General features: G+C 40.8%; 1 protein-coding gene across 3 annotated transcripts; it reads left to right on the top strand.

Annotated features, from left to right (window-relative positions):
- Positions 1-12,853: 12,853 nt before the first annotated feature.
- Positions 12,854-69,569, top strand: AGTR1 (angiotensin II receptor type 1). 3 transcript variants are annotated; one of them, XM_008171493.4, is made up of 2 exons: positions 12,854-14,729; positions 59,681-69,569. In XM_008171493.4, exon 2 carries the CDS (start codon positions 59,730-59,732, stop codon positions 60,807-60,809), a length of 1,080 nt encoding a protein of 359 aa, XP_008169715.3. In that variant the 5' UTR covers positions 12,854-14,729; positions 59,681-59,729; the 3' UTR covers positions 60,810-69,569. The 3 variants fall into 3 exon arrangements, with proteins under 3 accessions (XP_008169715.3, XP_065413988.1, XP_065413989.1); XM_065557916.1 differs by having other exon boundaries at positions 12,854-14,903; XM_065557917.1 differs by lacking the exon at positions 12,854-14,729 and adding an exon at positions 28,611-37,764.
- Positions 69,570-72,089: the final 2,520 nt, after the last annotated feature.

Raw genomic sequence — 72,089 nt, 5'->3', positions numbered from 1 at the left:
TGTCCCATTACTCCATATCATGGGTTTTCCTGCAGCTGGGGGAGACCTGGCTCTGAGTTACTAATCTTGTATTAAAGGAAAAAAAGAATTATTGACAGTACTAGCAATTTTCTGAAATAAGCAACTGTAAAATAAGACATCAGACATACAATGTAAGAGAATACAGCAGAGTTGAGCTCTTACACATAGTGTTGCCAACATTTGTGATTTCCTCAGAAGTCTCACCAATATTTGATGTTACTTAAGCCCAGATCTTGAAGTCACATGATTCTGTGAGCTCAGCTTTCATTTACATACAAAAAAGTTTCTAATCTCATGAAAATCCTAAAAATGTGAAACAAGAGTAACCTAAAGGCTCAGAAACCAGAAGACAAATTAGAACCTAAAATGTATTATTTCTTTAAAATTCTGAGATTTTTAAAACAATCTCATGATTTTTGAAGCCAGACTAAGGATTTTTAAATGCTTGGAGTTGGTAATATTGTATATGGTATTGGTGACCGTAAATATAATGTGAATAGAAAAGTTAATATATATTAACTGTTTTTTATAAATTCATCCCACCAGATAATCTTTCCTCAAATAGCTCCATAGTTAACAAGCACTGAGACCAATTCTGCTCTCTTATACCACTTTGATACTGTAATTCCATTAAGGCTGGGTCTACACTACCCGCCTGAATCAGCGGGTAGAAATCGACCACTCGGGGATCCCCGAATCGACGCTCTTACTCCACCAGCGGAGCTGGGAGTAAGCGCCGTCGACGGGAAGCCGCAGAGGTCGATTTTGCCGCCATCCCTACAGCGGGGTAAGTCGGCTGCGATACATCGAATTCAGCTACGCTATTCACGTAGCTGAATTTGCGTATCTTAAATTGACCCCCCCCCTGTAGTGTAGATGTAGCCTAACTTTGGTGGCAGTACTCTGGATTTAGGGCAGTTAAAATGAGAGCAGAATCATACCCAGTAAATCTTTCTATTACTGGACTTTTTTTTAATAAACCACATTTCTATATGGGTTATTTGTTTGCACAGACATAGTATTAAAATACATTTACTGAAAGCAGTCATAAAGATTCTTTGTTTCACTTCAGTCAATGAAGATATTTCCCCAAAGTTACATGATACATCATCGTCTCCCACGTGAACTGCCACCAGAGAGAACTTTTTAGGAAAAAAATCCCTGTGAGAATTTTCTAACCATGTTCCCACCAATTTCCCATTGGGGATGGAGTTTGCTCATCCCTTTATGCAAAAAACCCTCTCCACAAACTGGCAGATCTCCAGAGTGCGGGGGTGGGGGGGGGAGCCCTGCACCCTTCAACAGCTCTGGTCTTTAGCAGCAACTCCTTTGCAGCATGACTCCAATGGTGGTGTACTTTAAGGAACACTTTATGGCCACAGCTGCCCTCAGAGGGGCAGGGGGGCAGAGCTTAGCTGCTTTCCTCAGGACGGGGAAAGGAGATCAATGTACTTCTTGACCCCTAACCTGCCTCTCTTCCTGGCCTGGCCTGCCCTGACTCACTGTCTTAAGATCCAGGTCAGGGTGGACATTGTTGAGAAGGCACCTGACTGCCGGTTCTGCACAGAGGAGGGGAGAGGACACAATGAAGAGCCCTCCGTGTGCAAATTGTGATCATGCATCATAATAATAGGGATTTAGCCCAAAATAAAGTTTGCATCTAACTCCATATTTAGGCGCTTTATTTACAGAGGTGCTGAGAACCAACAACCTTTATGAAAGCCAACAGGAGTTCTAAGTGCTCAGCACCCTCTGAAGATTAAAGTGCCTAAATATAGATTTAGATCCCTAACTTTAGTAACCCAGGTCTGTTGGCCTGGATATATTGTACATGCCCCTACAATAACTCTCTAATTTTCTGACATCCAGTCAGAAGCCTTTTAGTTTGTTCAATTCACTACTGGAAGGCGCTCAGATACTATGGTGATGAGCATGGTATAAGATCCCCTGTAAAAAAGAATAGACAAGCCATCCCCAGTTTTTTCCTAGTTTAATATTCCAATTAAGGGACACGGTTTAATTCTGCAATATGAGCTAAAAGTAGTTTCAGATGTTACTATTGTTCCTTTGCCAATTTGTGGTTTTACAATCACATTTTTCCTTTTTTTTTTAAAGTCTCTCTTCCATGTCACTGCCTGAAACATCCCCCCCCACACACACACACACACAGAACATTTACTCATGTGTTTAACTTTGCACATGTGAGCAATCCCTACTCATATGTATCAAGTTAACTACCTGTGTGTACATGTGTAAGTGCAAGATGAGATCCACACTTGGAAAAACAATTACTACCCAGGGCCAGGAAAAACATGAAATGGACTATATATCAAGTGCTATCGAACACACAAAGCAAATAAACTTGGGGTGGGAGACAGAGCAAATATTTTTCTAGTGTCTATCAGTGATAATCATTTTACTTGTAACAATAATAGATTAGAAAACTTGGAGGCAGAAGAGTAACTTAAATTGTTAGTATCCCTTTAAATAATTTATAAATATAATTAAAAATATTTTTCAAGATAAAAATGATTTGGTTTTTCACCAAACTTTTTAGTTTTCAGTACCAGTGGTCTGTGTTAATGGTGACTGAGAGGACTTTTTAGAGTAAAATTATTCAACTGATTTTAGTTATATTTGGAACCACTAATATACTCTCCGTTCCATCTCATTTATTTGGCCTCAATGATGTCATATTTGCGGCAAAAATATTTGGGGCCTCCTATTTGGACATCTTAGAGTTTCCCTCAGTGAAGTGTTAAAAAGTAATTTAGGGCCAAAATCTGTTCTAACACACACGAGTTTAAGGATCTGATCCTGCAATCTCATAGACCGATAAATAACTTCACTCTTGTGAGTAATTCCATTGGTTTCAAATAACTACTTATGTGAGTAAACCACTTACCTGTAGACATGCTTACAGTATCATACTCTTAAGACCCAACACAGGAAAGCATCTCTATCCTGAAAGAGCTCTAAAGTTAAGCACATGCTTAAGCATTTTCCAGAATCAGGACTTTAATCAGGAGTAACTCCCCTGGAATTAAACTAGTGAAAGTTTGGCATTACTAAGAGGAAAACAAACAAAAAAAACAGTAAAACAAGCCCTTAGTTTTGTTTTTGTTTTGTTTTATTTTTTATGATTTCACACACTCATCGCACCACTCCAGCAGCCCACATAAAGCCTCAGCCCCAATGTAATATTGCACAGATGGTGATGTAATTGTAATGCATAAAATACTTTTATAAAGCAATTTATAATAAACATTAGGCCAAATTCCTCTCAATCACATGGATGCAAATCTGCTTGATTTATTACAGACCACAAAATTTTGCCCATGTCATTTTAGAAATGATTCAATATTTGAGTCCAGGAAACACAGTTCCTGGAGGAATCCTCTCTGTTAGAGTGACAGAGGATATGCTCATCTCAAAAAGGGGAAACGCACAAAAGGAAATATTGTACCACATTTTACTGCACTTCTCTGCACCAGATTATCTTCCCATTAAGACTGAAACCTGGCTCTAGCCAGAACTGTTGGGGTACAAAAAATATTGCCTGGTGCATCCTCTGCCATAAAGAGCCTGCCAGCTAAGACAAGGTTCCATAGAAAGGGGTAGGGCACTGTAGGATGCATTTTGCTGTTTCTCTGAGTGATATGCATTTCCACCATCTGCCAGATAAAGCTTGCTGCTGATGGCAGCATCTGTGCTATGGGATTTGAGGAGCTGAAAACCCAGCCTAAAGAGCATACCCCCACTTAGGGTTGTGGTGCATAGGTTGACTTAGTAACCTGGCTCACGTCCTAGTACATTGTCCAGGATCCAGCCATAGGCACTGGAACTAGAGGTGCTGGGGGTGCTGCCACACCCCTGGCTTGAAGTTGTTTCCATTATATACCGGGTTTACATTATGGTTCAATGGCTCTCAGTACCCCGCCTCTCCAAATTGTTCCAGCGCCCCTGAATCTAGCCCTGCTGTCTGCCCTGGAAGCAGATGCGACCTACACTCTTTCCTCCCCCATCACCCTTGACAAGCGTAGGGTAGGAATGAAACCTAAATGATCTCACATGCATTTCTTCTTAGAGAGCTAATTTAGAGCTCAGTCCTGCAAACTGCTGAGCACTATGACCCCAATCCAGCAAAGCACCTTGTAGGGTCCAGCATTTGGCCTCCTGTTATTAGCAGTAGATGGCACTCCTTAGTGATGCTCGATTCTGGCAGAAAGCCTTTTGCTGATGCAACAAAAATGGAAATAAAAGATAATCGGAAACTATTTTAAAAAGATCACAGTAAGGTAAATTCAGTGTAATCTTAAAGTTACACCAAATAATTAATGGTGTTCACTGAAGCAAAAAGTGTGTGTGTATTCATTATACTACCTTCCTGCACAATACATCACTGTTAATTACCAAAGGCGGTTGCCAGACTACACCTGACACAGAAAAAGTAGTGGAGCTGTGGCTCTTTATACCCTCCTAGCTCTTCCATGGCCCTCATTCTATCCTTTGCAGTACCCACCGCATTCTACAGATCGATTTTTCCCGCAATTAATATTTATTGATAAAAAATAGTTCAAGTTAATACAAGTAAACTTTTTTTAAACTGGGGAGAAGTGAAGAGCAACTCCCATCTCTAAAACTCCTTTAACCATTACATGTAATGGGGATAATGGAGGCCGGAGAGGAGCCAGGAACAAGATAGCCAGTCTGGCGGTTAGGCTAGGAGAACTGGGTTAGGCAGACAGACTGGAGAGTGATGGGCAGTAGGGGCCAGGGAGTCAGGCAAGAGCACAGTTGCATAGCCATGATCTCCAGCCTGACACACTGGTCCCTGACACACTGGTCCCTGACACACTGGTCCCTGAACACCTAGCCTTTATGGTCTGTAGTTCCCCTGTCCTTTCTGTCTCAATCGCTGTAAAATTGCATTTCAGTCAGGCCTGTTCTCTCTCCCATGCCTCTCCAGAACAATAATGCCATTCCCATGCCTCTAAAATCATGAGCTGCAACCCACTCAAAAAAATCAAGAAATTGGATTTAAAATTATGAGGGTTTTTTAGACTGGAGTTCATTTCATTGGCCTTCTGGGGTTCATGTTTCAAGCTTTTCTTCACAGTCATGAGAGGTAACTTTTTTTTTAAATGAAAGCTGAGTTTCTCACATAATAATATGACTCCGGGAACTCAGGCTTTAAGAACATCACTAAATATCAGGAGGCTCACAATAAAAGCCACAAGAGTTGGTAACGCTCCGATGAACCTGCTAACATTTGGCATAGAAATCCTCAGTCTACTGTAGTAGTGATTCTCTGACCAGGGTTCCAGTCCACAGGAAGTTCAGACATAGAAGCTGCCTCTTACCTAAGTTACAAGTCCAGCTGATCAGGCAAATTTGACTATAGTTTACAAACCTTTCCCTGGCCTGGTTGAGGGAAAAGAGGAGATTTGCCACAAAGTTGCCTGAGAAGCATAGCCCTCGTGTCATATCAATTTCCTCCTTTGGGAAGAAATATATTCTAATTTTATGCAATGCTAGTTTCTACTTTTATTATAGACTATTTAGGGTCATTTTAAAATAAGTGAAAGGGTGCGGTGAGCACTCCGTTTTTATGATTAGTGTCATTTCAACATGCTGCTTGATTGGTAATGACAAACTGGCCAAATTCATCCTGGATGTATCTCCACGGACTTCTATTGAGTTACATCTAAGATGAATTTAGGCGACAATGTTTACAAACCATGGAGATCTGATTTAATTCAGAAACAGTACAGGAAAAAGCAGAGTGAAACAGACTGACTACAGCGAGATATGAAGAAGTAATTATGATAATCATTCTGTTCTTCAAGATGTGCCAAAACAGAGATTGAGGAAATTATCAACAAGTTAGTTTAATATCAATACTGGGAAAAATACTCTAATAAATAATAATTGATTTGGATGCACTTAGAAAAGTCTAATGAGTCATAAACATTGTGGCTTCTTTAGCAGAGATCATGCCACACAAACTTAATGCCTTATTTGATAAAAGTACAAGGACTGGTATAGAGCCTGATCCTGGAGTTACATGGGAGTTTTGCCTGAGCAAGGACTGCACAATCAGACCCCTACTATACACATACAATGAACTGACTAAAAGAAGAGTGTTATATCAAATTTGTTCCAAAATCTACATTGTGTGAAAATAAACTTTTACAAAACTTAATCCCAGTATCAATAAAAAATGTTTCAGAGTTGTCACGTTATACCAGCAGAAAGTCATCATCATTCCACTAGCCACCTCCCGTCTCCAAATAAATACCCCCGGCAGTAGGTTGACCAGACAGCAATGGTGAAAAATCAGGACAGGGAGTGAGGGGTAATAGGCACTTATCTAAGACAAAGCCCCAAATATAGGGACTGTCCCTATAAAATCGGTACATCTGGTCACCCTATGTGGCAGTATTTGCAATCCAAACATTGCAGCACGGTGCTTGTGCATGAGGACAGAAAACTAAAACTGACTAGAAGCAGAACTAAAGCCGACTAGTCTAGTGTCAGTCTTCCAGCTGAGAGCAATAAGGGAACCAACAGCACAAATAGTGACTCTCACATTCAAGCTTTAAAATACCATGTGTTTTGTGCTTCAAAGCCCCTTCGTATTCCCTAGCCCAATCCATACGTGGTGGAAACTGTCTGCTTATGGACTGCACCTGTCCCTTCCCTTAGGCACATCAGTCTCTTCCACCTCCCTCCTGCGCAAACAGTGGAACTCAGAGTAGAAAGATAATAGTCCTCTGTGAGGAGGATCTTCTTTAAAGAGGGTTCCCTAGGGCTAGGGTTGGCTGCAGGAGTCTCTCAGCACAGCTCCACTGAAGCCAAGGGAACAATAGGGGACAAATCTCTGCAAGCATAATCTTGCGAAGATTTCCTCCCTTTTAGCCCCATCCTATGAGTTTTACCATAGGAAAGAATGATCAGGACCATGCTTTTATACTGGCAATGTCCCTTTAGCACATTTACATTTCAGTAAAGTTTGATACAGTCAGTTGTACAAAAGATAGAGTGACATGTGAATAGCAATAAATGTGTCCCATCAGACTTTTATAATACATCTCTACCCCGATATAACGCTGTCCTTGGGAGCCAAAAAATCTTACTGCGTTATAGGTGAAACCGCGATATATCGAACTTGCTTTGATCTGCTGGAGTGCACAGCCCCGTCCCCCCAGAGCACTGTTTTTATCGCGTTATATCCGAATTCGTGTTATATCGGGTCGTGTTATATCGCGGTAGAGGTGTATTGCTTACATTAAATGTTAGTATGTGATCCAGACTTGATTGATTCTTTGGAGGTGAGCCAAAGTCTCACATGGCTTATATCTATAATTCTTCATATTTAAACTAGGGCTGTCAAGCGATTAAAAAAATTAATCACAATTAATCACACTGTTAAATAATAATAGAATACCATTTATTTAAATATTTTTGGATTTTTTTCTACATTTTCAGATATATTGATTTCAATTACAACACAGAATACAAAGTGTACCGTGCTCACTTTATATTCATTTTATTACAAATATTTACGCTGTAAAAACATTTAAAAAATAGTATTTTTCAATGTACCTAATACAAGTACTGTAGTGCAATCTCTTTATCCTGAAAGTTGAACTTACAAATGTAGAATTATGTACAAAAAATAACTGCATTCAAAAACAAAACAATGTAAAACTTTAGAGCCTACAAGTCCACTCAGTCCTACTTCTTGTTCAGTCAATCGCTAAGACAAACAAGGTTGTTTACATTTGCAGGAGATAATGCTGCCCACTTCTTGTTTACAATGTCACCTGAAAGTGAGAACAGACATTCCCATGGCACAGTATCGCAAGATATTTATGTGTCAAATGAACTAAAGATTCATATGTCCCTTCATGCTTTAACCACCATTCCAGAGGACACGCGTCCATGCTGATGACAAGTTCTGCTCAATAACAATCCAAAGCAGTGCAGACCAACTGCTTTGGATCATCATCTCAGTCAGATGCACCCAGCAGAAGGTTGATTTTCTTTTTTGGTGGTCTGAGTTCTGTAGTTGCTCTTTTAAAACTTCTGAAAGCATGTTCCATACCTCGTCCCTCTCAAATTTTGGAAGGCACTTCAGATTCTTAAACCTTGGGTCGAGTACTGTAACTATCTTTAGAAATCTCACATTGGTATCTTCTTTGCATTTTCTCAAATCTGCAGTAAAAGTGTTCTTAAAATGAACAACATGTGCTGGGTCATCATCCAAGATTGCTATAACATTAAATATATGGCAGAATGCAGGTAAAACAGAAGGGCACATACAATTCTCTCCTGAGGAGTTCAGTCACAAATTATTTAACGCATTATTTTTTAACGAGTGTCATCAGAATGGAAGCATGTCCTCTGGAATGGTGGCCGAAGCATGAAAGGGCATATGAAGATTTTGCATTCTGGCATGTAAATACCTTGCAATGCTGGCTACAAATGTTCATGTTCTCACTTTCAGGTGACATTGTAAATAAGAACTGGGCAGCATATCTCCCATAAATGTAAACAAACTTGTTTTTCTTCGCAATTGGCTAAACAAGAAGTAGGACTGAGTGGACTTGTTGGCTCAAAAAAAATCTACATTTGTAATTTGCACTTTCACAATAAAGAGATTGCACTACAGTACTCATATGAGGCGAACTGAATAACACCATTTCTTTTATAATTTTTACAGTGCAAATATTTGTAATAAAAATAATAATATAAAGTGAGCACTGTACACTTTGTATTCTGTGTTGTAACTGAAATCAATATATTTGAAAAGGTAGAAAATATCAAAAATATTTAATAAATTTCAATTGGTATTCTATTGTTTAACAGTGTGATTAAAACTGTGATTAATCGCGATTAATTTTTTTGAGTTTATCGCGTGAGTTAACTGCAATTAATCGACAGCCCTAATTTAAACTGAACCTTAGCTGAACCTAGTGTTTATCAATAAACTGAACCTTAACTTGTTATCAGTGATACACTGGATGTCATCTTTCCAATCCTTAAGAAGTGTGCCCACATGGTCAGAAAGGGCCTACATGTGACTGATGAGGGGAAGCTGTTTTCTGTGATTGATAATGATCTACTGGGAGATGCTTTGAGCTTAGCAGGAACTTCTTACAGATGTTTTTGCCATAATGTCAGGACATGGCATCGCATCTTTGTCTTTAGCACCCCCTTGTGTCCTGGTTCTGCAATGGTCTGTCACCTTGATGGCCTAGTCCTCTGTCCAGATCAGGTCTCAGTCCAGTTTCCTTCCAGTGTTAACCAAAAACAAATTAAATCTTCACTCAAAATAGCCATCGGAGCATTAAAGTCCATAATATAAATGCTAGTCCTTCATAGAGACCCACAGACAATGTTGTCAAGGCTCAGCCCCGACTGGGCCAGGTTACTTGGGTTAGGGCAGGGAGCGCCTTCCTTGCCCATCCTGGCTTCACCCAGAACTGTCCCCTAGAAGAAGCAGCCAGATCTCATCTCTGCTCAGCTCTAATTTGCCTCTAGCCCTTCTAGGTGCTGGAGGATCAACTCTCGCTCGTTCTGCTAGTGACTGATTGTGGGAGGCCTCTCTAGACAACCTCTAGAGGTCTGAACTCAATTTAGACCCCCTGTGTAGGTGCATATCTTGTAGCCTAATGTGAGTGAGTAGTTAAGAAAAGATTGTATCTTGAAGCCCTAATGATTTGTAAAAGATTTCCAGGTAGCCCCTATGTGGCAGGGAAGGATCTTTTCTATGCTCAGAATATAGATTTGTTCACTTTTCCATTCTGTGAAGGGGGTTTGGGGTCTTTTGATTGCCTAAGGAATGTTGTTTTATATAGTGACAAGAATTTATCTGAAATGCAATGGAAATTGATTCCCTTCATTCGGGCCCACTCAATACAACTTGATCATGAAGGCAATGAGATAATTCAAAGTTGTTTTGATTAGCTTTGTCCAGCAGGGAATATCAGTCAATCACAGAACACAGGAGGATGAGTGAGATCCCAGAGGACTGGAAGAGGGCAATCATAGTACTTATATTTAAAAGGGGGAACAAAGAGGACTTGGGGAATTATAGACTAATCAGCCTAACTGTGATTCAAATTATTAAACAATGTATAAACACCTTGAGGATAATAGGATACAATCAATAGCCAGCATAGATTTGTCAAGAACTAATCCTGCCAACAGGGCCGGCTTTAGGCCGATTCCCCCAATTCCCTGCGGGTAAGAGGGCCCCGCGCCCGCGCCTAAGAGGGCCCCGCGCTTTAGGCTCACCTGGTAGCGGTCCACTCCAGTGGCATTTCGGCGGCGGCAGATGCGGGTTTGGGGGGCCGCTCCAGGGTCTTCGGCGGCATTTCGGTGGCGGGGGGTCCTTCAGTGCCGCGGAAGACGTGGAGCAGACCCCCCGATGCCGAAGTGCCACCAAAGACCCAGACCACGGAATCGGGCCCTGCAGGACCTAAAGCCGGCCCTGCCTGCCAAACCAACCTATTCTTTGACAGGGTTACAGACCTAGTGGATAGGGAGGAAGCACTAGTTATGATATATCTTGATTTTAGTAAAGTTTTTGATACAGTTCTACATGACATTCTCATAAACAAAACTAGGGAAATGTGGTTTAGGTGAAATTACGTTTAGGTGAGTGCACAGCTGGTTGAAAGAAAACTCAAAGAGTAGTTCCCAATGGTTCACTGTGAAACTGGGAGGGCATATTTAGTCCAGTACTATCAGGGCCAGCATTTCTGCCGCCCCAAGCAAAAAAAAAAACCGCGATCGGCGGCGGCAGTTCAGCAGCAGGTCCTTCACTCCTAGAGGGAGTGAGGCACCTGCCGCCCCCGAATTGTCACAGGTGCCGCCCCTCTCCCTTGGCCGCCCCAAGCCCCTGCTTGTTAAGTTGGTGCCTGGAACCGGCCCTTGAGTACTATTCAATATTTTCATAAATGACTTGGATAATGGAGTGGAGAGTATGCTTATAAAAACTGCAGATGACACCAAGCTGGTGTCTGGCAAGCACTTTGGACTATAGGATTAGAATTGAAATGACCTTGACAAATTGAAGAACTGGACTAATTCCACAAGATTAAATTCAATAAAGACAATTGCAAAGTAATTCATTTAGGAAGGAAAACTCAAATTCACAACTACAAAGTGGGGAATAACTGGCTAGGTAGTAGTTCTGCTGAAAAGGATCTGCGAGTTATGGTGGATAACAAACTGAATATGAGTCAACAATGTGATGCAAAATAGACTAATATCATTCTAGGGTGTGTTAAAAGGAGTGGCTTACGTAAGACACAGGAGCTAATTGTCACTCTGCTTGGCACTAGTGAGGCCTCAACTGGAGTACTGTGTCTAGGTGCCAGACGTTAGGAAAAATGTGGACAACTGGAGAGAATCCAGAGGAGAGCAACAAAAATGATAAAGGTTTAGAAAGCCTGACCTCTGAGGAAAAATTGCCATGTTTAGTCTTGAGAAAAGATGGCTAAGGTAGGACCTGACAACAGTCTTCAAATATGTTATGGGCTGATATAAATGGGACTGTGATCAATTGTTCTCCAAGTCCACTGAAGGTAGTACAAGAAGTAATGGGCCTAACCTGCAACAAGGGAGATTTAGATTAGATATTAGAAATAACTTTCTATCTATAAGGATAGTTAAGCTCTGGAACAGACTTCCAAAGGAGTTTGTTGAATTCCCATCATTGGAGCTTTTGAGAACAAGTTGGACAAACACCTGTTGGCAGGGCTGCCCAGAGGAGGGGGCAAGTGGGGCAATTTGCCCCAGGCCAAGAATATAGTATTTTATAGCAGGGGTCGGCAACATTTGGCACGCAGCTCACCAGGGTAAGCACCCTGGCAGGCCGGGCCAGTTTATTTACCTGCTAACGCAGCAGGTTCGGCCGATCACGGCCCCCACTGGCCGCGGTTCGCCGTCCCAGGCCAATGGGGGCGGCGGGAAGCCACGGCCAGCACATCCCTCGCCCGCGCCGCTTCTCACCGCCCCCATTGGCCAGGGACAGTGAACCGCGGCGAGTCGGGGCCACGATCGGCCGAACCTGCCGCGTCAGCAGGTAAATAAACTGGCCCGGCCCGCCAGGGTGCTTACCCTGGCGAGCCGTGTGCCAGATGTTGCCGACCCCTGTTCTATAGTATTGCAACTTTTTTTTATGGAAGGGGCCCCTGAAATTGCTTTGCCCCGGGCCCCCTGAATCCTCTGGGCAGCCCTGCCTGTTGGTAACAATCTAGGTTTACTTGTTCCTCCCTCAGTACGGGGTTGGACTTAATGACTTCTCATGGGCCCTTCCAGCCCTACGTTTCTTTGAGGGGCAGGCAATCTCAGCCAGATGTGCACTGTCTGGGACACGTGGCTTTTGGACTGTGCAAAGTCATGTGGGCTTGCTACAACACTGCTAGTTTAAAACATGGCAAAGTCAAATTACTCTATCATTGTCAAAAAAAAAAAGCTTGTGTGACATGCCTCCCATTCTGCTGACATATAACACCTTCCACAATTATTGCAACCTCAGAATGCACTTTGGATAAGCACTCTAGTGTGTTACTGAACACATGGGATTTTAAAATAAAGGAAAATTGTGCCTAAATTGCTAATCACAGAACTATGGAGCTTTTAAATGTGATGTGATATTAGTCATTTTATTCATGCACAGAGATGCTTCTCTCCTTTAGAAATTTCACAGTATTATTCTGGTGGAAAGATACCTTTTCTTTACATAACTCGACCAATATTAGGACAACGTTGTGTCCACAGATATATTTGTGACTCCAGGTATTTCATTCATTGCTAAGAGCAATAAGACACTCCTTAAAAAAATTTAAGTCCATGTCATGCTTCTGAGTTCTATATTTCTCATTTGAATCTCTGGTTTAGCTAACAGATGTTTAAAAAAACCTGTAGCCAGACAAATCCCTATCGAATATACATATGCAGATGCTGAAGAACATATGTTATTCCAGCTAATGTCAGAATTAGTATAGAATTGGAATTTTTCCTCCTGATTTGCTTTTTTTTCTTTTGTGGTATGGCATAGTAATGTATTTCCATGGTTCCAACCACTTCTGGACACCATGAAAATACACCAACACTCAGTGAGTTTTACTATCCTGCGTAGCAAGGTCATCCTCTTCAGGGGGCTTTCACAATTTACCCTGGGCAACAGACATTTAGAGATCAGCCTTTTTTGCAGTATGGCATCATACCAGCACCTATCACCCTTCACAGAAGGATCTATATTTTTAACGGTGGATGATGGCACTTAAACACATTCCTAATAGCATATCTAAAAAATCCTGTGCTGATCCAGCAACATCATAAGGGTCTTAGAAAGCCTGCTTGTGAACTTTCTCTATTTCAAGCTAACTGAGATCAGACTTAAGATAAATAAAAATTACTTGTCTGGCACTGACCTTCAGTGTGTGCCCATTTAGAGGGCATATTTTCCTACCTGATGTAAAGTGACTGCTTCCCTATCCCCTTCTTTCACCTTTGTTTGGGTATTCAGCTGCAAGTAGTAAAGTTTGGCTGATTTATTGTATATTATTAATTTTCAGATCACTCTTAATGTTTTGCCACATGGCTCTGGAGATACCTACAACTGGGCTTTTGAAGCTCTATGCAAACTGGAAATGTATATGCCTCTTCTTGCAGCATGCACGTAGAGAATGAACCCCCCCCCCCCCCACACACACACACACACACACACTCATCATGCATGTATTAGCCCCACACAAACTGCCCGATCTGCATTTATGGTGGAGTTGTCCCCCCTCCTCCTCTTAAAATAACTTTTTTCCCTGGGGCTGCCGAGCAGCATGTCTATTGGACGCTGTTGTAGGGTGTGAAATATACGCCACTGAGCTCTTCTGTACTAATGGCTCGGGAGCAGGAAACCTCTGTACAGGGTCGCCTTTATTTTATTCAGTGCTCACCACAACTACATGTGTGCCTTCCCCTTCCAAAGCACGCAAGTTGCGATCAAACAGCTGAACAACCGAAAGGGGAATCTCGGAAACAGAGCAGCCCAGACGCTGCAGAGCAAAGTTTCAGCTCGTTTAGTCCCCTGGATTCCCCTCCCACTGGGCCAAGTTCTGGAGGAGGAAAGAAAAGTTCCCTGCTCCAGGCGTGTAATTAAAAGGTAGAAAGACAAGCACCGTCTGAAGAGGCAGACAACGCAGCTGTGCCCGACTCTGGATGCAAACTGACCCCGGCGGGGGAGGGGGTCAAGCGGCAGCAACCGGAGGAGAGGAAGGGGGGTGATGAATTAGGGGGAGTCTCTAGGCTCCACTCATGCGTGGGGGGAAGTGGGAGGGACAGAGGTCACAGAGGGTCTCCCAGGAGGGAGAGGAACCGGGGGAGTGAGAGACGAGAGGGACCCGGCTGTGCAGCAACGCCTCTTGCTATAAATCTTGGGGGGTCCGAGCCGCAAAGGGATACAAGCGCGTGACAGCCGCAGCCAGCTAGCCAGGGGACAGACGGGCGGCGGTGGCGGCGACGGGCTGCTCCTGGCGGGGGGGGAGATCCGGAGGAGCCTGGCTCGCCCAGGGCTGAGCTGCTCGCCCCAGACAGCGCGCAGAGAGCCCGGGCGGGACCTCCCGACTTTGCCATTGCACCGCCAGCTCACCACGCGGGGCGCGCACCAGCCTGCAAGTTCCTGCTGCCTTGTAAGTTTTTTCAGTGGGGGCTTCATGCATAGACTGTACTGAGGGCGGCAGGAGGGCGCCTGGGGCGCGTGTACTTTAGCAGCACCGAGGAGGGGGCAGTAAGTCTAAGTCTGCCAGTACTTCAGGTAGTAACAGCCCTTGTGGTTTTCCTTCGTCTCCCCACACCAGGGCCAGGTAAGTTGGTTTTGTGCTCATCTGCCACTCAAGCACTGCGGGGGTTGCTTTATAGACATCAGTGAAAGGTTTCCGGCTTTTTGCATTTGCTTTATGAGAGCACTAAACTATTCTACATTGTGTCTTGGTTCAGTTGCTTTTAAAGTTAATTGATAGGTCAGAATGGCAGGGAAAAGTTTACAGCATATCTGAGGGAGTTAATTCGTATTTGTTGGGCATTGCATTTTCCCTTGGAAGGTGTTTTTGTTTCATTTTCATCAGGGGAGTATTGGTTCAGATTATTTTAATTTACTCTTATTTTCATTGAAAAAAATAAAATGTCCAGGTGCCTAATGAAAAAAATGTATCCATGGTTTCCGAGCTGTTACATAGTTTTATGATAAATTTATACTTTGTTTATATCAAGTTGGAAGTGGAATCCCTTTTCCCTTGCCAAAATGCAATCATCTACAAGCAGACCCTAGCATGAAGATAGTACAGTTGCATCAAGGCCAATTTACTGAAACCATGCTACATACTTATCTTTATTTTGCAGATAGCTAGATAGGTCCAGCGTGCAAACTCACAGCCGTGTCATACGGATGCTCTCTAATGTCTTGTCAACACTTCCAAGACAGAGTAAAGATGCCACTTACCAAAAGTGATGGAACTTAGAGCAGTGACCCCTCTGACTCGGGAGATTATTCAGGCTATTCATAACAGACCATATGGAGTCCTGGTGTAACTCCATTAAAGGCACCAGAGATGACAATGGTGCAATCTCTTCTATTTACTTTTATTACAAATCCAGAGTGAACATTCTAAAGGGTTGGAAATGCAGCTTTCGCTATCTAATATCAGATATTGGTTTGGTCTAGAGTCTGTAACTTCTCTCTGCATAACCAAATTTCATTCCATTTTTTCTGAACATGTGGAGAAAAATACAGCAACAGGAGGTTTCCATATTTTAACATTTAATATTTAAGTGACTGCAGACCTTAAATGTATGAGGTATAATGCTTGTAAAAATCTATGATATGTTATTTACAGAGACATGCATCCTGGAATATCTCAAGATCTGAGCAAACCCATTGGTGCCAGCAAAGCAACTGGATAAATCACCAATTGGTTCACAGTATTTACAAGTAATCAACTTGCAGAGTCAAATTATGCTCTTTGTTACACCTGTGCAACTCTTCTGAAATTAATAGAGAATTAATATGGTTTGAATCCTGCCATTCATTCCAAACAGTTTGCAATTCATTTTGAATTTCCACAGGTATTGGAGTGTAACGATATTGTATTTTAAAAACCAACTGCCATAACATGGGAAAGTTCAGTAAATAAACTTGGTGAACCTGTCACTTGTAATTGCTGGAAGTACTGAATTTGGAGAGGTTTCGTTCTGTATATTCTTGATGGGAAATCACCACTCCCTTTAATATAGCTGTCTGAACACAACAACGCTACAGTAGATTAGAATTAAAGTCAATAGGATCTGCATGAATAAAAGGGGCTGAATATGGCCTAAAGCAGGTAATTAATGTGGTGATGTTAAAGTGCTCTGGCAGCAGTGTTTTATGATTAGACAAACCTTTCACACTCTTGATTAGGGTGATCCTTTTTGTTTTACTGCCATCATAATCTTTTAAAACAATCTTTTACTGGTATAATTCTCCAGCTGGAACTGAGCATTTGTTGTGTATTTTTCATCTCTACAAACCCTGAACCACATTCTCACAGCAATGTTAAGTCAGGAATACGTCCCTTGAGTACTTCCTGATGTACTTGCTAAGAGTATTGCTAAGAGTGGGAAGCTAATCTGCCCTTTTACTGCTTGTTGTAGGGGGAACAATGTTCATCTGGAGATTTGAAAATAGTGGGCACAATTCTCTTAGTTACACTTGTGCATTTTGTTGACTGAAATTGAGTTAATTCCTGATGTACATCAGAGAAGGGGAAAGGAGAATTGGGCCCGTTGTTCTGAGGGGGGTGACATGTCCTATCTCCTAGCCTGGCAACAGCGCTTTGCAATTTGCACATGCCATACCAACCCATGGTAATGGGAAGCTATCTGTTTCTATGGCAATAATGACAGGCAGAGGTGATAGTACCACAACATTGCAGAAAGGAGGAGCATGCTGTCTTGTCAGGTTACATCACCGGTCTAGATATTGTTAATTAACCTCCCAATGTAAGACAAAAAAACTTCAGTTTCTACATTTTTATCTGCGGACTAATAATAATGTCTGCCTGGTAGCTTCCTTTTTGCCACTATTGTAAGTGTGTAAAAGAAAGACGCAGAGAGACAGATTGTGGAAGTAGAGTCCCATTTATACTTTAATTACACCATTGAAATATTGTACTGTATTTGCAGACATAAAGGTGATTTTTTCCCCCCTTGAAGTCTACAGCGTAACTGACGTATGAAACTCTTCTTGGGCTAGATAATCTATTCTTTTAAAGTGCTGATCTACTATGAGAACTGACTGAAATTGGCATCATGGTGTTACATATTTATTGCCTCTCAATAACTTCCAGATAAAATCTGTTCAGTTAAAAGCTAGTTTTGAAGGCTACCAGCCATCCAAACTCAGCCAGGGATCTCAAAGTCAAATGGATTTTTTTTTTCTGGCTCATGGATTAACACCACTAGAGTCTCCTTAATCTGAATTTAATTAACAATTCTGCTGATAATGCATGAGACAGAATCGATTCCATTTCAGTCTCCTGGTGCTGTATGGGATCTTCAGAGCTATCAAGTGTAAGAGGTAGGAAATATTTATTTTACTCAGTAAATTAAGCGGATATTGTGAATACATAAAGGGAGCTGTTCTCTGGAGCAGAAAGTGTTCAGAAAGTATTAATATTCAGAGTAGAACGAAACTTTAAATTCTTGACAATTTCATTTCAGATGGTGGGAAAGCACTGCATTTATTTGGGCCCACTGCATAAGTTTTCTGTACTGTAATCATTTTAAGTACCATATTTTGTAATGGAATAAATATTTAAGAATCAAATCTCTTATTTCAGTATTACCAATCTCTCTGGTAATCCCCTGTGCTTCCGTACCATCGGTCACATTAACTACACAAATATGGGAATGTCATGGTTTCAAAAACATGATATAAATTACAAGCTCCAGTCACAGAACACCAATTAAACAACTCTCACTAGTGAGAAAGGAGAGCCTCATGTATGGATACTAGACCAAACATTCACAGTCATGCATTCAAGTACTAACTAACCTTCCATTTTCTTCAGGATATTTCTGGAACATCTTTTTCACATGTGGAAAAAAAGCATCCAAACTCCTTGCCAGCACAAAGCTCCTCTATCATGATCAGTATTCTCCTGCAGTGGTCAGACTGCAACCACCTCCCAGTATGACCCCAACGAGATGCCAAGCAGTACCAGGAGAATAAGTAACTGCTCTCTTGACTATAATTCCTCACATTTTACAGCATCTGAGCTGTTATGTAAAACCTATAGTGCTTTCTGAATTTTAGGCACACTGCTATGTGCCTAACAATTCCATCTCCTTCTCTTCCCCAGTGAACTTCATAAAGGATCAATTCCTGTCCGTGGTTTCATATGTACAACTCCTATTGAACACAGTAGAAGTTGCAGGCATATAGCAAAGTTACTAAACATGGCATAATTTTAATCTCCTGTTCCCACTTATGACTTTAACATACATCCACACTCTACAAGGTGTAGAGCAAGGGCAAGCTTTTGTTAGACACATTTTCTTTCAGTTTAAATGACATCAACAGATTTACCTCCCCCAATATCATTTCCATTTACGGGTTTCAGAGTAGCAGCCGTGTTAGTCTGTATCCGCAAAAAGAACAGGAGTACTTGTGGCACCTTAGAGACTCTCCTCAATATATGTTTCACTCTATATGCATCCAAAGAAGTGGGCTGTAGTCCACGAAAGCTTATGCTCTAATAAATTTGTTAGTCTCTAAGGTGCCACAAGTACTCCTGTTCTATTTCCATTTACATGTACCACTTACAGAGCACTCTGAAAACACCACTGCCTAAAAGACCATGGGTGTAGAAGTATCTCACACCACGCTATCTTTCTCAGCCAATACAGCTGTGTACTCTTCAGTCAAATACTCAGTAGCAAATCAGAGATTTTAAAGGAAAATTAAAAGTAGACAGAGATACATACAAATGTTCATGCTTCTTTCCCTTCTTTGTAGGTACCTGATCTAAAATATTGTACACCTTTCTCTAATCCCTATTGTTCTGCTGCTTCTAACTTTTGTACTTTGCAAAATATATTTTGGCAAAAAAAAAAGTATTTGGTAAAGGTGCTTAGCTCATGTCTTCACACTAAGAAGAATCTGCATTATTTTGAATACTTTGGGGGACTCAATGGATAATAAGAATACTTTAGACACCATGAAATAAATAGTTCTTGGTACTTTGTTTTGGACCTTTTTTAGCCAACAGTCTTGGGAGGTTGTTTTTACTATAAATCATAGCAACTGTGATTGCTCACAACAAAAATCCCTATGAAACTAAATGGTTAGTCTAATCATTAACAGACTTATCTTTTAGATAAATGATGGACCAAGCTAAAATGACTTTGGGCTTTCAAGTGAATCATAACTAAAAGTGGAAAACAGGATGGTCAACAAGGTGTGATCTTTCTATTCACTATTGTGCCACCTCCTCAAACTAATACAGATTTACTCTCCTCATCACCTCTTGCAATCTTCATTCCATATGGTATCTGTGAGATAGCAGAACTATCCAGGTACGACATGTATCAACTGTAAAAATATTGGCTAGCATGCTTGGTTATCATTTGTGGTGTTTATCTGGTATCATTATTCCATAGCATGTCTCCTGTAGGGGTAGAAAAGGGGTAACAGTTGAAGGCAACCTCACATAAATAAAACAAGGCACCAGTTAGTGGCATGATTGTGGGAGAGAGAAAAATCAAACGGCAGCACTGGCAATATCTGAAGAAATGTGCTAAAGTCAGGCACCCTAAGATGTAGGGTGACAAGGCGGCACATGAAGGGAAGATGCTCTCGCTGGTGCCTTTTAGGAAATAACTGTTAGATACAAGGCCACAGAAATAATGTATATGACCAGTGTCTGCTGATAGACTCCCTTGAGGGGAGACTTCCTGATAGAAAAGCGAGGGTGGTACCTCTACTCCCCTGCTCCTTACCTCTCAGAACATACACATTTCCCACTTGCTGAAAGATTGCTGGCTAATGACACTTGTGACAAAGTTCCTCCTCTACCTTGGTGGGTCCTGCGCTTGTTGGCGGATTTGCTCGCTTCACAGATTCACCCTGTGAGTCAGGAAACCATCCAGAGACCTTCCCCTCTGGTAGAAGCTATAGTCCAGGTCAATTCCTCCTGTGTTTGATCAGGAGTTGGGAGGTATGGGGGGAACCCGGGCCTGCCCTCTACTCCGGGTTCCAGCCCAGGGCCCTGTGGACTGCAGCTGTTTAGAGTGTCTCCTGGTACAGTTGCATGACACCTACCTGGGCTACTTCCGCATGGCCTCCTCTCAACACCTTCTTTGTCCTCACCACCGGACCTTCCTCCTGATGTCTGATAACGCTTCTACTTCTCAGTCCTCCAGCAGTACGCCTACTCACTCTCAGCTTCTTGCACACCTCTTGCTCCCACTTCCTCACACGCACTTCCTCTCCTCTGGCTCCCCCTGGCTTGACTGGAGTGAGCCCTTTATAGCATCAGAGGGGCCTTAATTAGAGTCAGGTGCTTAACTGCCTCACCTGACTCTTAGCAGGTTAATTGGAGTCAGGTGGTCTATTAGCCTGGAGCAGCCCCTGGGAACAGAAAACTACTTATCCAGTGGCCAGTATATCTCCCTTCTGCTACTCTGCTGTTCCCAACTGGTCTGGGTCTATCACACACCACAGTGCTTAGACACCGCTGTGATAGGTGCAGTACAAGACCCCACATAGAACAGATTTCTCACTCCACTTTAACCTTGCCCAAAACGTACAGGTGTATACTGACTGGAGTACTGTGCCTCAGCATTTCTACCTCAGACAGACCTATGTAAAGCTGGGGAAACATTCCTGGAAACTTCTGCACAACAACTTTCCTTTCATGTTGGCGGGCTTAGGCAAGTAAAAGAAACATTTTATCTGACTTCACTACAAAATGTTCTTTCTATTGGCAATATCCTCTAGCTGGCCCTCGTTCTAGTATTGCTCTCTCCTGGCAAGCTTGTCTTCTTGAAGTACCTGTCACAAAAGATGAGCAATCACCCTGAACATTGTTGCCTAAATAACATACATACCACATAATCTACCTTCATAAGGGCTAACAACCTTTTCTCCACTCACCCCTGAAGTTCCCCTTTCTCTTTCACTCTGTCCTTGAATGTATCTCCCCATTACTCTTCCACTTCTGTCTTCTCCTTTTCTCCCTATCTCTTTCTCTCCTGAGGGGCTTCCTTTCCCTCTGCCCCACTATCCCCTCACCTATACTCCAGTTACCCAAAGGGTTGAGGGTGGGTCAGCTGTCTCTGGCAGCTGTTCAATGTTCTCTCTGCTCTGAGTTTTCAGTAACAGCCCTTCATGTTTAAATGTAAGCATGGGAGGAGCTGGACACAGAGAGGCAAGTTCCTCTACGAGGTCCTGGAGTGGAGAGAGAGAGAGAAACTCTGCTACCCTCCATTCCCTAGCAGCAGCTACCCACAACAGCCCCTGGTTCCTCTCTCCTACGGAATACATTGCATTTTCTATACCCATACTCCTGCTCCATTTAGCTGCATGCACTGAGTGGATATCAACAGGTATTTTAGAAGTACTATTCTAGTCCTGCACAGAGGTGCACCACCCCACTATTAACATTTTTCCACGTCATTTACTCCTATTCTTTGCTTTCTTTGTCTTAATCAGTTTTAACCCATGACAAGTGTGATGGGTTGGACCCCCTTTTTGGGATGCCAACGGATGTGCTGGGGTCCCACTGAGCTCACCTGTCCTACCAGCCTGGGTTTCCGTTACTCTGTGCTGCTGTGATAGGCTCTCAAGTCCTTTTCCAGCACACACACAGACAGGGACACACCCAGCTGTAGACTCACACAGAGTCTGCAATTAGCTCTCTGTGGGAGGGCTCAGCTAGGAGATTGCCCAGCTTTCCTGTGCATACACCCCTGGAGTGCTGACCCAAAATTATATTGTCTTGTGCTGTATAGAGATCTACATAGTGTTAGCTCTTAAAAATCGTCCCCTCCCTCAATGTGGAGTGAGATATGCACAGCTCTTTGCCCCCCCAGTTATGAATTGCACAAACTGGGTTTTGATATAAACAAGAAATAAGTTTTTTAACTACAAAAGGTAAATTTTAAGTGATTATAAGGCATAGCAAACAGAACAAAGCAGATTACAGAGCAAATAAAACAAAACACACAAACGAAGCTTAATACACTAAAGAAACAGGTTACAAATAGTAATTTCTCACCTTAAATGTTGTTTTAGGCAAGTTGCAGAGTTTCTGCAGCTCAGAGGTCCAGTTATTTCTCTTCACAGGCTATACCCCATCTCAGCCCTTGCCTTTCCCCAGCTTAGTTCCTTTTGTCTCTTCAGGTGCTTTCAGCAGTCTTCCTTCTTGGGCAGGGAAGCATTGGAGAAGAGCCCTGATTGACTCACTACCCAGCCTTAAATAGGATTTACATAAGGCGGGAATCCTTTGTTTCCGGTGGAAAAATACCAGCAGTGTCCAAGGTGGTACTCCATACCAGGTGACGTTATCACATGGCCTTGCAGTGTTAAAGCTACTATCAGACAAGGTTTATTTATAATGTCCACAGGAAGGAACTCCAGGAAAATGAGAGATCAACATCTTCAAAGATCCAGTGTCTTTCCTAATGGCTCATCCAGGCCGATTGCATACTGTCTGGTGGGCGTTTCCCAGGTGTAACCACAGTTGTAATTGTTACATAGTCAATATTCCTAACTTCAGATATAGATGTGATACATGTATATGAATATGATAATCATATTCAGTAAAACATAACCTTTCCAATGATACCTTACATGACCCATCTTGCATAAAACATCTTAGTTATGCCATATTCATATAACAATATTTCTATGACGAATATGGCGTGTAGTATCACAACAAGATTCATCTCTAACCCAGTTACCAAATTTTCTTAAAAGCACCTTATAAGAGAACTTTTTAAAAAAAGTTAACTAAATAATATCTTTCTACTCTTCTTTAACAAAATAGTGGATAATGTTTCTATCATACAGTTAGGCTACCTTCACACAGAAGGTAATTCTATTAGTATCAATTTTCTCTTCTATTTCCCTAGTACTAAAGTAAAGCTCACTGGAACATGATTGCTATTAGAACATTCTGGTGGGGACAGCCCTGGACCTCTGTGAGGGCTGGAGAAATGAACACAGGACAGGGAGTCAGGAGGGCCTGAATTCTAATCCTGGCTCTGTCACTTAGTCTCTCTTTGATCCAAGGCATGTTTCTTCAACTTCAGTAAAATGGGAATAACAACACCTATCTACCAGTCTTACAGGGATGTTGTGAGGAGTGATTTCATAGAATCATAGAAATGTAGGTCTTGAAGGGACCTTGAGAAGGTGGCAGGACCAAGTCAACCTAGACCATCACCGACAGGTGTTTGTCCAACGTGTTTTTAAAAACCTCCAATTATGGGGAATCCATGACCTCCTTTGGAAGCCTGTTCCACAGCTTAAGTGTCCTCATAGTTAGAAAGTTTTTCCTAATAGCTAATCTAAATCTCCCTTGCTGCAGATTAAGCCCATTGCTTCTTGTCCTACCTTCAGTGGACATAGAGAACAATTGATCACCATCCTTGTTATAACAGCCCTTAACATCTTTGAAGACTTATGAGGTTCCCCCCTCAGTCTTCTTTTCTCAAGACTAAACATGCCCAGTTTTTTTAACCTTTCCTCATAGGTCAGGATTTCTAAACCTTTTCTCATTTTTGTTGCTTTCCTCTGGACTCTCTCCAATTTGTCCACATATGTCCCAAAGTGTGGCACCTAGAACTAGACATAATACTCCATGTGAGGCCTCACCAGTGCTGAGTAGAGAAGGACAATTAGCTCCCATGTCTTACATGCACCATTCCTGTTAATACGCCCCAGAATGATAAGCAGTGAGAGGCACAAAGTAAAAGAAGCAGTGAGAGGCAAAAAGGCATCCTTTAAAAAGTGGAAGTTAAATCCTAGTGAGGAAAATATAAAGGAACATAAACTCTGGCAAATGAAGTGTAAAAATATAATTAGGAAGACCAAAAAAGAATTTGAAGAACAGCTAGTCAAAGACTCAAAAAGTAATAGCAAAAAAAAATTAAGTACATCAGAAGCAGGAAGCCTGCTAAGCAACCAGTGGGGCCACTGGACAATCGAGGTGCTAAAGGAGCACTCAAGGACGATAAGGCCATTGCGGAGAAACTAAATGAATTCTTCGCATCTGAGGATGTGAGGAAGATTCCCAAACCTGAGCCATTCTTTTTAGGTGACAAATCTGAGGAACTGTCCCAGATTGAGGTGTCATTAGAGGAGGTTTTGGAACCTCCTATTCAACATATTCATAAATCATCTGGAAAAGGGGGTAAACAGTGAGGTGGCAAAGTTTGCAGGTGATACAAAATGACTCAAGATAGTTAAGTCCCAGGCAAACTGCGAAGAGCTACAAAAAGATCTCTCAAAATTGGGTGATGGGACAACAAAATGGCAGATGAAATTCAATGTTGATAAATGCAAAGTAATGCACATTGGAAAGCATAATCCCAACTATACATATAAAATGATGGAGTCTAAATTAGCTGTTACCACTCAAGAAAGAGATCTTGGAATCATTGTGGATAATTCTCTGAAAACATTAACTCCATGTGCAATGGCAGTCAAAAAAGCGAACAGAATGTTGTGAATCATTAAGAAAGGGATAGATAATAAGACAGAACATATCATATTGCCTCTATATAAATCCATGATATGCCCACATCCTGAATACTGTATGCAGATGTGGTCTCCCCATCTCAAAAAAGATCTATTGGAATTGAAGAAGGTTCATAAAAGGGCAACAAAAATTATTAGGGGCATGGAACAGCTTCCGTATGAGGAGCGATTAATAAGACTGGGACTTTTCAGCTTGGAAAAGAGATGACTAAGGGGGGATATGATTGAGGTCTATAAAATCATGACAGGTGTGGAGAAAATAAATAAGGGAGTGTTATTTACTCCTCATAATACAAGAACTAGAGGTCACCAAATGAAATTAATAGGCAGCAGGTTTAAAACAAACAAAAGGAAGTATTTTTTCACACAACTCACAATCAGTCTTTGCCAGAGGATTTTGTGAAGGCCAAGACTATAACAGGGTTCAAAAAAGAACTAGATAAGTTCATGGAGGATAGGTCCATCAATGGCTATTAGCCAGGATGGGCAGAAATGGTGTCCCTAACCTCTGTTTGCCAGAAGTTGGGAATAGGTGACAGGGGATGGATTGCTTGATGATTACCTGTTCTGTTCATTCCCTCTGGGGTACCTGGCATTGGCCACTGTTGGAAGACAGGATACTGGACTAGATGGACCTTTGCTCTGATCCAGTATGGCCGTTCTTATATTCTTTTGTTAGCCTTTTTTGCAACTGCATCACATTATTTACTCATATTCACTTTGTGATCCACCATAACCTCCAGATCCTTTTCAGCAGTGCTACTACTGAGCCAGTTATTCCCCATTTTGTAGTTGTGAATTTGAGTTTTCCTTCCTAAATGAACCACTTTTCATTTGTCTTTATTGAATTTCAACTTGTTGAATTAGACCAGTTCTCCAATTTATTAAGCAAGTTTGAATTCTAATTCTGTCCTCCAAAGTTATTACAAACCCTCCCAGTTGGCCAGTTTGGTGTCATCTGCAATTTTTATAAGCATACTCTCCACTCCATTATCCAAGTCATTTATGAAAATGTTGAAAAGTACTGAACCCAGGACTGACTCCTATGGGGCCCCAGTAAATATGCCCTCCCAGTTTCACAGTGAACCATTGATAATGACTCTTTGAGTATGGTCTTTCAACCAGTTGTGTACGCATCCTAGTTTGCTTATGAGAATGCAATGTGCAACTATATCAAAAACCTAACTATAATCAAGACATATCACAACTACTGCTTCCCCCCATCTACTCAGCCAGTAACCCTGTCAAAGATGGAAAATGGCATTGATTTCTCAAGAACAAATCAAGCCAAACCAACCTGACTATTGCTCATTATCCTATTATCCTCCAGGTACTTACAAATTGATTGTTCAATAATTTGTTCAGATATCTTTCCAGGTATCACAGTTAGGCTTACTTGTCTATATTTTCCTGGGTCCTCTTTGTTCCCCTTTTTAAAGATAGGTACTATGTTTTCTTCCAATGGGACCTTATCTACCAGTTCTCTGAGTTTGTTAAAGTCTGCTTTTTTTAAAATCTGTTGTCCTTAGTCCGCTGCTCTTACTCCTTCCTTTCCTTAGAATCATGAAATCCATCATTTCATGATCACTTTCACCCAAATTGTCTTTCACTTTCAGAATCCCTAATGACATTTGTTAATGTCTGTACTGTGCTTAGAGTCACCCTGGATAGTTCTCTGAAAACATCTGCTCAATGTACAGCAGCAGTTCAGAGAGTTAACAGAACGTTAGGAACCATTAGAAAGGAGATAGATAGTAAGACAGAAAATATCATAACGCCACTATCTAAATTCATGGTAAGCCCACACCTTGAATATTGTGTGCAGTTCTGGTAGCCCCATCTTTAAAAAAATAGATTAGATTAGAAAAGCTACAGAGAAGGGCAACAAAAATTATTAGGGATATAGAACAGCTTCCATATGAGGAAAGATTAAAAAGGCTTTGACTGGTCATCTTAGAAAACAGATGACTGAGGGGTAATATGAGAGAGGTCTACAAATTCATGAATAGTCTGGTTAAAGTGAAAAAGGAAGTGTTATTTACCCCTTCACATAGTAGAAGAACCAGTAATCACCCAATGAAATGAATAGGCAGCAGGTTTAAAACAAATACAAGGACGTACTTCTTCACACAGTCAACCTGTGGAGCTTGTTGCCAGGGGATGTTGTGAAGGCCAAAAGTATAACTGTGTTCAAAAAAAGAATTAGATGAATTCACGGAGGATAGGTCCATCAGTGGCTATTAGCCAAAATGGTCAGGGATACCACACCATGCTCTGGGTGTCAGTAAACTTCTGACTGCCAGAAGCTTGAATTAGATGACAGGAGATGGATCACTCCATAAATTGCCCTCTTCTGTTCATTCCCTCTAAAGCATCTGGCACCGACCACTGACAGGATACTGAGCTAGAGGGACCATTGGTCTGACTGAGTGTGGCCATTCTTATGTGCTTCGAATACAGTATATAAAGTGCTACCTAAATGCTAAGTATTATTGCCAGCATCCAACCTTTGCTGTAGATGTTTTAATGATCTATTATATATGAAAGTCCAGATTCTACCTCCCTTACTCAGGTGAAGCAGGATCTGGCCCATAGATGTTGAAATGATATACAATATATTGTATTACAATGGCAGACTACAAGTTTTTTTTAGTAGTGCAGCTGCTCCATTCTTCACTACTTTCAGATCTCCTTTGGAGTATTGGCGATGAGGGTGACCAGATGTCCCGGATTTTATAGGGATAGTCCCGATATTCTGGGCTTTGTCTTAAATAGGTGCCTATTACCTCCCATCCCATCCTGATTTTTCACACTTGCTATCTGGTCACCCTACTGGTGATTAATTACAATGGAAGAATATTTAATTTTTAAAGTAGAAGGTGTTTGAGGCCCCACAGAACACAAAGTACAATGGCAATCTATTTAATTTCTCAGATTGTTCCATCATCTCTATTTTTGGTAACTTTCTTTCTATACATGGATAAAAGTGGCAAAATTTGTTTCTTCATCCTCTTTGATTGTCCGCTTAGCACTGTAGTTGTCCCATTGTCTTGCCCAAAATTACCGACATACCTGTATTTAAAGATTTCTTATCATTTGTCTATATCTTTAGCAATTTGTTCTTCAAATATCCACCTAACCTTCTTAGGATCCAACCCTGCATTCAAAATTAGATAGAAGTTTTGTGTTAGTAGGGACTGCAGGATTGGGCCCTCTATATTTTCCACATCATACTTGCTAATACTTATGTTCCTGCTAGACTCACTTGGGCTGGGCTGCATTACTGTGGTGGGGTGGTTTTTTTGTTTGTTTGTTTGTTTTTGTTTTTCGTCTGAGTAAATTCTTGTACCTCGCCATTTAACGATACCATTTTACCTTCTCACCTATGGTTTCCTTCTGAGCCTATAATGACTATAGTCTATAGCAGGGGTCGGCAACGTTCGGCACGCGGCTCGCCAGGATAAGCACCCTGGTGGGCCGAGCCAGTTTTATTTACCTGCTGACGTGGCAGGTTCGGCCGATCACGGCCCCCACTGGCCGCGGTTCGCTGTCCCAGGCCAATGGGGGCGGCGAGAAGCGGCGCGGGCGAGCGATGTGCTGGCTGCGGCTTCTCGCCACCCCCATTGGCCCGGGACGGCGAACCGCGGCCAGTGGGGGCCGTGATCGGCCGAACCTGCCACGTCAGCAGGTAAATAAAACTAGCTCGGCCCACCAGGGTGCTTACCCTGGCGAGCCGCGTGCCGAACGTTGCCGACCACTGGTCTATAGACTATAAGGACTATGACTAATGCTGATTCTGTGGCTTTTAATCTTTTAACTTTTTTCCTTCAGGCTGTTTCTAACATCCTCCCCTTCTTTAAAATCTCCTTTCTTGAAGCAGAGTGTCTTAGGATGTTGCTCCTGCTGTGAGGATGTCTAACTTAATTACACAAGGGTCAGAGAAACCCAGTGGCTCAGTCACACTTGCATCCTATAACTATTCCTGTTACTGAAGACTAAATCAAAACAACACATTGAAAACATGTATCTCTGAGTTATAAGAGCACTGTTGTTTTGGTTTGAGGGGGACATAAGCAGCTATTTTTGTGCATCTGAACTCAAAGTGTGTTTTATTTTCAGACTTAAACAGTAAGACAGACATTACTTTGAAGCCTTAAAACATTTCAGCACAAAGGATTTTTTCTTCCAAAAACCTTGGATTATAATAGAATTCCTGATAGCTCTTTTACTATACAGGTCTGTCGCATCTTATGCACATTTAACATGTGCGATTTCAGCTTTACACGGTCAGCAAAAAAAAAAAGAGAAAAATAACAATTTTAATACTGTACCTGTAGCGCGGGCGACTCCGCCCGCCATTACACTCAATGTAATTTTGACTATATGCGATTTTCGCTGTATGCACTGACTGCGGAACGTAACCCCAGCATAAGATGCGACAGACCTGTAATGTGAAAAATGTGATGCTATAATTTGTGTGTTAGTTGAATTTGTAAACATGCCTGTTATCTGGGGACATAATGCTGGCACACTTGTGTGTGTGAGAATACTATGTTAGCATGAGTAAATATTTTTATAAGCTAGTGCTGGCATACATTCTTAAAGTAAAAGCTTCTGTCAGTAACTTTAACCTCATTGGTACCAAATAGGAATATTCTTGTCTATTATACCAAATCATAGTCAGTAAATCCTATATTTAGTAGATGGGAGAAACCCTCTTTTCGTAAGTATGATGTGTAATATCAACTACTTTGTACAGCTGATTAGTTGGTCATATAGGCTCTTTACATTGGCTAAAAAGTGGGGAGATTTTAATTTTCAGGGGGATGGTGCCTGGGTGCAGTATGCCAACATGAAGTTACTTTGTTTCTCTTCCCAGTTTGTGTGTGGAGGTGGGTTAGTTTGGTTTTATTTTGGTGAGGTTACTCCTAGTTGCAGATGAAGATGCATTATATGCTATAATGTGGTTATCTGAAAAGTTTCAGTGGAAAAATCTATTATCCTGGAGCCATCAAATAATACTTGTCTGGCAGGTGAATACTACTAACACCTTAGTTCCAAGAATAAAAGACTCTCCCTCCCTCCCTGCAGGACAGGTTGTTTTTTAAGGCATCAGGGCTCTAGCAGTGTACTGTTGGAACACTGCTCATACCTGGTGACTTTGAGAAAACTACATGGAAAGGTGGCCTTGCCAAGGACTAATGTGGTGGAAATACCACACCTGAACATCAGGAATGAGCAATAAGGGTAGAATTTAGGTGGAGATTCTCAAAGGCACGTATGTCAGTCAAGCACCGTATCTTTGAAAGTCTCTCCCTAAACCATGGGGCTCTGCACACCAAATGTAAGCACTGTTGCTCCTGTTACCAGGAAGGAACTAAAGTTTACTGTGTAGCCACGATGCTGTAAAATGTTGATGTGCCAAGGGCACACCATCTAGAGAGGCCAAACAGTTCCCCATTTGCAGTACAATGCAGAAGGGGCTATTTTATTCTCACCCTCATCACCAGAGTACATAAGCACATTCTAATAGTGCATTAAGTAATGTAACTAACATCTGTTACGTATGGTTCATCTCTTTCTCATCCTCTTCCCCGGGGCAAAAGTGTATGTTCAGTGCAGTGCTTGTTATTTAATTATACGTACACTATGCTGTGTGCCTTATATCAGCAAACTCAAAGTTGCACAACTTTTGCTGTGAATGGAAAGTGGAGAGGTTTGAGAGCCTGAGTTCATGTGGGAGTTTATTCCTGTCTGGGACTAGCCCACAAGGGCTCTGCCTCCTGCACAGACAAGCTTTACCCTGGCTGTGAATAGCTGCATTGTGCCTAAGGGATGAAATTATCAACCACAATCCTAATCCCAGAGCTTTAGTCAAATTTGTAGGTGTTCTGGGCCTAGAGAGTGTCTCAAAGGTAAGGATTTTATATTCCATGGGAAGCCAGCATAAAGAGCAGAGGACTGGTGTAATGTGCTTGTGGTAGCCCCTGTTCCTTACAAAACATATTGTCATATGCGGATGACCTGAGATCTAGCTGGGAAAAAACACCTTCAGCCTTTGCAGAGGGGGAGAAATGTGCAGCTGTGAGGGAGAAGGCCAAGGGCAGTATGGTCCCTGTATAAGCAACGATACTAGAGAGGAGAGGGAAGGAAAGGCAAAAAGCAAAATTTGACAGCAAGTAGAGGAAGTCCTGCAGTCTTTGCACACAGATCCTTGAGCTCTTCAGGGTTTGCCAGTCACATCCCCTTCTTTCTTCATGCAGACAAAGTCTTCCCTACTGAAGCAAGATTGCCGCAGAAAATTTGAGGGCCTGCTTATAATATCACTTAAGGGTGTAACTCCATTGATTTCATGAGATCAGAGTATACATTAGATCGGAGTCAGGCCCAAGAGTTTAATGCTTGGATTTACAACAGGACTCTTCCTCTCCCACAAGTTTTTCTGTGTGAGTGAATGACTTGGCCCAGAAGGTGATTATATCTTCGGTCTCTCTTTCTGTGATGATGTGTTAAGGATGCTAATGGTGTTGGTCTCTTGCCTTGTGCATATTACCTACATATTAAAATGCTTTGGAATATTCTAATCCCCCAATTTTAGACTTCCAAAACCCTATTTTTGGTTAATTGTCAGGCACCCCTCATAAACTACCTATGTTCTTGCTTGGAATTACTGTAAATCAAAAATGTGTGCCAAGTATCTATAGAGATTTACTTACAGGCTTTTCTAGGGCATTCCTCACCATAGTAACTGAGCACTTCAGAGACATTAATGAATTTATCCTTACAACAGCCCTGGGAGGTAGAGAAGTATTATCCCCATTATATAGATGACAAATTGAGGCACAGAGAGATTAAGTGACTTGCCCAAGCCAGGTGTCCTGAATCCTCTCCTATACCTTCCCAGCATACCATACTCTTCCTCCCTCCTCCCCTCCCTCTGATGTGACAGGCCTTTTATGGCTTTTGCAAATGCAAGAGAATATGAAGGATAATTTTCTATGTTTTGTCCGCTTTTCCTTCTCTCTCCAGGCTGAGAAGGAGCATGGGCCCAGATTGAAGTGCATAAGACTTCAATCCAAACTTAATAGCCTTGATATGCTTCATGATTCAGAAACAGCTATCTGGTATTTTCCTTAATCATTGACTCATCCATAGATAACAAATGTTGAGGGTGGTAAACCTCCCCAGTGCAAGGGACAGGAGACCCTAGAAGAAAAGTGAACTTTATAAAGACAATTACAAATCATTTCCCTGCAGACATTCTACTAGACTAGCACTGCTTTTCTGTGAAATAGGAATCTCTTACTCTTATAGAAATGACTCAGGCAGAAAGAGCTGTAAACGAGATTTAAATTTCTGAACTGAAGTTAATATAAACAAAAATGTAAAATATTTGTACACTCTGTGCCCTGTAGGAAGCCCTTTATATATATTTGCAGTCTCTTGCATCCTGGAGAACCAGAATTATTTATTTCCATGAGCAAAGAAAGCCCAAGAGACTCTAATACTCATGGGCTCTGTGATGGTTCCCCCTGGGGTGCCACCTTGAACGGGGGTACCACTGAGCCCTGACCCACCAGCTTGGACTCCCTTTACACTGTACTGCTGTGACCAGCCTGCACTTTCACCAGCACCTATATAGGAAGGGACACACCCAGTTGCAGTTACATGCAGATGCTGTGATCAGCCCTGCATCAGAAGGCTCCAGCCAGGGAACTTGCCAGCTACTCAAGCACGCACTCCGCTGGAGTGTAAATCCAAAATTATATCGTCTTGCTCTGCACAGGGAACTGTGCAGCGCAAGCTCATGAAATTCGCCCCCTCCTCACTGCGGAGAGGAATACACAGTAGCTTTCTGCCCTGAGTTATGACTCCCACACACTGGTTTAGACAAAGTAAAAAAAAATTATTAACTACAAAAGATAGATTTTAAGTGATTATAAGGGATAGCAAACAGATCAAAGCAGATTACCTAGCAAATAAACGAAACACACAGACTAAGGTTAATATAGTACATAGATCGGATACAAATAGTAAATTCTCACCTTAAGTGATGATACAAGCAGGATGCAGATTCTTACGGGGCACGCTGCACTTGCTTACAGCTTGGAATCACCAGGTGTTCCAATCACAGGCTAAAAATCCTTTTAGCCTGGGTCCAGCACTTTCCCCAGTTCAGTCTTTGTTTCCAGGAGTCTCTTTGGGTGGGGAGTCAGTGAAGAACCAAGATGATGTCACTCTCCTGCCTTATAAAGCTTTTGCATATGGCGGGAACCTTTTGTTTCAAAGCCAGCCAGTGGAAAAATATTGATATCCCACGGTGGAGTCCAGCACCAGGTGACCTGGTCACATATCCCTGTAGTGTCACAGCAGCCATTACTTGGAGGCTGTCTGCAGCGTCCTCAGGAAGGCTCCCCAGATGGGAGATAAGCTTCTTCTATGGCCTATTGTTTTCTCTAATGGCCCTTCCCCACCCAGCTTTTCAGAATTAAAGCATCTTGTCTAGTGGGCATTCCCCAGGCATAAACACATTTGAAATACAGATTCATAGATTCTAGGACTGGAAAGGACCTCGAGAAGTCATCGAGTCCAGTCCCCTGCCCTCATGGCAGGATCAAATACTGTCTCGACCATCCCTGATAGACATTTATCTAACCTACTCTTAAATATCTCCAGAGATGGAGATTCCACAACCTCCCTAGGCAGTTTATTCCAGTGTTTAACCACCCTGACAGTTAGGAACCTTTTCCTAATGTCCAACCTAGACCTCCCTTGCTGCAGTTTAAGCCCATTGCTTCTTGTTCTATCCTTAGAGGCTAAGATGAACAAGTTTTCTCCCTCCTCCTTATGACACCCTTTTAGATACCTGAAAACTGCTATCATGTCCCCTCTCAGTCTTCTCTTTTCCAAACTAAACAAGCCCAATTCTTTCAGCCTTCCTTCATAGGTCATGTTCTCAAGACCTTTAATCATTCTTGTTGCTTTTCTCTGGACCCTCTCCAATTTCTCCACATCTTTCTTGAAATGCGGTGCCCAGAACTGGACACAATACTCCAGTTGAGGCCTAACCAGCGCAGAGTAGAGCGGAAGAATGACTTCTCGTGTCTTGCTCACAACACACCTGTTAATACATCCCAGAATCATGTTTGCTTTTTTTGCAACAGCATCACACTGTTGACTCATATTTAGCATGTGGTCAACTATAACCCCTAGATCCCTTTCTGCCGTACTTCTTCCTAGACAGTCTCTTCCCATTCTGTATGTGTGAAACTGATTGTTCCTTCCTAAGTGGAGCACTTTGCATTTGTCTTTGTTAAACTTCATCCTGTTTACCTCAGACCATTTCTCCAATTTGTCCAGATCATTTTGAATTATGACCCTGTCCTCCAAAGCAGTTGCAATCCCTCCCTATTTGGTATCATCTGCAAACTTAATAAGCATACTTTCTATGCCAATATCTAAGTCGTCAATGAAGATATTGAACAGAGCCGGTCCCAAAACAGACCCCTGCGGAACTCCACTTGTTATGCCTTTCCAGCAGGATTGGGAACCATTAACAACAACTCTCTGAGTACGGTTATCCAGCCAGTTATGCACCCACCTTATAGTAGCCCCATCTAAATTGTATTTGCCTAGTTTATCGCTAAGAATATCATGCGAGACTGTATCAAATGCCTTACTAAAGTCTAGGTATACCACATCCACAGCTTCTCCCTTATCCACAAGACTCATTATCCTATCAAAGAAAGCTATCAGATTGGTTTGACACGATTTGTTCTTTACAAATCCATGGTGGCTATTCACTATCACCTTACCACCTTCCAAGTGTTTGCAGATGATTTCCTTAATTACTTGCTCCATTATCTTCCCTGGCACAGAAGTTAAACTAACTGGTCTGTAGTTTCCTGGGTTGTTTTTATTTGATGGGCACTATATTTGCCTTTTTCCAGTCTTCTGGAATCTCTCCCGTCTCCCATGATGTTCCAAAGATAACAGCTAGAGGCTCAGAGACCTCCTCTATTAGCTCCTTGAGTATTCTAGGATGCATTTCATCAGGCCCTGGTGACTTGCAGGCATCTAACTTTTCTAAGTGATTTTTAACTTGTTCTTTTTTTATTTTATCTGCTAAACCTACCCCCTTCCCATTAGCATGCACTAGGTTAGGCATTCCTTCAGACTTCTCGGTAAAGACTGAAACAAAGAAGTCATTAAGCATCTCTGCCATTTCCAAGTTTCCTGTTACTGTTTCTCCCTCTTCACTGAGCAATGGGCCTACCCTGTCTTTGGTCTTTCTCTTTCTTCTAATGTATTGATAAAAAGTCTTCTTGTTTCCCTTTATTCCCATAGCTAGTTTGAGCTCATTTTGTGCCTTTGCCTTTCTAATCTTGCCCCTGCATTCCTGTGCTGTTTGCCTATATTCAACCTTTGTAATCTGTCCTAGTTTCCATTTTTATATGACTCCTTTTTATTTTTTAGATCATGTAAGATCTCCTGGTTAAGCCAAAGTGGTCTTTTGCCACATTTTCTATCTTTCCTAACCAGCGGAATAGCTTGCTTTTGGGCCCTTAATAGTGTCCCTTTGAAAAACTGCCAACTCTCCTCAGTTGTTTTTCCCCTCAGTCTTGATTCCCATGGGACCTTACCTATCAGCTCTCTGAGCTTACCAAAATCCGCCTTCCTGAAATCCATTGTCTCTATTTTGCTGTACTCCCTTCTACCCTTCCTTAGAATTGCAAACTCTATGATTTCATGATCACTTTCACCCAAGCTGCCTTCTACTTTCAAATTCTCAATGAGTTCCTCCCTATTTGTTAAAATCAAGTCTAGAATAGCTTCCCCCCAGTAGCTTTTTCAACCTTCTGAAATAAAAAGTTGTCTGCAATGCAGTCCAAGAATTTGTTGGATAGTCTGTGCCCCGCTGTGTTATTTTCCCAACATATATTTGGATAGTTGAAGTCCCCCATCACTACCAAATCTTGGGCTTTGGATGATTTTGTTAGTTGTTTAAAAAAAGCCTCATCCACCTCTTCCACCTGGTTAGGTGGCCTGTAGTAGACTCCTACTTAGTCAATATTCCTAACTTCAGATACAAAAGTGATACATGCATACATATAGGATAGTCATATTCAGTAAATCATAACCTTTTCAATGATATCTCACATGACCCATCTTGCCTAAAATACATCATAATTATGCCATACTCATATCGTAATAATATCACTATGAAGAATATGGGGTGCAGTGTCACAGGCTCAATTTTGCAATCCCTAATTTATGTGAAGAGTCCTTACTCATGCAAGAAGTCCCTTGGATTTCAACATGGATAAAGACTAAATATCTGAAAAAATATTTGGTGGATTGGGCCCCTTGGGATTCCTTGTGTCACAACTGTGATCTTCAGTAAATTAAAACCAAAAGTGCATATAGGGGGGGAAAATCAAAGTATGCAAGATTTCAAACTCACAAAAGATAGTTAAGGGGTACTTTGGAGATTATTAATCTTGGAACAGTCCTTAGTACTGTGTAAAAATAACTCCCACCAATATCATACAAACTCTGAATTCTCAACATATGTTTGAAACTTCTACCGGATAGATGGCTTCATCTTTCCATTGTCTCTTCTTTGACAAATAAAAAGGCTGTCACACAAGAGGATTCTCTACACCCAATACAGTTTTTGGGTTCTTGTGCTTCAAACATTTTTCTCCTAGGACACTGTCCCTTTGCCAACCACACTAACTAGGAGTGTGCCTGCTCCCTGCCCTTTGTCCCCTTTGTATACTTAGTGTTGCCAGCCACAAGCATTCAAAAGTTATGAGTCAGACTCCAAAAAATCATCAGCAGTTTTCACATCAGAGAGAGGTAAATAGCAGGGTCCCTCAAGGATCCGTACTGGGATTTGTGCTGTTCAACATATTCTTAAATGATTTGGAAAAAGCAGTAAACAGTGAGGTGGCCAAGTTTACAGATAACATAAAATTACTTAAGATACTTAAGTCCAAAGCTCACTGAGAAGAGTTACAAAGGGATCTCACAAAACTGAGTGACTGGGCAACAAATCTCACAAAACTGAATGACTGGGCAACAAAAGGGCAGATTAAATTCAGTTGATAATTGCAAAGTAATGCACATTGAAAAACATAATCCCAACTATTCATACAAAATGATGGGCTCTAAATTAGCTGTTACCACTCAAGAAAGAGAACTTGGAGTCATAATGGACAGTTCTCTGCTGCTGCCCATCTGCTCAATGGGCAGCAGCAGTTAAAAAAAGCTAACAGACTGTTAGGAATCATTAGGACAGGGATAGATAATAAAACAGAAAACGTCATAATGCCAGTATATAAATCCATGGTACTCCCAACCCTTAAATAATGTGTGCAGGTCTGGTTGCTCCATCTCAAAAAAGATATATTAGAATTGGAACAGATACAGAGAGGACAATAAAAATGATTAGGGGCATGGAACAGCTTCTGTATCAGAAGAGATTAAAAAGACTGGGACTGTTCAATTTAGAAAAGGCATGACTGAGGGAGGATATGATAGAGGTCTATAAAATCATTAATGGTATGGAGAAAGTGAATAAGGAAATGTTATTTACCCTTTCACATAATGCAAGAACCATGGGTCACTCAATGAAATTAATAGGCAGCAGGTTTAAAACAAACAAAAAGAAGTATTTCTTCACACAGTGCACAGTCACCCTCTGGAACTTTTTGCCAGAGGATGTTGTGAAAGCCATAAGTACAACTGGCTTCATAAAAGAATTAGATACATTTATGGAGGATAGCCGTTGAAGAGGACAGTTGAAGCTCGTGAGAGTGGGGCTACAGAGGAGAAACTGATGGGGTGCAACCACTGGAAGGGGCGTTGGCCTGACCAAGCTAATCCCCAGAACCACCAGGAGGCAGTGCCATCCAGCAGTAAGTAGAGCAACTGTGACATGAATATTGATCGATCTTCCTTTCTGACCATTTTTAAAATGGCTCCTGGCTTGCTGAGTGTTAAACTTGGCATGTAAATTCTATATCCACTTTAATCTACCCTTTCAGCTCTCTCTTTTAGGTACTTATATGGTCCTCTTCACCATAGCATCTGGGTGCCTCCCAAGTATATAAAAATAGAAATAACAATAATAATCTCTCTCCCTCTCCTGCCTGTAGGAGAAATAACTTGAGTAGTTTAGTGATTGTGTGTAACTTATTGAAGGAAAGCTAAATCACAGGAATAGGTTATGTATATCGTTCTGAATGTAGTTACTTCTAAGGTCATCCTTATTTCTTGCAGAAGCGAATTCCATAGTGTACATTCAGCCCTGTGAACATTCTGACTTTCACACTCAAGATCCTTTCCTCGGTGATCAACACTTTCATTGTTCCAATGGAATGTAGCTGTCACAGCCAATGGGGGGAGGAATATCGCTCAGGTAGTGAGGCCCAAACATGGGGAGGGCTTTGAATATCAGGTCAGAGATTTTCATTGGACTCTCTATTGAAGGGAGAACCAATGCAGTGATGCATTTGCTGTGACCTGTGTTGACGATGCACTGTTTTTTAGTAGCATCTTGAGCTCTATCAAGGCAATGGCTTCATTTCTAGACATAGGCACCTCTGTGGGTGTTCCAGCCCTGGAGCACCCAAGGAAAAAAATTAGTGGGTGCCTAGCACCCTCCGATAGCCAGCTCCACCCTCCCACCCCCCAATGCCTCCCATCCACCGGTAGCCCCATTAATCAACTCCTCCCCCTCCCTTCCAGCGCCTCCAGCGTGCCGGGAACAGCTGGGGAAGAGGGGGAGGAACAGGGATGGGCCGTGCTCAGGAAAGGGGGTGGAACTGGGTGGGAAGAGGCGGGGCGAGGGCTTGGGAGAAGGGGTGGGGATGGGGCCTGGGGCAGGGCAGGAAGAGGCGGGGCAGGTGGGGACTTGGGGAGAAGGGGTTGGGTGAGGGCGGGGCCTGGGGCAGTGCATAGGGGTGAGCACTCCTGGGGCCCAGAGGAAGCCGGTGCCTGTGTTTCTAGATACAAGTTATACTATTCAAGCCTGGATGTCACAGACCTTGTTGAAATTGATGGCTGGGAACTCTCCCTTCAATTCATGTAACGAAGGATAAGTGAATGACAAGCCCCCACCTACAACAAAAGGAGTTTTGGATTCAATGACTGGAGATTGCTACAATTTGAGAGTCATGGGTGGCAATTTGGGGGGCATGTAAGTTGGGGGGGGAACATATGAATGCTCCCCAGGAGAGGTCTCGGGGTGGAGTGAGGGAATAGGGAAGAAAAGGGGCTCGAGGCTGCAGTGAGTGGAAGGAGGTTATGGGGAGGGGGATTAATGGGGATAAGTGGTAGGGGGAGGGGAGAAAGGGTGGGACAAAGATGAGGGAGGCATGACACCCCCAAGTTCTGCCAGTGCAGCCCAATCCCCCTACATCCTACAACTCTGCCAGTGCCACCCAACTTGTGCTCAAACCCCTGGCCACATCCACAAATTCACTTAGGTTGTGAGCTCTTTGGACTAGGGACTGTCTCTGTTATTACTGTGGCGCAGCAGTTATGGTTGTCACAATTTCTGTGTAAAGGTCGACCTTTCTAAGGCCTCTAAAATCAACATGCTTAGTTGGAGTCCTTTGAAATTTGGTGTTCAGGGAATTCAGGGTAGGATCACTGACCCAAAGTGTGGGAGGGGAAGAGTCATTCGAGATAGGGGTTGCAGAAATATAACCCTGAAAAAAAAAGAGCCCGTTTTTCAAAAAGTTGCTACGGGGGTAGGTTTTGAACAGAGCTACAGCTCAAACTATTGATGCAGGTCAAACTCACTCTACCAAGGAAGTGCACAGCCCCCACTGAATCTTTGGGGGACCCAGATTAATCATTGTATTTAAGAACTTGTTCACTTCTTCGCTTGTGAAGATGTGTTGTCCGGAAGAATTACAGTGTGCGTGCACCAATAAAGAAAAAAACACACAGGGCGAACTGGGGTTGAATGGGTGTCAATTGTACTGAGCCCTGAACTCAGTATGCCCCAAAACATCTGTAACATCTGAATAAATAAAGTGAAATGGGAGGGAGTGAGACCCCACTGAATATATGTAGCAGGGCCTCAAATTTCTCTCACTGGGCCTGAAACCATGAGAAGGTTTCTATGCAGCCACTTTGTTTTCCTGGTCAGTTGGAGGGAATATGTCAATGCCATTACTCTGGTGAACACCTTGACACTGATGTGTCTAGTCCAAACCTTTGTACACCTGTGCAATAAAGATTAAATAACTCATGTTGCTTGCCACAAGTTGTCTCTGTTATAATAGTTTCTTTTATAATGTCTCTGTTATAATGTTTTATGGGAAGATTTACAGTGAACACAGCAGAATAGTCACCACGTGGTCTAATCCAATTTTTTGTTATATCAGTGGGGGAGGAACTGGAGACATAGGGGGAAGAGGACAAGGGACAGGGAGAGGGGTTGCAGCTGCAGAGAGGGTGGGAAATGAGTATGGGTAGTAGGTAAACCTTGGAGTGGTTGAGAAAAATCTGTATTTTACTAGGCCTGGGGAGGGAGGGAAGGGCAAGTGGCTACTTCCTGATCACAGGACAAATTAATGTGGCATTTGCAAAGAGACATAGGGTCAAGGTTTGGAACTGACAATGCAGGTACCTTGACTGCTGAGGGAAAATACATATGTATGCAGCCAGGGTTGCCAGCATGTGGATTCTGGGCAATTGCTGTATCACAAGCTTGCAGAAGTCGGTGAGAGAGCAAGGAGTACACCACGACATGGGGATTGCTGATTATAGGCTGTTTTTCAGTGGAGAGAGGTGGCCTCCGTTGGCATCATGTTTTGCCCACTCTGCATCGCCTAACCGATGGCTTTTGAGGTTGTGATGAACATCCAGCGAATCTGTAATGTTTTGGAATGCAGTGATTCTGCAGCATTTTTTAGTTCAGTCCCAAGTCAGAGAGAGTTTTTTCCATTAACTGCAGTCAGAGCATAGTCAGGCCCTTTATAAGGAAGAAGAGCATATGGAAATCAAAGGTCACCTTTTGAACCAAATCCAACTGAAAAATGAAACTTACAAAGTGAAGTACTTTGCTAAAACTGTATGGCAAATTGGAAAATAGCACTCTTTCAGCTAACCCTTCCACAAATGCGCTGCAAAGCAGCAAACAGCATACAACAAATTGTGGTATATATAAAAGTATTGTAAAACAAAAGTATTTTAAAACAAAAAGCCAGTTTAGTGTTAATGTCTGAACACCAGTAAAGTTGCACAATCCTAGGGTGGTGCAATCTATCATGTATGAATAGAAACTGTACATCAGGATTTCCCAACTTCTGGCAGCAGAGCACAAATGAGAGATGGGAAATTACAGCTGCTAGGTCTATGTAGAATTAACTATATGCTGCTAAATATGAAGAAATATATATAATGTTCCTGGACATTGTAAGTATTAGTGCAAAGGCAAAATTGTAACCAAAAGTTTCATCATTGTTACAACTGATGTAGTTCCCATATGTGGAATTACCACTCTGTAGTTTACTCACAACTAGGGCTGTCGGTTAATCGCAGTTAACTCACGCGATTAACTCAAAAAACTGTGATTAAAAAAAAATGAATCATCATTAATCACACTGTTAAACACTAGCATACCAAATGAAATTTATTAAATATTTTGATGTTTTTCTACATTTTCAAATATACTGATTTCTATTACAACACAGAATACAAAGTGCACAGTGCTCACTTTATATTATTTTTTTACAAATATTTGCACTGTAAAAATGATAAACAAAAGAAATAGTATTTTTTCTATTCATCTCATACAAGAACTGTAGTGCAATCTCTTTATTGTATAAGTGTAACTTACAAATGTAGATTTTTTTGTTACATAACTGCACTCAAAAACAAAACAATGTAAAACTTCAGAGCCTACAAGTCCACTCAGTCCTACTTCTTGTTCAGTCAATCGCTAAGACAAACAAATTTGTTTACATTTACAGGACATATTGCTGCCTGCTTCTTATTTACAATATCCCCTGAAAGTGAGAACAGGCATTTGCATGGCACTTTTGTAGCCAGCATTGTAAGGTGTGTATGTGCCAGATATGCTAAACATTCATATGGCCCTTCATGCTTTGGCCACCATTCCAGAGGACATGCTTCCATGCTGATGACACTCGTTAAAAAAATAATGCATTAATTAAATTTGTGACTGATCTCCTTGGGGGAGAATTGTATGTCTCTTGTTCTGTTTTACCCGCATTCTGCCATAGATTTCATGTTATAGCAGTCTCAGATGATGACCCAGCACATGTTCATTTTAAGGACACTTTCAGAGCAGATTTGACAAAATGGAAAGAAGGTACCTGTAGCGGGTGGAGTGGACACCCGCTCCTGCCCTGAGGGGTTGGAAAAGCCTTGCAGAGGGCTGGGGCTGTTGCAAGGAGAAGCAGCTACTGAGCTGATTGGGGGAAGTGGCTGCAGCTGGGCCAGACCCTAATCAGAGCCCAGATGGCCTGTATAAAGAGGCTGGGAGCCAGGAGCTCAAGAGTCTCTCTCTGAAGGCAGAGTGCAAATATTTGTAATAAAAATAATATAAAGTGAGCACTGTACACTTTTTATTCTGTGTTGTAATTGATATAAATATATTTGAAAATGTAGAAAACATCCACAAATAATTAAATAAATGGTATTCTATTATTGTTTAACAGCCTGATTAATCGTGCGATTATTTGCAATTAATTTTTTAATTGCGTGGTTATTCACGATTAATTTTTTTAATCACTTGACAGTGTGTAGGCACAACAAATGTGTAGGCAATTTAGCACACTTTTTTATTGATACAGTGTAGTATTATTAAATATTATTTCTGCCTTTCAATAGTAACAAGATGTTTTACTAAAGCAAAAACTTTTCTGAATAAATGTTGTTAGTACTTGGCTAGTCCTGCCTTAAAGGCCTGATCGAAAGCCCACTGATGTCAATGGGAGTCAGGCCCTATGATTTTGACATGCTGGAGGCATGACTTTGTTCCAAGATGCCCAGGAAGCTCTCTCCTGCCCCATACGCAGCAGGTGGGTCACTCATCCCATTCCAACTTCTTGGCTTTCAGAATGGCCAGGTCCGTGCAGACAGAGAGCAGTGATGAAGCACACTAGGGTTCTGTTCAATATCTTCCTCAATGATTTAGATAATGGCACAGAGAATGCACTTATTACATTTGCAGACGATACCAAGTTTGGAGGGTTGCAAGTGCTTTGGAGGATAGGATTAAAATTCAAAATGATCTGGACAGTCTAGAGCAATGGTCTGAAGTAAATAGGATGAAATTCAATAGGGACAAATGCAAAGTACTCCACTTAAGAAGGAACAAGCAGTTGCACATACAAAATGGGAAATGACAGCCTAGGAAGAAGTACTGCGGAAAGGGATCTGGGGGTCATAGTGGATCACAAGCTAATATGAGTCAACAGCGTTGCAAAAAAAATTGAACAGCAATCCAGGATGTATCAGCAGGAGTGTTGTAAGCAAGACACAAGAAGTAATTCTTTTACTCTACTTCATACTGATAAGACCTCAACTGGAGTATTGTGTTCAGTTCTGGGCATCATATTTCAGGAAGAATGTGGAGAAAGTGGAGAAAGTCTAGAGAAAAGCAACAAAAATGATTAAAGGTCCAGAAGGAAGACCTTATGAAGGAAGATTGAAAAAATTGGATCTGTTTAGTCTGGAGAAGCGAAGACGGGGGGAGAGGGGAGGCCATAACAGTTTTCAAGTACATAAAAGGCTGTTATAAGAAGTAGGGAGAAAAATTGTTGTTCTTAACCTCTGAGAATAGGACAAGAAGCAATGGGCTTAAATTGCAGCCAGGATAGTTTAGGTTGGTCAATAGGGTGGTTAAGCACTGGAATAAATTGCCTAGGGAGATTGTGGAATCTCTGTCACTGGATATTTTTCAGAGCAGATTAGACAAACACCTGACAGGCATGGTCTAGATAATATTTGGCCCTGCCTTGAGTGCAGGGGCTGGACTAGATGACCTCTTGAGGTCGGTTCCAGTCCTATGATTCTATGATAAGCGAGTGGGCTGGAAATAAGGCTGTAATTGCTGTATTCTCCTCACCAATCCCTGCAGATTACTAGAAAGAAAGAATGCTGCTTCAGGCTGAACCTTGGCCAAGAGAGGCCCTGGCAATGTAGTCCTATTGGAGCTGCACAGCTAGGACATTGGAGTGAGCAGGATATTGGAGCCTCAAAGCACAGGCCCTCTATGCAGATGCTCCTTGTTTCCTCTGAATCTTGGCGGATCTGCTGGCTTCTGGGGGTAGAAGAACTCATTTTGTCTGTTGGTAGGGGGAAGGGGCAAATCCAGTCCTCCTCCAATGACATTACTTTGGGGGAAATTCCCAAGGAGAGCCTCATGGAGTGTTCCTCTGCAAAAGTGCAGATGTGTCCCCCACCCCAGCATTTAGGTGAGGCCTGTTGTTCCTGCTGACTTTTGCCACAGTCTGCTCTCATGCAAAGTGCTGAATTTGGGTCTGTGCAGGTGAAAGCCTTTTTTTCTTTCTTCTGTCTTTTAAACCCAGCCTAGAAAATTGGTGGCACTGGTGACATCCGTTCACCTTGGGTTTTACAGCCACCACCGATGTCCAACCCTTCTCCCCATCTCCATCATCCCCCATTTTCTCAGATCCCTTTGTTTTCTCTCAAAAATATTGCTGTTTTTGCTGGATCTGAGATACAACCAGTCATTCCTTAACTCTGTAAGGATTCACCATCAGACAGAATGTAACTACCTTATTTGACACAAACATGAGACATGGTAGTGAAAAGTAGAATACACAATTTATTTCTGTTTGTCTGGCATGAAGTAATATAACTAATTTGTGGTTCCCTGTTGTTCCTCTATTGACATGATAGATAGTCTTCCAGTCCCCAAATAAATAAATACCATTGTAGCAATCAACTACACCTCTACCTCGATATAACACTGTCCTCGGGAGCCAAAAAATCTTACCGAGTTATTGGTGAAACCGCGTTATATCGAACTTGCTTTGATCCACCAGAGTGCGCAGCCCCACCCCCCCCCGGAGCACTGCTTTACCGCATTATATCCGAATTCATGTTATATCGGGTCACGTTATATCGGGGTAGAGGTGTACTACAGAAGTTCACCTCTGAGTAGATTTAGAAGTCTCAGAGGGAGGAAAGCGCTACAATGATGTTTACTTTTATGGGGCCTGGCGGACTGCCTAACTCAAAAGAGAATTATTTTAGTATAACAATTATATAAACACCATCATGTCTCACAAGGGCCCCAAGGGTTAATGTGAGAGTTAGGTGTGTAAACAGAAGGAGGGGGGGAAGGAAATCAGACAACTACTATTTTAAAACCTGAAACTGATTTTACAGGAAATTAAATATATCAAGACCTTTAAGTCTAAAATTGACAGTTTTGGGTACTAAAAATCAATATAGAATCACATTGCCATGTACTTTTCCAAAATCCCAATTTTAAAAAATGGTGCTTTTTTAATAATAACAAAAGTAGATCTGAAGTGGAATCTTCATACAACTTCAACAACAAAAATACCACCCACTAAATAGGAAAATGAATGTTTAAGTCAAGTAGACCTAGAATTAGCTAAAATTACTTTCAGTATTATTCTCTGGCTGGTATTTAAAAAAAATGCTGTATAATTAATAACACAGAGAGCTAAAAATCTTACAGAATAATATTTAGTTGTCAAGTATTTTCATTCACAACTTTATAGGAAACTATAATTTTTTTCCCAGACTGCAAATACACTTTTTTAACATTTGCATCAGGAAATTTAGGGCGATCAAACTCCATGTGTCCTTGGAAAAACAAATGTCAGGCTCTTGCTCCATGATTTACTAGAACAGGATACTGGGTTAGATGTCAGCAAAACCGGGAATATCCTAGATTAATAGCAATTGGAGAGAGAAAACAACTACACCTCTACCCCGATATAACATGACCCAATATAACATGAATTCGGATATAATGCGGTAAAGCAGTGCTCGGGGGGAGGGTGGGCTGCACACTCCGGCGGATCAAAGCAAGTTCGATATAACGCAGTTTCACCGATAACGTGGTAAGATTTTTTGGCTCCCGAGGACAGCGTTATATCGGGGTAGAGGTGTATTATGTCCTATAATCCATCCTAAATTTGCTCCTTCTGCTATACTCGTCAGTGCTTAAATGCAAAGCTTAAGGATAGTACTTTTTTGTACTGTGTTTGTGTCTTTGAAGCAATTCTTCATGTAAACAACATTCTGGGGTTGACACTGAATGATGACACTTGAAAATATAAAACTGTTTTTTATATTTTTTTAAAATAGGAAATACAGACCTCTAGTGGTCAGAATGTCATACATAGTGTGAAGTAGATTTCAGAGCAAATTAAACAGCATCACTACAATTATTGCTATTATCTTCTTTCCATTGGTTTTCCATTCCAGAAAACAAAAAAATATCCTTCAAAATACCTTCCCCATAATTTCAACCCTGGTTACTCTTTCTGAAAGCAGATGATTTCCCACAGAGAATGCACATTAATCTGCACTTTTCCCTTATAGAAACTTGCACTAGTAAAACTGAGCAAAGTTGAAGGAGGTTTGGGAACGAAATGAAAAAAATTAAAGGAAAGCAGGCGGGGGGGGGGGAAGAAAAGTATGAAAAACAACTGTAAGTAAGGAGGAAAAGCAAGAAATGAAAATAATTTGATTTTTCTAAGTATCGAAGTATGTAGAAGGAGATAAATACAGAGGAGAGTTCCCAGCATCACAGTGCATAAATAGTACCAGTTTACAGGCTAACAATAGCTGGGCCTCTGCTACTCCAGAGCCAATAACATGAAAGCTAATTTGACAAGGAAAGTCAGTGTTTCACTCTAATGGAGAAATTCACATCCTCCTAAGATGTCAGGCCTCACCCTTGCAGTTTGTTTGCTGGCTATGAAAAACTGGCTCCATAAAGCAGCCAAGCTTTTACCATGGCAGCTTAAAAACTGTTGTCACATTTGAAAACTCTTGTCACAAACTGAAAATTTTAAGATATTTAAAATTAAAAATATTTTGGTCTAAAAAAATGGTATTTAGATCATCTAACTGTCCAGGGCAAGCAATAACTCACTCTTTCTACTCATGCATTACTTCAGCTGAAAATATTAACCAAGTATATAGAGTACACAATTAGCCTAATTGTGCCATTCTTACAAAGCCTAAATAGAAACACAATGAAAGAAAGAAACCAAAATAATTACTGCAAGTTAGGGCCCCAATCCTGCAAACACTTGAACACACAGGAGTAGTCCTGCTGAGCTCACTGGGATTATATACTTGTATTAATGGACTGAAGCATACATGGGAGTAGCACAGGGTCAGCCAAAAGCATATCAATGCAGAACTTACAAATAGGCATTGTTTTTCAAACAATAGTACTTTTACCCAGTATATTTTAACAGTCAATACAAGGACATACATTCACTAATTCTTGTGAAACATAAAACCAAAAATGTAGCTTAATCCAATTCAAAAGATTGTAGCAGAAAGAAAGCACTTAACAAATAATACTGGTAGTGAGTTCTCATGTGATTATGGTAGTTGCTTAGTGAACGAGTCCAAATACGTTAGAAATGGACAGGAAGGCATATAGTTCTTGGGATTTCTGGTGACTCACACACTAAACCACTGTTTTATCTAATTATTCCAAAATTTGCCCAAGCAGCAACAAATTCAACAATTATTATTAAAGCTGCTTTTGTAGGTTTCTTTTCTGTTTGCGTGTATGATACAAATGAGTATATCTGGTGAAAAGTTTCTAATTCTGTATTGTATTTCTCTAATTCTATTCTTCATGATTACATTTTTAAAAAGTTAAAGTCTTAGGCACTAAGCATTGTGAAACATGTGGAGAGGCTGTCACGTGACTGTAAAGCCCATGCAAATAGAAAGACTCCCTTACTTATATAAATACATGGTGTGATTTAAAGGCAGGAGCACATTTCTTACAGTCTCCTCAGCCTACATGTGGGCTCCTCAGCAGTAACTCTGGACTAGAGAGACCTAAGGAAGCCATTCGGCGGGGGGAGGTTAGAAAGCCCTGAACCAGCAGAAGGGCAGATTGTGGCTGAACACAGATTGAGTTTGACAGGTCTGAGGAGTTCATGTCTTGACAGAAGAGGGCACATGCCATAGCTCCCTAAAAACCTATAAGAAACTGGGAAAGTCTCTGGCACTTAGTTCTGAACCGAGCAGCATTCTCTGAACCCTTGCCACCCTCCATTCCAATCTCTGCCTCCCTGCCAGGAAGGCCCTGAGGCTGCTGCTGCCTGTTCTCCCACCTGGTTGTTCTACGCCAGCTGGATGCCACTAGGGTGAGCCCTGAGAGCAGAGGAGAAGAGCCTTCAGTGGCAGCACCACAGGAGCGCTTGAAGTCCAAGAATTGTAACTGCAGGGGAAACCCCGTGGCTCAGCTCAATCCCTGCTGGGATTGTGATAGGCTTTAGCTGGAGCTGGACAAGCACACAGAAAATATGAAAGAAAATCCCCTGCAGCTATTTGCATATTCTTATTTAGGATTGTAACTAAAGTGAGGTCAGGCCGCATAGTTTGGAAAGCCTGGTGTATAGTGTCCATCAGCCTATTATATATACTAAAAAAAGATTTTTAAAATAAACTTATCTTTAAATCTGAGAATCTGAACATGCTTCTATCTTGAACTGCAAGTTACAGCTGTTACATGGAAAGCTGCCCTAGGGAACAGTCTGAAAACAGCAGCTTATTCTAGACAGGCCACTGAGTAGCCATCATATTGTTAACACTTTTTGCTTCTATTGACTTGTACTGGATTGAACCAGCAATCTAGAGGAAGCAGCCTCTCTGGCAGTGCTCATCAGGCTTCACCATCAAGTCTTCCCACTGTACCATAAGTCTGGGCGTAGGAGCAATCTGTTGATCACAGAGCTCTTTAGAATTAAGTCCACCCTGCGTTAACTTATCCTATTTAAGCACTTGTATTTTTTCTGCCAAAATATCTTGTCATGTAGAGGCAGAGAGGAGTGTCATTAAGTATATCTGCTACTTTATCTTTTGTATCTGTGTTTGTTAAACAAGAATTCTACCACCACCTACTTTTTCTGTGGGTAGGCTTTGGGTCTAGTTGGTTGCAGAGTGTTTACAGGATGCAGTCTGTCTCATTGCCATGAGAAGCAGGAAAGGAGGATGAACTTGTGATTATATGAGGTGGAAGAAAGTACAGTCACTTATGGCTGTGGGAATGAACATGCTGTTTATACTGCTGTATAGCAAAAGGACAATGAAATAAAAAGCTTGTAAAGCCTTAACAGTTTTGCAGCAACCAGTAACAACAGACCTAGAGAAGAAATGAAAGCAAGACTAATACCTGGGACAGAGTTTTTTAAAAAAGGAACAAACACTTTTTAGTATAGAACATATTATTCCAAAACATTTTCCAGCCTGTCTCAGGAAGTTTACTCTGAGTTAAATCCACGGTCCTCTTATGTGAAAAGAAGATTTCATCCTTATAAACACAGAGAAGTCTTATTTCTCATTTACAGGGGCAACAAATAATCCAGCCAGCATCAGGAGAAGAAAAGGGCGTATTACCTACTGTAATACAGCTAAATGCTTAAGGCTGGGTCTGCCTGTATCGATAGAGTCAGTGCCAAAGCACAAATATTGAAAGCATTTTTGTTTGTTTATTTGTTTCAAACCTGACTTGTGACATCTGGTTACCCATTTATAGCTAATGAAGTTTTCACAGGAAGCTGGAGTCAGTGGTATCTCATCTTATGTTTCAGTTGGCAAAGCACTATTTACCTTGCCTGGGCCAGCATCCTGCCTTGTTACCATAGGCAGTTTAATTAGGATGCATGCTCATCCAACACAGGAAATGAATAGAGTGGTAAATAATAGCTAGTAGAACAGTCTGAAACCCTGCATTACCAGTGACTTATAATCATTGTAATTAAAAAAAATAAAAGGTCAAACAGGACAGTAATGTACAACAAGGATTAGCAGCTCACCAGACACTTAGCTTAGAGATTGACTCTGAAGCAGCCCCCACCCCCTATTCTCAGTCACTTGAAATCAATCCTTTTAGCAAATGCTACTGCCATGTCACCCTTAAAGTTCCCAGGCACTGGCTAGAGTAAAATCTGTCTGTCTGCAGCCTCTGTGTTTGTCTTTTATGCACCCTTCAGACTATTTTGATGCTTTGGCTGTCATTGATGAAGTAATGATGCAGATTGCAGTAGGTGAAGTGTCCCCACACTAAAGTATTCTATTCTGTATAGCTTTAATGTAACTAAACCCCAATGATGTCTAGCAAAGAAAGAGCACAGTTCACTGCAAGGAATTGATATCAACAGTGATGTTTCATCACACCTCTCAGAGCTGCCATCTTGAGTAGCTCTTCAGAAGGAATGAGTTTCCACTTCAGGTTTGAAGTTTTTTCTATCGCTTTAAAGTTTCCAGAGCAGTGAGGGGGATGTGCATCTCCTGAGAAGCAAAACCAATTGTGTCGTCTTTTGAAATGTTAACGAGTTCCTTAGACTGTAAAAGTCCCATTTGAGCATTAGCAATGCTTTCCTTACTGGAACTTAAGATGTCAGGCCATTCAGAAATTCAGTCTCGCAGTGATATAAAGCCATTTGTGCGCTCAAATATATAGAGCACAACATAGATGGTAAGGTCATACAGCCAGGTGATAAGGTTACAAGTGTGTGTCACTGTTAGTCAATCAAGGGAAATTTACACATGTGTTTCTCCTAGGGAGACATGGTCCATGTCTTCCTAGGGAGATATTTGCACTCAAAGGAAATGTCTTTCCATATTCCTATTGAATGCAAACACTTTACAGAGCAACTCTGTGTGTTTCAAACACTTCAAATATATCCACAAAAACATTCTTTTCTTTCTGATGCATCAAAATCTCTTATAAGGAAAATGCACAAAACTAAGTTTCTTACCTTATTCCTTCTTAATAATCATCTCTTTCTCCACTCTCCATTTCCTCAGCTCTGTAGTATTTTTTAAAGTATTATTTTGGTATTTCTCATTTTGTAATTAAAATTAGCATATTTTCCATTTTTGTACATGTGTATTTGAATAATTAATAACATATTTGAAATTGCTTGATATACTTTGAAGAAGATAACATGCCAAATTCATCCCTGGTGTAACTCTACTGAAATCAGTGGTGTTACACCAGAAATGAGCTTGGCCTGTTAACTTTGAAACAGCTGTTTTAATTTAGTATTCACGTACAGCAATTCAAAACTCTTTCGTGACCAAGGCCCTGATTCTACTTATGAAATGCTGAACTTCCTTATTTCCCCCCTCACTTCAAAGGGAGTTGAGGCCATTCAGTTCCTCACAGAAAGTGCTCACAAACTTACAGGGTCAGGCTCAAATTAACAAACTTGATTTTATTGCTGATTGTAATGAATTTTAGTACATTTAAGGTAGGTGCTTGTTTACAAACATTTAAAACACAGATAACAATAGTTAGCATTAATCAAGGCCACTGCTGTCATCAGAAACATTAGCCACCATGTGAGCAGGAGGGGGAAGTCAAAACCTAAATACTGATGCATACCCCAAAGCACACTAGACTTTGGCTATGTGGTCCATTGCCAAAGGGAATAAATTCCAAAGGTCGGGCCAATCTACAGAGAGAGCCTGGTATTCCTGCTGGATATTAGAAGTGCTTCAAGATTCATGGACTGCACAACCATAAAAGCTGCAACCTGTTTTGAGAGGAAACTACTTAACCCCTCTGCAGAGCGACATCTACCAAATGTTGCATTAGACATGACTGTTGACCCTTTGCTATGAAATCCACAGTTGTATTCAATACACATCTTATGTCACAATTCCACCAACCTTACACACATAGAGTAGGACATTACTACTTGGAATCAATGGGTCTGCTCATGGAGTAAGGTCCAGCTCAGCACAACACTGGTAGAATCAGGTTCTTAGCTAGCATATAAGAGGTCAGACTAGATGATAATTGTTCTTTCTGGCCTTCAAATCTATAAGTTTCTATTGGTAAAAGTGATCCTGAAATGATAGAATTCATGACTCCAAGGAATGATGGGAGAGACAACAGCAGAATAAAGACAATGGATTTCAAGAAGGCAGACTTTACCAAACTCAGGGAGTTTGCTTCTCATGGGATATAAGGGGGAAAACAGTTTGAGAGAGCTGCAGTTTTTCAAAGAGTTATTATTTAAGGGCATAAGATCAAACTAACCCACTGTGTAGAAAAGATAGGAAGTATGCCAAGAGACCCCCCTGGCTTAACTAGGAGATTTTCAATGATCTGAAACTCAAAAGAGAGTCCTACAAAAGTAGAAAATGGGTCAAATTCTGGGTCAAAGGATGAATATAAAGTATGTATGGACAAAATTAGAAAGGCCAAGGCACAAAATGAAATTAAACTAGCTAGAGACATCAAGGGGAACAAGAAAACATTCTACAAATACATTAGAAGCAAGAGGAAGACCAAGGACAGGGTAGGCCAATTACTCAATGACGGGGGAAAGACAATAACAGAAAATGTGGAAATGATAGACGTGTTAAATGTATTTTTTGTTTCAGTTTTCACCAGAAAGGTTAGTAGCAATTGGACATCTGACATACTGAATGCCAGTGAAAATAAAGTAGGATCTGAAGCTAAAATAGGAAAAGAACAAAGTTAAAAATTGCTTAGACAAGTTAAATGTCTTCAAGTCGGCAGGGCCTGATGAAATACATCCTAGAACTGACAGAGGAGATATCTGAGCCATTAGCAATTATCTTCAAAAACTCATGGAAGACTAAAAAGATTCCAGAGGACTGGAATAGGGAAAATATATGCCAATCTATAAAGAGGGGAATAAGGACAACCTGGGGAATTAAGCTGACTGGTCTGTAATTTCAGTACCTGGAAAGATAATGGAGCAAATAATTAAGGAATCAATTTGCAAACACCTAAAAGATAATAAGGTGATAACAGTCAGCATGGCTTTGTCAAGAACAAATCATGTCAAACCAACCGAATAGCTTTCTTTGACAGGGTAACAAGTCTTGTGGATGAGTGGAAGTAGTAGATGTGGTATATCTTGACTTTAGTAAGGCTTTTGATACTGTCCCACGTGACCTCCCTATAAACAAACTAGGGAAATATAGCCTAGGTGGAGCTACTATAAGATGGGTGCATAATTGGTTGGAAAACCATTTCCATAGAGTAGTTATCAGTGGTTTACAGTCAAGCTAGAAGGGCATATCATGTGGGGTCCTGCAGAGATCAATGCTAGATTTGGGTCTGTTCAATATCTTCATAAATGATTTAGACAATGGCATAAGGAGCACACTTGTAAAGTTTGTGGAGAATACCAAGCTGGGAGGGGTTGCAGGTTCTTTGGAGAATAGGATTAAAATTCAAAATGATCTGGACAAACTGCAGAAATGGTCTGAAGTAAACAGAATGAAATTCAATACGGACAAATGCAAGGTACTCCACTTAGGAAGGAACAATGAATTACACACATGCAAAATGGGAAATGACTACGTAGGAAGGAGTCCGCGGAAAGGGATCTGGGGGTCATAGTGGATCACAAGCTACTATGTGTCAACAGTGTAACACTGTTGCAAATTAAAAAATTGAACAGAAATCTGGGATATATCAGCAGGAGTGATGTAAGCAAGACACAAGAGATAATTCTTCCACTCTACTTCATTCTGATAAGGCCTCAACTGGAGTATTGTGTCCCGTTCTGAGCCCCACATTTCAGGAAAGATGTGGACAAATTGGAGAAAGTCCAGAGGACAGCAACAAAAATGATTAAAGGTCTAGAAAACACGACCTATGAGGGAAGATTGAAAAAACTGGGTTTGTTAAATCTAGAGAAGAGAAGACTGAGAGGGGACATAACAGTTTTCAAAGACATAAAAGGTTGTTACAAGGAGGAGGGAGAAAATTGTTCTCCTTAACCTCTGAGGATAGGACAAGAAGCAATGGGCTTAAATTGCAGCAACGGCAGTTTAGGTTGGTCATTAGGAAAAACTTCCTGTCAGAATGGTTAAGCATTGGAACAAATCACCTAGAGAGATTGTGGAACCTCCGTCACTAGAGGTTTTTAAGAACAGGTTAGACACACACCTGTCAGAAATGGCCTAGTTATTTCTTAGGGCAAGTCTGCACTACAATGCTACATCAGCACAGCTGCATTCATGCAGCTGCATCGCAGTAGCGCATCTGGGGAAAATATGCTATGCCGATGTGATGCGAGAGCGCTCTCCCAGGGGCACAATTACTCCACCTAGTCAAGAAGCGGAAGCTATGTCGGTGGGAGAGCAACTCTCACCAACATAGTGCCGATGTGCAAGCATGAACCTTAGGGATGGGGGAGACTTTTTCACACCCCTGAGTGACGCAAGTTATATCGACTTAGGCTGTAGAGTAGACCCGCTCTTAGTCCTGCCTTGAATGCAGGGGACTGGACTAGATCTATTGAGGTCCCTTCTGGTCCGATACTTCTGTGATTCTATATGAATGAAGCAACAGACGTCTGACGAAGTGGGTATTCACCCACGAAAGCTTATGCTCCAATACGTCTGTTAGTCTGTAAGGTGCCACAGGACTCTTTGTTGCTTTTTACAGATCCAGACTAACACGGCTACCCCTCTGATATATGAATGAAGAAAGGCTATAATGACTAACCGACTGTACAGTCCCAGCCTGGAGCTGAGGCAAGTTATAAAAAGATGGACCATGTTGTTGCAGAGCACAAGCTACAAAAATATGCATTCACAGGAGTTCACATCATGTTGGGTGGCTCCACAGCGTGCTTCAGGGGAGTATTTGCTATTTTCCTTATAGGCTCTGGATAATGTGACTGGCCACAAAGCTAAAACCTGTGACATGCCAGATTTTGTGAGGCATGGACAGCCATGAATTTGAGCCTGAGGGGTTAATAAGTTAACATGCCACTGATAATCAGAATATAAGGTATTTGTTGTGCCAGCTGGTTTAGCGTGACTTTTTTACGTGAAAAAATGGTAAAAATAACTGAGGATTGATTGGGAGGGTTTTTGTTGTTGTTGTTTTGTTTTTTTTTTTTGTTTTGTTTGTTTGTTTTTTGAGGCATTTGTAACAAATGAGGTACCTAGATTGTAATTTACAGAAGGAGTTGCTGAGATTGGGAGGAATTAATTGTAGTTCTTGCAGGGCCGGCTCCAGGGTTTTGGCCGCCCCAAGCAGCCACACACAAAAAAAAAAAAAAGCCGCGATCGCGATCTGCGGCGGCAATTCGGCGGAAGGTCCTTCACTCCTAGCGGGAGTGAGCGTCCGCCAAATTGCCGCCGAATAGCTGGGCCTGCTGCCCCTCTCCGGAGTGGCCGCCCCAAGCACCAGCTTGCCAAGCTGGTGCCTGGAGCCGGCCCTGAGTTCTTGGTAAACGTTTTGTATTTAAAGCTACATTTAATTAGATATTCCAGTCTTGGTGTAATTCCCAAGAAGCTAAATCTTGAAATTGCCCTTTTATCTTTTTTTAAATTAATCAGCTTTGTAAGTCCGGCATTATTCCTAGAACAAGGAAGTGTATCAGAAGGATAAATGAGGCATTAACAGATCATTACTCATGGAAAAAAAACATTTGAGGCTCACTCCATTTTTAGAAAAGAGCAACCTGTTAAAGTAAAAGGATGATCTTGTGGCTCAAGGCACTGAACTTCAGGAGATCTAATTCAATTCCTGGCTCTGCCTGATTTCCTGTCTGATCTTGGGCAAGTCACTTAGGCCCAGATTTTTAAAGGTTTTTAGGCATTCCTCAGCTAAACACTGGAAGGCCAAAGTGACTTGGGCACCTAGGCACTTAAGTCCCATTAACTTTCAGTGAGACTTAGGCTACGTTGACACTGCAGTCCGAGGTGTGATGGCAGCTTGCGTAGGCTTTACAAGCCTTCTTTGAATCCTGGGTAAGGAACCACTGTGTCTTCACTGCTGTTTTTAGGCATGCTAGCATGGGTATGCCTACCCAAACTGCAATCAGGCCTTCAACTGCAGTGTAGACATACTCTGAGGCTATTTCGATGCTGCGCTGCATAGTGTGGACTACAGGGGTGTGAACTGCAGTGCGCACCAAAGTGCTGCGCTGTAACTCCGGCATGCGGACACTGCCAGCATGATACCTAGTTCGCGTTAACTTAGCCCTCTTCTAACAGGACTACATTAGTACAAACTAGGTACCTTTTAGTTCATGCCAACAGGATCCACATGGGGCGGATACAGCGCAGCACTTTGGTGCATGTTGCAATTCACACCCAGCCCAAACTGCAGGGCTGTGTAGACAAGCCCGTAGACTTGTAAATCAGATAAATGTTGCAACACTGAGCAGAACACCTAAATACCTTTAAAAATCTGAGCTTTAATTTCTCTGTGTCTAGGTTTCCCATTTTTTTAAAAAAGGGAAAATAATACTCCCATTGTCTGGCTTGTATGTTTAGGTTTTAAGCTCTCTGAGACAGGAAGTGTCTCCCACTATGTCCCACTATGTCTGTGTAAAACTTTTAGAGTGATCTTAATTGGAACCTCTGGTGCCACTGTAGTACAAATAATGAGCAACAACAAAGTATCAGTATTAGTCCCTGAAGTTTTCCATTGCCTGTACAGTATATAGTTAGATTCTTTAGATGCAGATGTCTTTTTTTTTTAAATGAAGTAAAGTAGTTATAATGCCCCAGTGGTTTAGGGGCATATTCATTTTTGTAATAGTGACTTAACATTTACCAGGTTGTTTTAAGAGTAAAGCCAATATATTAATCTGTGTTTCGGGCACAAGTTAGGTTTGATAGTCAGCTAGGGTCCTCACAGACCTGTCAAATGAATGCTGTGTCATCTTGTAAGTTTCCACTAATTTGGGTGCAAAATTTGCTGGTCTGTAGGTGGTTGAGAAAATGTTTTGCCTGTTTCAGTTATAATTTAGTATCTGCACCCTGAGGTTCCAATTCATTAAGAAGTAAATTGTTTTTGCACACCATAGAAGCCCTAGCAAAGCCAAAGATGCCACATAAAATAGATTTTACACAACTTGCACATGTTTGCGCAGCTTGGATATATTTTTAGTAGACTTATGCCAAAATTTTCACACTTGGGCACCTAAATTTAGGCACTTAGATCCATATTTAGGCACTAACTGAAGAGGTAACAGGAGCTGTGATTCCTTCCCCTGAAACCTTTCTAAAGGTTTCAATGTGGGACAAAAACAATCTGGCCCTGGATTTTTACAGGTTTGTTTTCCATTGAAAAATATGATGTTTAATTGACAATCTAAATGGCTAGGATGTATAATTTGTGAGTGGTTTATGTGTTTACAATCCTGGTGAATGCAACAAACCACTAAGTTGTAAGACCCACTCGGTTCTGCCTATATAAACTCTAAATAGTCCTAAAAAATTAGGCTTAAACTACTATGTCAAAAGAACATTAGAGTACAGATACCATAGAACCAAATAAGTACCTAGCTTGAATTCACAGCTTTAGATAAAACTCCAGCCTATGGCACATGTATCATATTTACTGTATGAACTGGCATGACATCTAAGTATAGAATCTAAAAAACATCTGAGTAAGTTGGTCCATTTGGCACATTGAAAAAGTAGCCTGGATAGACAGAAGATTCTTCTAAAATGTAATTACTTGGGGTTTTTTTTATTCCCTGCCTGTTATCACAGTGAGGCTTTTTTGCATATAGTCATTAGCTATTTCTGCTTTAAGTTGCAGCCTCATTGAAAATTATACTGAATCTGAGTTTTAGCTTGCCTTAAAAAGAAGCTATTAATATTGAGCCAAATCCTAAAGACCTTACTCACGTTCAGTTCAGTTGACAAAGGTCTATTGACCTTCTTAACAGTATTACCAGACTAAGCACTTCAGAATTTTACATTTACAATTAAAATGTTATGAGAAATATCATTTTAGAATTTGTAAGAATAAACACTTAGTGGGCTGAACCATCAGCAGGCGTAAGTGAGGATAGTTCCATTGAAATCCATGGAGCTATCGCAATTTATAGCAACTGAGGCTCTGGCCTTCTGGTTTTTGTGCATGTTCAGAGAGTTAGAAATGCTGGTAAACCTCTGAAGGCTGCAAAGCAAATCTCTTCAACACAATTCATATAGTTTGCCATGGCTTCCAGAGAGCAGCCAAACATATGTTGGGGACAGATACAAAATTCTCACTGCATTTCAAAAGTAGTTTATTTAGGTGGTTAAAATTAGTTTTTTCCCATGACTGAACTGGAACAGAAAGCAAGGACTTTTGGAACCATGGAAATTCACTATCTTTAGTCTTTACTGTAATGACATTAGAAAGATAGTGCATAGAAATAAAGGAATCAATTATGCTAAATTAAAACTTTCCTTTTTATTTACAGTACCACAGAAAAATGAGGAACACAGCTACACATCCTCTTTCTTTTCCCCATTTCTTGAGTATGCATTAAGGCAACTTATAAGTAATACTTTGCCATTTGAGTGTTGTCAGTTTCAGCCTGCTGTTCTCCACTTAAGAGTGTGGTATATAAACCATACCTGCTGGTTTGCTTAGAGAAGCAGCTGACTGCCAGTTCTGGGGATGGGAAGACATTTTATTCCTGTAGATAATTGGCAGTGCAGTGGAGTGGTTTTTACCTTCCAGAACAGCACTGACATTATGTATCACATTTTGGGCATTGTGTTTGTTCCTTGTTTGAGTTTTGTCTCATACTGTTTGTGGGCCAGTGTTGAGGATTCCCATAGGTGCGTTTGTTCTTTTGTTACTGCTTCGGTATTGGGCAGTGCATTGCAGAGGCTCAATCCAGTCCCACTGGAGTCCATGGAAAGATTCCTGTGGATTTCAATGGGAGTTGATCAGGCCCTTAATTCATTACCTGGCTTTATCTCTCATCCCAAATCAGAGAACAGGGCTGGGTGAGGTACGTCATTGGCTCAATGAGAGAGCAAACTTGGTTAGGGAATTTAAACATCATTACAACTTTTATCGTACTCCATATTTGGTCCTATGCAGCAACAGCTATATTCTACCTGTTCCATGCACATTATTTCCACCTAGGTCCAATTACACAGAGATTCTCTGTGTGAATTTCCAACTGAAGTCAATAAGCGTTCCAGGCAAGAAACAACTACAGGATTGAGGCAGTTGATATCAATGGGAGTTTTGTGCAAAGGCGCTGGGGAAAATAGACCTGTGAGTTTGTATTCCTAGAATGCACCACTGAATGTTTGCTTCCACCTGAAACTAATCAAAGGCGCTATCCCGACATTCATTTGTGTACTGAAATTCTGATTTCATAAAGAATGATGGCAGGATGTGGCCGGAGGAGTGTAAAATGAAATAGAATAAATACAATGATATGAGGTTTAAAAAAATTAAGGATTTTGGTAGTGTTAAATACATAAAATAGGCATGTATAGCCCAGGGTATACATTAATACAAAGAGAAGACAGCACACATTGGGAGAAATATAAAGAACTGGAAAATGTTTCCCCATCGGTTTGCAACAGGAATTTTGCCTGAATAAGGGCTTGTTAAGGATTTGGCCTGTAACCCAGACTTCATCTGAATCGGATGGAGATGTTCAGTTAAGGAAAAGTAGATTAATTTCTCATGTCCTCATTTCCTTAGAAGTGTAGTTAAAATTTCCTTCAGTGAACTGGATTCATCATTGCTACAGAAGGTACAGTCTTGAATTTAATTGTAAAAAAGCCCCCCAAAAATCCTCACTTATGACTTTTTTCTTTTTCACCCAGATAAAGTTTATATTGTGCCTGAAACCAACCTGCAACTGAAGAGATCAAGATGAGCCTTAATTCATCTACCGAAGGGACTGTTAAAAGAATCCATGTTGACTGCCCCGTTTCAGGAAGGCATGCCTATATATACATTATGGTTCCAACTGTTTACAGCATCATCTTTATTGTAGGCATATTCGGGAACAGCTTGGTGGTCATTGTCATTTGCTTCTACATGAAATTAAAGACTGTGGCTAGTGTCTTTCTGTTGAATTTAGCCCTGGCTGACTTGTGTTTCCTAATGACATTGCCACTGTGGGCAGCCTACACAGCCATGGAATACCACTGGCCTTTTGGCAACTGTTTATGTAAAATAGCATCAGCTGTGGTAAGTTTCAACCTGTATGCCAGTGTGTTTCTACTCACATGTCTTAGCATTGACCGTTACCTGGCTATAGTACATCCAATGAAGTCTCGACTTCGGCGCACCATGCTTGTTGCCAAAATAACTTGCATCGGCATCTGGCTGCTAGCAGGACTGGCTAGTTTGCCTGTCCTAATTCACCGTGATGTATTTTTTGTCGAGAATATGAATATGACAATTTGTGCTTTTCGATACAAGACCCATAATACAACACTGCCTGTTGGGCTAGGTTTATCTAAGAACATGTTGGGTTTTTTAATTCCCTTTTTGATAATTTTAACAAGCTACACCTTAATCTGGAAGACGCTGAAGAAGGCTTACCAAATTCAGAAAAACAAGACCAGAAATGATGACATTTTTAAGATGATTGTGGCAATAGTACTTTTCTTCTTCTTTTCCTGGATTCCTCATCAAGTGTTTACATTTCTGGATGTATTAATCCAGCTACGTATCATAACAGATTGCCAAATTGTTGATGTTGTGGATACAGCTATGCCCTTCACCATCTGCATAGCTTACTTCAACAATTGCTTGAATCCCTTTCTTTATGGTTTTTTTGGAAAAAAATTTAAAAAATATTTCCTGCAGCTACTAAAATACATTCCACCAAATGTCAGAGCACATCCAAGTCTAACAACAAAAATGAGCTCCCTTTCTTATCGACCATCAGAAAACTTAAGTTTATCCATGAAAAAGACTATTGGGTCTTTTGACATTGAGTGATGTCTTTTGTGCTATATGTTTCTAGAACAACCTTGCATATCAAAGTTCACCCACAGTCCTGACCATCACAGCTTACTGCACATTACTAAGACATTAAATCATCTACTAGAAATCATCTTTGGAAGATTTAGCAGTGTCCTTTTATATTGTCAAGAGGACTGTTTGTTATTTTTATTTGAAGCAACCCAAGAAGGTGGCAGTTGGAAGTCATTTAGCATCCTTCCTCAGAACTCAGAACTTTGGAAGAAGCGTACATGATGCTCCTGGAAAGATCTCAGAACTTAGGTTAAGGCATGATCAATTGTGAATTATATGAACTCTGCAGAATTTACTTTCAACATACATAAGCAATTCTAAGCTAACCATTTGGAATTGTTATGCAAAATGTTGCCAGAGTCAAACAGAATGTTTGTTTTCTTTCACATGATATTTGGTGGGGATGGTGGAGAACAGAGCTATGTCTGAAATATGAAAAATATCCATTTTTCCTTGATACAAATATTGCGTATCATTACATTTATAATATACCCAGTTGGTGAAAATATATATATTCTACATATGCAGGTCTCACTCCCATCTCAGATTGAGATTTAAGGATCAAGACTGTGTTCACATACATTTTTGCTATTATTATTCATTTTAAACATGGCAAAAGTTTATATAATATATGAAATAAAATGCAGTTTTATTTATTAAATATATTTTTTTTATAAATCTATATTTCTATTAGTTATATTCTATACAAGGAAACATTACTTTGTACACACACATTTTTATCACTATGTTAAATGTAGGTTGGGTATTTTTATGGCCATAGTTTATATATGAACCAGTCTTACTTTCACTGGACCATGAATATCCCCTATTGACTTCAGTGGGATTACTCATGGAATAAAATTTTACTTTATGTGAGTAAGAGAATCAGAATCTGCCCCATATTAGCAAAATATGGACATCCTGTGATAGAGGTCGTTAGCAAACTTTAAAGGATCATAGAATAATTACAGCACTAAATGAAAAATAAACACATTAATTCAATCCACTCAGAACTTCTCAAACTCCTAAAAATGTTCCATTTTCTTCAGTATTTTTGGACACTCAAAACTCCAGAAAGCAAAAATGTAATAATACTTACATTATTCTGGGTCAAATTCTGCTCTCAATCATAGAAATGAAAATGTACGAATAAATTTTGCTCTCAATTTCTGAATTTAAACCAAAGTAATTATGAGCAGAATTTGATCCTGAAGGTCATGGAATTATTCCCCTATTTACGTCTGAATAACTGAGAGCAAAATCTGGCCCAGTTAAAAAAAATATATTTGGAGACAGATTCTTGCCGATAAACCTCTAACTTTTAAAATAATTTTCTCACTATAAAGGATATTTAAGCACTGGAACAGGTTACCTAAGGAGATTACAGAATGCCAATCACTGAAGATTTTTAAGAACAGGTTAGATAAACAGTTGTCAGGGATAGTCTAGGTATACTTAATCCTGTCTCAGTGCGGGAAATGGATTAAATGTCCTCTTGAGGTCCCTTCCAGCCCTACATTTCTATGATTCTATAATTCTAAATGAGAACAGTGACACCTCTTTGAGGAAACGTAAACTAATGACATAACATTTTCTTACCTCCTTTTTAATTCACCTAATAACTTTCCAGAAAACTTTGTTCAATTCTAATTTAAAATTGTCTAATCTCTGCAAAAGCAAATCATCTGTTTACAAAATAGTCTGGCAGAGAAAGATAAAAATTTAAGAAAAAGTTCCTGATAATTTCAGATGAATGATATAAACAAATACATTATTATTGAGATTATTATCCTAAATGCAGTATTTTCACAAATTAGAGATGACACATTTAACTAGTTTTTGAGTCCGATTGTTAGTTGTAGGATTATCCCTAACTTCTGAATATAGATATTATACACAGAGAAATATTATTCCAGGATTTATTTTCACTGTGGAAAATGAAAGGCACCATTATTGTTATATTATTTATTATATTGATTTTAATATTAAAGTATAGCTCAGAATTAGACAATGAAATATATGTAAATGATAATCACCTAAATAAACTTTCTACTTATGTATTTAATAACTTACATTTAGGCTAAATCTGCTCTCAGATTTGCACATGATATTCAATTAAAACCAATGGAAGATATGTACCCGAAGGCAAAATTTGGTCCATTATACTTTGAATAGTATCCAAAGTACTTGCATTGCATTAAATACTCAATAAGTTGAAGCAGGAGTATTAGATTTTGATAGATATATAGATATATATAGATATATATAGATATATATATGCACGCATTGATATTTAGGGCCTCATCTACCAGAGAGCATCCATCCTTCCCATTTGCAGGTTGGCTGGCTGTGGATGCTATCTGCTGGACCAGGCCATTTATGTGTGTTGGATACTCATATATCAGCTTAAGATGAGAGATGATCTCCCTGTCTTCTCATGCATCTGCAAGCCAATTCATCTTCCCATCTGGGGTATGAGTTCCATAGGAGTAACCACCTCACAGGCTTGTGAGTGTTATTTTTAAAATTATCTGGGGGGGAAAAACAATTGTCTAGCAGCAGAAAATGAACAGGGAGGTACATTGGTCAGTGGTTTTGATCACTTTGGCCTCAGGAAAGCTTGTGGCTTAGTAACAATTGCAGGAAAACTACTGCTTGGGGTTCTAAGCCTGTACAAATCCTGGGGCAAATAAGAGAGATGTATACTTGGATGTGTGACTATGGGAGAGGTAGAGAAGTAGTGCACATGGTGTGTTTTTAATGAACAACCAACCCCACATTGGTAATTAGAGGGAGTAGGGGATTAATCTTTTGCTAAATAATTATTTAGTCATGGCTTTTATTGGAGGGGAGGAAGAGAATAGGTGCTAAATGTGGGTGGTTCCTAGTCTAGCATTTGCAAAACCAAATTAACAGATGGTGGATAAGAAACTACTCAAATACTACAGATTACAATTAAGAAATCTTAAAAAAAAAAAAAAAAAAAAAAAAAAGACCAGGCTTCCAAGTGTGCAGCCTCCAGGGACACTAGGTGGAGGCAGCACTGCTAACTCTTTTAAAACGGAGTCAGAAGAGTGGGAAGGACAGTACACCTCTACCTCGATATAACGTGACCCGATATAACACGAATTCGGATATAACGCAGTAAAGCAGTGCTCTGGGGGACGGGGGCGGGCTGCGCACTCCGGAGGATCAAAGCAAGTTCAATATAACACGGTTTCACCTATAACGCGATAAGATTTTTTGGCTCCCGAGGACAGTGTTATATCGAGGTAGAGGTGTATGTACAGTTCCCAGGCCCTCTGCAAAGCCACCAAATTGACATTTAAGAGCAGACTCATCCCTGGTTTTAGTACTATGGGCCGTTGCAGCAACACAAGAGTGTTCTTGCTTTTATGCCTCATACCTCCTAGCCTGCCCTGGAATGCTCTCCACAGGCCAAGTCTTGGTCTCTTGCACAAAATCTGCCTGAACTCGCTATGTGTAAGGAGGGAGACAGAGCACTAGCACAGCTCCTTCATAGCCACTACTACAGTCCACTGGCTGTAGTGACAGCAGCTGCCCCTAATATATGGGGAAGGGGAATTGGCCCAGTGAATCCACATAGTGAAGACGCCCCCCGGCCACACCTCCATTTCCTCCTCTCCACTTCTGTGGAGAAAGCTGCCTCTCCACAATCTACTGCTGCAGTTCATCTCTTTGCCTATGGTCAGAAGGAAAGAGTAAGATTTGGCTCCTTAGACACTTCGGATGACTCCCGTTCACTTCAGTGGGCCTTTAATCAGGCCTATATAATTTGCCCTCAATATAAATGCTAGTTATACTGGCCTAAGGAGAACAAACTCCTAAGGGCTTAATAAATACACGGTTTAATAAATATACTGTACACATTGTCCATGTATGCTGGAAGAAGGACAGGAGACACTGGATGTGGTTTAATTAGGCCACAATTTTATTCTTAAATGTCTGGGAGTACCCAGCAGATAAAAGTGTACAGTGTAGGTAATTCCATAATCATTTCACTATATACAGGAGCTTCCATCAGCCTGCCCCCTTACCCATCCTGGTCCCCAGCCAGCCGGCTGCTGGGACCTCACCAAAATGATGGCTAGGGGGTGGCTATAAAGGAGGGGCCCCAAACACTTCCTGTTTCTGCTCTCTTAAATCTTTTACCAATCTACTTTATCTGATCACTGTATCCATTCCCTGTGGAGTACTGGTAATGGACATCCGCCCAACCATGTAAAGAGTTGTGATATTATAGCCTAACTCCCATTTCATGTTTGCCCCAACTAAGCCCCCTCAAACCCACTGTGGGGTAGGTGGAAAAACCCCACTTCACCTTGGCCAATCTGGCGGTGAAGGAAAAATTTCTTCCCAGCACCCCAAGAAAGGAGCAACTAACACAATGCCCACAGTAAGTTCTGACAAAACCTGGGATTTGACTACTTCCATAGGTAGGTGCTGCTCCATCTGGTTCACGTAAAAGAGGGCTTTTCCTGCACCAACATGGACCTTTATAGTCCCCCACTCTTCTGGTAAATCTGGGGGGATGGATCAACATCCCCATGCTGACCTGGTCTTCAGCTGCAGCAAAGTCATTCCCTGGCTCTCTAACCCTTACAGGGGCACACACCTTTTCCAACAAGCCAGCCAAAGGTGCCCACAGCTTAATGTGTGGTGAGGTCATTATAATGTGACTATTTTAAAATAGATGCATTTATAGATCACCTTTCATCCTGAGAAGGGCCAAAGCACTTTATCAACTATGAATCTGTCTCAATACTTTCCTCGGTTAGTATGGGAAACTCCTGCAGATATTAATGGAGTCTCTAGCTGTGAATCAAGGACAGTATACAGTCCTAAATACAGGAATTACTTCACCCACTCCTGTCACTTCACACATATATGCTGTTGCCATGTTTGAATGAATATTTTGTATTTCCTTTCTGCTGGCAGAATCATGTTTAAGCAATGGTATACCTGAGATGTGCATTATATTTATTTCTATTTATTGTGTAATAGTACTTTATATGACTCATGTTTCACTCTGAACATCCTCCTACCCTGTACTTTGTGTTCTTATGCTCCATCATATATGTGCGCATTTAATGGACTAAATTCCAATGAAGACAATAGAGTTATATCAGGGATGAATTTGGCCATTATCTTAATGATTTTTGTTTTACAGTGTTCGTCAAGGTACTGCGGAGTGAATTATGCCAAAAGGCTTTTCTGATTTTCCAGAATTATCATTCTGTTAAGATTCTCATCATGTACTTAAACAACAAGGAGTCTGGTGGCACCTTAAAGACTAACAGATTTATCTGGGCATAAGCTTTTGTGGGTAAAAAACCCACTTCTTCACATGCATAGAGTGAAAGTTACAGATGCAGGCATTACTTGGGAGTACCTCACAAGTGGAGAGAAGGTAGTACCTCACAAGGCAATGGCCCAGTCAACACTGGTTCTCCACATGTGAGGTAACTCCCTTCTCTTCGTGTGTCATTATATAATGCCTGCATCTGTACTCTGTAACTTTCACTCCATGCATCTGAAGAAGTGAGGTTTTTTTACCCATGAAAGTTTATGCCCAAATATATCTGTTAGTCTTTAAGGTGCCACCGGACTCTTTGTTGTTCTTGTGGATACAGACTAACATGGCTACCCCCTGATACGTGTCATCATGTACTTGCAATTCTGGCAGCATCAGTGGCTGTGTATGTGATTCCCAGGTTTTTCTCTTTTCCTTGTGTAGCTCCAGTAATGATTCATCTCTCATCTAATGTGACTTCCTGTCAAAATATACTGTATATTACAATTGTACATGCTGATGTTCCCCAAGATAAGTTTTGCAAAGAAAAGAGGGCCAAATGTCAGAAACACTGAAAAAAACCCTACAAAGTGGGAGGTTGCTTATATTGAAAATTTTCATCATTTGAGTTTGTAGAAAGTTGATTTTAGTATGTGATGTTAAAACACTAAACACAAAATCTGTTCATTGTGTTAGTAACAGCTAGAAAAAGTTTTGAAAGGCATATCTTTGAAAACAGCATGACCAGATCCAGATATACAATATCTATCTACTCTCATCAAGCTATTGTTATCCCACTGCAAGGCCAAGGTCTCTTCAACGCTGTTCCTCTACATCATGCTGAAGGGCTTGGCCAAAACCCCATGACACCTGAGGGTGCAAGCCGACGAGGCTGAGTTATCAATCATCAAGTCCGTTTCCCCAGCGACCTCGCTACCAAGGCTGAACTAACACATTGCTAATCCCAATGGCAAGAGTTGACAGGCTCATTGCCATTGATTGTCGCCTTAGGTCCAAGCCCTGTGTATACACTCATTGAGATCATTGTGTGGGGGGAGAACATATGAATTTAAAGCAGCGCAGCAGTGAGAAATATGATAGTTGTAGTGCCTAGTGTGATGTCCTATAACTTTAAATAGATGTATGAAAAACTAAGCAACAAGATTTAAATGTAGAATGTTTTCTACAGTGTTTTTGTGCAGATAATTTGTAAAGTGATGAATGTTAACTGTTTGTTGCTTTATTAGAAATAATTTTAAATTGCATAAGGCCTTCTTGTGTAACTGTATTATTCTTGTATAGGATAAGAGTTGCTTCTGTTGTCTTTATTATGAACATTAATGCCTGGGTCATCATTTAAAGATAATGTTTTTCACAGGGGCAGTTTTCCTGTTATGTTGACCATTTGGGAGGGACAGTTAAAACGTTTCCATTTTATTACAAGTACTTAAGAAGTATTAGAGTTATGACGAAAAGCTGAAAACTGGAGAAAGTGGCAAATATAATGGCAGTTTGAACGAAATGTTAGCTCTGTTCCTCAATCATACCGAAGTTCTCATAATTAATACTATACTGTGGTCGTTGTGCTCCAGGGAGGGTCTGATCCAATTCCCTTTGAAATAAATGCAAAGACTCCACCTGACTTCATTGTAAATTGGATCAGGCGCCAGACTCCAGGGAGGGTTTATTTGCAGAAAGAATGCAGTATTGAGCCCAAACACAGTGCTCAGAACTTCTAGGCTGAAATCAAATGGCACCACTCCTGTCTATGTTTTGAACTCTAGAAACCATGCAAATCCTTAGCAGTGCTCAGCCCGCGGGCATAGCCTTGTAGAGATTTCCACACTGTAGAAAACAGATGAGTATTATAGTACATCTGGGCCTGTACATTTTTATTTAACTTACTTAGTCTCGATGTACTTTAATTATCCCTATTATTATTCATATTGTGGAAGTACCCAGAGGCCCCACTCAGGATCAGGGCCCGTTTTAATAGGAGGCAATCAAACACATGGGAAGACACAATCCCTGCCTCATGGAGCTTATAATCTAACTGGGGGAGAATATTGGCAGTAGCTAGAAGCCAGCTGAATAAAGATTATTTATTTGTGGCAAAAGTGCAAAAATTTCAAACTCATTTTTGTCCCACAGGTTTTAAAAAAGGAGCAATTAATTGGTCCTTCTGCTCCTTTTTCTCCCTTTGCCACTGAAAAAGGGGAAAACCAGAATATTGTAAAGGTTTTAATTTGGTGTTTTCTTGCGGGGGAGGAGGAGACAAAGTTTCCCATGCACAAAAAAAATTTCCCCAAAATTTTCATAAAAACAGGCTTTTTAATATAAAACTCACACACAATAAATACAATCAAATAAATCTTTGGGCCAGAACATTTAGACCAGATCTATTAGTGGCTAGTTGCGACTGTTTGGCAGCTCTTTCATAAAAAAAAGGGTTCTTAAGGGGAAAAGGCAACAATAGATCAGTGGTTTTCAAACATAGTTTGGGAACCCCCTTCTGGTCCCCAGACCACAGTCCTTAGACTTAGGTCCATGAAAGAAGACTACGAAAATAAAAAAATTCAGAGCCCAGAAAAGGCATTCTGGTTTTCTGATCAATCAAAAGTATGTGAATATTCCCAGGGCTGGCTCCAGCATTTCTGCCGCCCCAAGCGATCGGCGGCAGCAGTTCAGCGGCAGGTCCTTTGCTCCTAGAGGGAGTGAGGGACCTGCCGCCCCGAATTGCCGCAGGTGCCGCCCCTCTCCCTTGGCCGCCCCAAGCACCTGCTTGTTAAGCTGGTGCCTGGAGCCGGCCCTGAATATCCCCATCCACAGGTCAAAACCCAGAAATGTTGTTATTACCATAGAAGCCCACAGTTTAGCGCCCTTTCTCATGCTGCATCAAATGCCGTGCTGAGCATGTGCAACATTTATAGTTTAATTCTGTTCTGTCCGTTTTCAGAAATTGTTCTAGGGGTCCACAAATGGAAAACAAAAAACAAACAAAAAAAAAGGTTGAAGACCACTGCAATAGATAATTCTATACCTATGAAAGGGAATATACTGCAATGTGTATTAGCTATGCATAAATAACATGAGATCACATATTCCTTAGTTCATTGCACAAAAGATATACACCTACTATATATAAAATATATACATAGAAAAAACAAATCAAAGCTGGAAATAAGAGTCTATATATTTATTATTATAACTTAGAATGTAATTTTTCACTGTGAAAAATAATCAGGTAAGCCAACAATGTTTAAACACACCCCATCCCCTCACTGTGTACACCATATGACCACCAAGAAAGATTGTAAATGACCTACAGTGTACCCTTCAGTGATATGGTAAAAACAAATGTTATTATGTGTACATTTTAGATAATAAAAATATATTAATTTTGAAACTTTTTCAAGAAGCTGGCTCAGATTATTACTTTAGCATGAATGTCAAGAAAAATACAGAAAAGATAGTGTGCATTTTCCCATATTATACACAGTTCAGTATGATATTACAAAGCATCTCTGTGCTTTCCATATGGAAATGGTGTATATCTGATATTTATAAGTGAGTAGTTTCTCTGGGTATTTACACTAACTTTGACAATTACCTATTTTATTTATTATCCCTCATGTTTCACTCTTTTAATCTACATGAGAGTTGAACAGCGGATGTGTTTATTGCACAATCATTAAATAGATATTAGATATTTTGATAGTCATGTATTACTAGTTTGAAAATCTATCAACATTTTGACAGAAATCCAGTAGTAATTATACTACTATTCTCAGAAATAGTAATGGTTTTTCACAAAAGGTTTTCCCATCAGGTTTTTTAAGCTGTCAGAAACATTAAAACAACCTCAGTCGCACTTAAACTAAGCATTTGTTCAAGTTAATCTTCAGTTTGTAACCGGTGGTGGTTTGTTCAAATTTTCTTTGCCTACAACATCTAATGCACGTGTTTAGCGTCAGCAGGATATTTGTGAACCTACTGAGGCTACTATTTGACAGTACAAACTAGGAGGCAAGACACCTGGGCTCTGAATGGCTCAGCCGCTGACTCTGGTAGGGCTCACTATGATCACTGCACAGGTAGGCATATCTGAGCTGAGATCGTTCACTAAGAATAGCAAGGCAGCCATGGCAGCATGAGCAGCAACTCAGGCTAGCCTCGACTCCAATCCCACCTGAGATCCGACGCACACAGCTGGGCAGCTAACATGATGCCACAGCTACACTACACTGCTTTTAGCAAGCTAGCTCAGCCAGCCAGCTCTGGGATGTTTAAGTGTGCTGTCCCCTCTGTGACCTTGGGAGAGTCTCTTTACTGCTCTGTGACTTGTTTACCTATCCAAAAACAAAATCATACTTCTTTAAAAATATGAAGCTTCTCAATACCAGTGTGATATCTTTGGTTGAACAGTGCTACAGAGAATCAGTTTAAATGAGTCCCAGTATATATAACAAAACAAAAGAAAGAATGCTGGGTTACAATTGGAAATGCAAATTGTCTACAATATATACTCCTAAAGGTTAGGAAGCAGTAATGTGATTTTTACATTGCCGATGAATTTGGTTTGTGAATTAGTTTACATGATAGACTATAAATGCTTATTAAACTCAGTGAGACTATTCAGGTGTATAAAGTTAAGAATGTGCATAAGAGTTTGCAGGATCAGGGTCAAAAAGAAACCTTAAAATTCAGGTTTGTGGTCAATACGTTACCTTTTGCCTTTAGGTGGAACAGTGAACTACGGTATTGTCATAATGTTACAAAAAGAATATGGTACATTTAAAAAATCTTAAGTTGTGTTCTTCAATTTTGACCCTCTCTCCAATGGAACGCTTTAAATAAATTACAGTCAAGAGGCACATTTTTCACCCTGCATTTTAGTGCTTATCTTGGAGCAGGTTTAGGGTCACATTCTCTATAAATTAACTCCATTGACTAAAAGTTACACTATCAAAAAATTTGGCCCATTATATTTGTGTAAAATAAGTGGTAACGGTAAAGTAGAATAAGAGCAGCTCTTTTGTGTTACCATTTTGTTGATGATGTGTCTGTGCAACAGAAGAGGCTAGCAGTATTTTGTCAAATCTACGGCTCCATAAATTCCAGCAATAGACATGCTGAGTAGTGTTTTGAGGAATAAGATCCTACTTAAAGTGAGCAAGGTGGATGAATCTGGCCCAATGAATTGCATAGGCTGTGACATCTTTTTTTCTTTGAATTCTACACTAAATCAGCCATGTCCATGCCTGCATTGTTCATTTTCCTTTATAACATACTGCATATTCCAACTAGCAAACTCAGTACTTGGTCCTGCTAGTGAAGGCAGGGGGCTGGACTCGATGACCTTTCAAGGTCCCTTCCAGTTCTAGGAGATGGGATATCTCCATTATGAAATGCAGTATTTGTGTTGTAGCCACATTCTCACATACTACAAATGCTAATGAAGTACAGTTTGGCTTGTTTTTAGGATTTGGCAGGTGCTTAAATTTGATTAACTGTATCTATTAAAGTTTATGCTGAATTCTTGTAATACATGTTCTTTTTTTAACCTTCAGATAATACTTTGATCCACAGCTGTTAAAGTGGCTGTAAACTACGGAGGAAAACACATAGGATAATATCAAGAATGCAATCCATAATTTTATCATTTATGTTTTTAAATCCAATACACTTCTATAAAACATAAGGAGAAAGGATGAGGCACTCTTTTATTTGTGGACTTTTTTGTCTATTACCTCAGATTATATGCAATTACTTTTAAAGGACATCGTCAGCTTAGAAAAAGTCAGGTTTCTGTATGAAAATGTTTATCTTTTATTGCAAATAAGCTCTAAGGACAAAAACTGATTTTTCTTTCTAAATTTCAGTCTGTTCACTTTGTACAGTTAACCACCACTTCCTGTGCAGTAAGATTC

The sequence above is a fragment of the Chrysemys picta genome, chromosome 9 (assembly GCF_011386835.1).
Source record: "Chrysemys picta bellii isolate R12L10 chromosome 9, ASM1138683v2, whole genome shotgun sequence".
NCBI lineage: Eukaryota > Metazoa > Chordata > Testudines > Emydidae > Chrysemys > Chrysemys picta.
This window is presented reverse-complemented; position numbering and strand designations above follow the sequence as displayed.

What these genes read in the sequence shown, in the direction of transcription:
- AGTR1 (XM_008171493.4), top strand. Translation starts at nt 59,730, where the DNA reads ATGAGCCTTAATTCATCTACCGAAGGGACTGTTAAAAGAATCCATGTT.